Source organism: Castanea sativa, chromosome 3, assembly GCF_040712315.1.
Source record: "Castanea sativa cultivar Marrone di Chiusa Pesio chromosome 3, ASM4071231v1".
NCBI lineage: Eukaryota > Viridiplantae > Streptophyta > Magnoliopsida > Fagales > Fagaceae > Castanea > Castanea sativa.
Genome location: NC_134015.1, coordinates 44,815,093 through 44,876,040, shown reverse-complemented (window position 1 = coordinate 44,876,040; position 60,948 = coordinate 44,815,093). Strand labels below are relative to the sequence as shown.

The following is a 60,948-nucleotide window of genomic DNA, read 5'->3' as shown; positions in this document are numbered from 1 at the left end:
ATCCAAATGCCAAATAAATGAGTCACACTAATGATAGAAATTAGGATTAAATCAAAACAATGTACTATTTTAGAAAAGGCATTGTAGAGTGCCTAATAGCTTCTCTACACGTAATAGAACTATCGAGTTCATGTCTTTTATTCAAGACATTTGCTTTACCCTTTAGCTTAGGAACCTTTAGGAAATCCTTAGTTAAATAGTATAAAGAAATTAGACATATAGGTGACCAACCGCACCTTAGAAACCAATGGTTAGTGGTGATTTTAAAAAGGAAAGATAAAGAATAGTCTTGCACCCACATCACCCTAGTGTAAGACACAAATCACACACTTGGATTACACGTTGCCAAGAAGCTCCTCACATGTAGGAGGTTTGATAGGGGTATTTTCAGAAAAGGCTTATAAACAGAAGGCTAAGAGGGTCGATGACCTTAGTAGGGTCGTCGGCCTAACGGAAAGGCGACAAAAAGCCCTCTTAAAAGGACCACCCCAAAAAGCTGACGGATGCGTCCCATGTCGACGGGAAAGCTAAAGCAATGGTTGACCACAAAAACTAATCGGATGGAGAAAATCGACGGGTCCTACGTCTCCAATCGTGTTCCCCATGCATGCTCCAACAAGGAAATATCTTGCGCATCACGTACTAAGGCCATATCACGCCCACGTATCTTCCTCATATGGAAAGACACATTGGAATCACGGAAACCCTAACACCGAATACCCTCTGCAAGGAAAGATCCCTACTTCTTAGGGATCTCGATTCACTACTTACCACTATATAAGCACCAGACCCCCTCTTCCCTCAGGTACGCAGAAAATCCCTAGCTCTCTCACTATAGAGTTCTTAGAGATTTCTTATTCATTAACTTGACCTTCAGAGGGTCTTTGGCCGGTACCACACCAGTGCCTTCTGTTTGGTCCACCTATTCTTATTCCACAGGTACCCATTGGAGTGCTTTGGAGCCTACAACTTACTGACGATTTCAACACATCATCAGTTGACGCTGTTTGTGGGAACTATCAATGATTCTAAGATGAAAGAATTGCATGGTCCAGACGTGTTCAAAGGTTACCATCAACTAAGATACATGGAATCCACCCAACGCCCTAGAAATGCAAGTGCGAACCCTGGTTGTAGTGATAGGGAGACTAACCCAACGTATCTAGGAGTTGGAACAATAACTAAACCAAAGGAACGAATGATGCCAGGAAGGCCCACACGACGAGCGAGATGCCGACGAGCAAAATGGTAGTCACCTACCTACAGGGGGCAGGCAAGAGAGGGAGGAATAGGAAGAGAGCACCGTACCCAGCAGAAGAGACGGTCTAAAGGAAACTAGCCATCCCTCAAAAATAGAAGTCAATGCGATGCGTATGGCCCAGGAGATGCAAATGATGAAGGAGAAGATGGACATCATGATGAACGCTATGAAAGGACGAGTATCTGCCAACTTGGATGAGTTGGTCCACCGGACTGGCTCCCTTTTCATTGCCGAGATAACATCTTTCCCCCTTCCAGCAAAGTTTCGAAAGTCACAAGTAGAAACATATGACGGGTCAAGGGATCCATTTGACCACCTAGAGTCATTCAAAATCCTCATGCACCTGCAAGGAGCATTGGATGAGATTATGTGCAGGGCATTCCCTACCACGCTGAAGGGGCCAGCAAGGGTATGGTTCAATAAGCTTACCCCAAACATAGTCTCCACCTTCAAAGAATTGAGTGGGCACTTTGTTACACACTTTATCGAAGGGCAAAGACACAGACGGTCCTTCGTGGCCATACTAAACATCAAGCAACGAGAAGACGAAAGCCTAAGGTCATACGTCACCCACTTTAACAAAGAGGCCCTCCTCATCGATGAAGCCAGCAACAAGGTTCTTATTACTTCCTTCACTAGTGGACTAAAACGAGGAGAGTTCCTATTCTCTATCTACAAGAACGACCTGAAAACGATGGCTAAAGCGCTATACAAAGCCACGAAGTATATGAATGTCGAGGATGCGATGATAGCACGGGGAGATGGACCAAGTAAGAGAGAAAGACAGGACGACCCTTGCCTAGACCGAGGAAGGAAGACGACTCGAACAAACGACAAAAGAGACGACAGGAGGTCAAGACCCCCGTCAGGGAGAACCACAAACTTCACTGCCTTGAACGCCCTGCTAGATCAAGTCCTCATGCAGATAAGAGATGACGTGATGTTAACATGGCTGGACAAGCTGAAGGGCGACCCAAACAAAAGACCTAGAAACAAATATTGTCGCTTCCACCGGGACCATGGGCACAAAACTTTCAAATGTTATGACCTTAAGCAGTAGATTGAGGCCCTCATCAAACAAGGGAAGTTGTAATGGTTTGTCAGAAATAGGGAAGATTCACCGAGGGACCTCGAGCCCTACCTACGGGCTGAGAAGAGACTTAGAGCCCTACTCCGAGAGATAAGGGTAATGGTAGGGGGAGCGCTATGGTGGGGTCATCTAAAAAGGCAAGAAAGACATACCTGCGTATGGTACAAAGTTTCTAGATCTCTAGACGACCACCTAAGGTGACCAGGCTTGACAACCCAGCCATCAGCGTCACAGAGGAAGATGCCAGGCTACTACACCATCCTCATGAAGACACCCTTATTATCAACTTATGCATCACAGATTTCAATACCCAATGGGTATTGGAGGATAATGGGAGCTTAGTAGATATCCTCTACTACCCTACGTTTCAGTAGATGAGGGTCAACCGAGAGCGTCTCCTACCCTCAAACTTATCCTTAGTAGGGTTTGGCGACATCAAAGTCTTTCCCATAGGAACCATCACTTTGCCAGTAACAATCGGAACCTACCCATAGCAACTTACCAAGGAGGTCATCTTCCTCGTCGTTGATTGCTCCTCTGCCTACAACGCCATCATTGGACGTCCCACGCTTAACGTGTGGCGAGCGGCCACCTGTTGGTGAAATTTCCAACGGAGTATGAGATAGGAGAAGCGTGAGGAGACCAAATGGCCGCCCGAGAATGCCATTTAGCCATGCTTGAAATGAACGATCACTTGCAAGCTTTGAACATCGAAGAAAGGAAGGTTATTGTCGAACCAATGGAGGATCTAGAAGAAATCTCCTTGGATATGACACTCTTGGCTGAACCACTCGGATCGGCGCACAAGCTGACCCTTCGGTCCGAAGGGAACTTGCACTTTTTCTCAAGAGCAATTGGGACATTTTTGCTTGGAGCCACGAGGACATGCCGGGAGTCCTAGCACCATGGTACACAGACTCAATGTATGCCTAACCTTCCCCCCAGTCCAGCAGAAGAAGAGGGTCTTTGCTCAAGAAAGGGACAAGGCCATAGCTGAAGAGGTATGCAAGCTACTGGAAGTAAATTTCATCAGGGAAGCCTACTACCTCGAGTGGCTGGCCAACGTGGTCATGGTCAAGACAGCAAATGGTAAGTGGAGAATGTGCATAGACTTCACCGACCTCAACAAAGTGTGCTCGAAGGATAGCTATCCCCTTCCATGTATTGACCTCCTCGTGGACTCTATGGCTGGTTATCAGTTATTAAGTTTCATAGACGCCTATTTCGAGTACAATCGATCAGGCTGGATGAAGGGGACCTAGAGAATACCTCATTTGTCACAAGCTAAGGACTCTTCTGCTACAAAGTCATGCCATTTGGTCTAAAGAATGCAGGGGCAACATACCAAAGGCTTGTAAACAAGATGTTTGTCCAACAGATAGGGCGAAACGTGGAAGTATACGTAGATGACATGCTTGTAAAAAGCGCACAAAAGGCTAGCCATTTAGGCGACCTTCGTGAAACATTCGATACCCTTCGCCTCCACAACATGAAGCTTAATCCCAACAAATGTGTATTTGGTGTAGCGTTAGGGAAATTCTTAGGATTTATGGTGTCACAGCGTGGTGTAGAAGCAAATCCTGACAAGGTTCGGGCGATAGTGGAGATGGCCCCTCCAAAGAACGTCAAAGAGGTGTAAAGCATAAATGGCAAGGTTGAAGTCCTTAACAGGTTTGTTTTCAGAGCAACGAATAAGTGTCTACTCTTTTTCAAGGTACTACGGAAAGCTTTCCAGTGGATCGATGAGTGCTAGAAGGCTTTTGAAGAGCTGAAGACTTACCTCATGTCTCCCCCGCTGCTCAGCCCATCCAAACCTGGGGAAGAGCTCTCCCTTTACTTAGCCGTATCCCAAACAATCGTTAGTTCTACTCTGGTATAGGAGGAAGACTGAGTACAGCTGCTTGTCTACTACACTAGTCGAGCGCTGCGAGGAGCAGAGGGACGATACCCTCCAATGGAGAAGCTTGCCTTTGCACTGATCATAGCCACATGGAAACTCCGACCTACTTCTAAGGACATACCATAGTGGTCCAAACCGACAAGCCACTATGGAAGGCAATGAATAACCCGGAGGTAGCAGGACAATTGGTCCTATGAGCAGTAGAGCGCGGGGAGTTTGCCGTTCAATATCGACCCCGAACCACAACCAAATCATAGGCGCTAGCTGATTTTGTTGCAGAGTTCACGACCAGAGGAGTTGAAGAAGAAGAACCAATGACATGGATGGTGTGGATAGACGAATCGTCTAATCAATGGGTAGGTGGAGCTGGGGTCTTGTTACAAACACTAGAAGGAGATATAGTAGAGTGTGCGGTCCACCTCCAATTCTCAACAACTAACAATGAGGCAGAATACGAAGTGGTCCTCTTGGGCATCGACTTAGCTAAAGCAGTAGGGGCCATGTCAGCAATCATGCATTGCAACTCTCAGGTTGTGGTTGGACACATCATCGGTATGAAGCAAAGGGAGAGCGGATAAAGAAATATTTGAGCTTGGTCAAGAGTAAGACAGGAGATGGGTTTGTAGTTAAGTTCGTACAAATCCCGAGGGAGGAAAACTAGCAAGCAGACCGACTGGCAAAAGCTGCGTCCGTAGAGTGTACGAACATCGCTAGTAAGGTATTATCCTTCATTCAATACACCCCTGCCATTGATGAGTTGGAAGTACAGGTCATCTCTCTAGGGACTGACTAGACGATGCCCATCATATCCTACCTCAAAGATGGGACATTGCTAGAAGATTGCAACGCTTCCTGCAGATTGAAGGTACAAGCTGCACGTTTTGTAATGGTTAGGGATGTCCTTTACAAAAGAGGTTTCTATAGTCCTTATCTAAGGTGCCTGGCCCCTGACAAAGCTGACTATGTCATAAGGGAAGTGCACAAAGGAATATGCGGGAACCATTCGGGGCACGCTCACTAGTTCACAAGCTGGTACGGGTTGGATACTATTGGCCCACTATGCAGAAGGATGCCCAATCCTACGTAAGGGCATGTGACAGGTGCCAGCGCTTTAGTAATATCATATGACAACCAACAGAGGAACTCACACCAATGAGCACCCCTTGGCCGCTTGCCCAGTGGGGGTTGGATATAATGGGACTGTATCCTCTCGTTGTATGGTAGCTCAAGTTCCTCGTTGTACAAATCGACTACTTCACTAAATGGGTCGAGGTAGAGCCACTGGCTACTATCACGGAGAAAAATTTCCGAAGCTTCGTCTAGAAGAACATCATTTGCCGCTTCAGAATTCCCTGGGTCTTCGTCTTTGACGATGGCAAGCAATTCGACAATGACGCCTTTAGAGACTTCTGCCAATAGTTGGAAATCAAGAACCACTACTCCTTTCCCGCTAACCCTCAGGCCATCGAACAGGTTGAAGTCACAAACCGATCCTTGCTCAAGATGGTCAAGACTCGGCTTGAGGGGGCAAAGGATATATGGCCAGATGAGTTACCTGGTGTCCTTTGGGCTTATAGAGCAATGGCTCGAGGCACGAGGCCGTCATCCCTACAGAGATAGGAAGGACCAGCTATCGAGTATCCCATCATGACCATGGAAAGAATGAAGAAGGATTGCGCTGGTAGTTAGACCTCCTTGACGAGGTCAGAGCAACGGCAGAACAAAGGATGGCTCATTATTAGGACCTAATGGAAAAACACTACAACACCAAGGTCAGGCCTCGTCATTTTTAGATTAGGGATCTGGTCTTGAGGAAGGTAACAATAGCCACCAAGGATCCCTTACAAGGCAAGTTGGGCCCTAATTGGGAGGGACCCTACAAGATCATTGACTGCCGTAGAAAAGGGACCTATTACTTGGAAACTCTTGACGGGCAGAAGCTCCATCACCCATGGAACACTGAGTACCTGAGGAAATACTACTAGTAGTGGTCGGATGCAGCTTATGTTATCATTTCTTTTGCTTATGTTACCTTTTCTTTTTTATGTTTCTATTGGTTTTAAATATCAAAAGATGTTGGGATGTTAAGTTTCTTTTTGGGAAATGCTACTATTAATATGACTTGGAGGAATTATAAAAAACATTGCTCTTTTTCTCTTCTCCTTAAATATCTTAAGTCCTACCTATAGGGTGGATGGACGACCACGGATACCGACGGGTACCTGGTATTCAAAAATAATCCTAAATACTACTTACGAGATGGACAGATAATCACGGATGCCGACGGGTACCTGGTCCTCAAGAAATATCCTAAATCCTACCTACGGGGTGGACAGACAACCATGAATACCGACGGATACCTGGTCTTCAAAAATTATCTTAAGTCCTACATACGGGGTGGACGGACGACCACGGATACTGACGACTACATGGTCCTTAAGAATTATCCTAAGTCCTACCTATGGGGTGGATTGACGACCACATATACCGATGGGTACTTGGTCTTCAAAAATTATCTTAAGTCCTACCTACGGGGTGGACAGACGACCACGGATACCGATAGGTACCCAGCCCACAAAATTATCTTAAAATTCTACCAAGACGGACGAGTAAAGTGGAATATTGAGAACTCACATATGACAAAGGCATATTCAAGCAACAAATACAACTAAGTGCAAATGGTGGATATAAAAAGAAGAAGACAGTAGATAAAAGCCCATAGATGGTGAAATGTTTACATCAAAGCCCAAAAACAAAGGGGCATTCACTATTGTCTAAAAAGTAAGATAAAATGCTTAAATACAAGTTAAGAATTAAAAAACTAAGATGAGGGAGCATCCAAGGCAGATGGGTTCATGATATCTTGACCACCCTTAGCAGAAACAGTAGATGAGACTGCGGGAGCAACGGGGCCACCAGGAGCGGGCTGGGCAATGACCATGCCATTGTCCTTTACCTCTTGCTCAACAGTGTGGGCATAATCGTCAGGCTCGTCATTGACAGTGTCGTCTCCTCCAGGTGTCTACGGTACAATATCATCTATGGTAATCTTGGACAAGTCCAGATCAAGGTAGACAGACTCGACTTGTTTTAAGCAGTCGTTGAAACCATCTCCATTGTAAACACCACACACGTCAAAGTAAGGCCGTGAGGTCCAGAACTCCACCACGGTGTCAGCTTTAGCTTTCTCCATTTGCTCACGAAGAGCAGCCAGCTCCGTCGTTTGATTGGTCTTCGCCTTTTTCACCTCTACCCATTGACGAGTCTCCTCTGCAAGTGCAGCTGTCTTTGCTGTAAGGTCCTCGTTGAGGGTACTGATGACTTCCGCGTACTACGCCCACTCCTGTAGCTGTATCTCCCGATGCTTTTGAAGTCGTCGGATGACCCCCTCGCTAGCCACCACCTGTCCTGTAGCGCCTTCATGCACACAAGTGCCTGAAACAAAAACCAATGGTTAGAATGATAACGTTAAAATATAAAACTAAGTACCGTGAATGACATAAACATACCATGGACAGGTCGAAGAGGCTGGAAGTGCCCAAGTCCTCCGACGGAAGCTCCTTGCAAGGATCTAAGTCCGTTTCCTTGATGATCAAGTTGAGCATTTTGACGACATAGTCCTTGTGAGTGACTAGCCCGTGAACAGGGTTAGAAATATTGGGCCCCTTGCCCGTCATCAGTCCTTTACCAGCCCCATGACGAGGGGGTGGAGGAGATGGAGGTTTTGGTTGGTGATTTTTTTGCAGATGGCCTTGTTCCCCTTTTAAGCGGATGGTTGTCCTTACTGTCGCTGTTTCTCTTCAAAGTGGCCTTGTTGGCCCCTTTAGGGGTAGACCTTGAAGCTAGCCCTCGTTGCATGCGCGCAACGGTGGCCTTCCTCACCAAAGCCCTTTGTCTCTCTGCTTCCATTTTCGTAAAGCAAAATGGACCTTAGCAAGAGAAATAGACGGCTTAAAATGGATGATAAGTTTGGGACTAATGTCAACGGGAGAAGGCGTTTAATCGACCAGCTAAAGGCGTCGTCGGTTCAAGACCACCATAATACGCATGAAGGGTGTCTAGAGTGATGAGATCCTTCCACTTTCTTTGTTTAAAAGGAATCTCTAGAACACGACGGATGAAGGCTTCCTACTCGTCAGTTATTTGCGGACGGACCTGGCTGGAAAGGAAAATAGATAATGTTAGATGCATAACAGAGACAAGTAAGGCAAGGGTAAAAGGACGTAGATGACAACACGCTTGTCTCCCTCACAATGCCCCATGTGTTGTCAAACCCGTTGGGCATGCTATCCCATTCCTCCAGTCTACAAACCTAGTCCGTCCCTTGGACAAAAAATACGTATTTTTCCAATTTCTGTTAGAATCAGGCATATCTGACACTAGCCTAAGCAACTTCTTCCTCGCTAGAAAATGTTAAATCCCTTGAGACGAGGAGATGTGCTGGGGCTTGTAGCAATAGAAGAACTCGTCAAGGGTAAGCTGACGGTTCCCACCACTTAACTAACGCTAGATTACTTCAACTCCAATGAATATTCTCCAAGCATTGGGAGCAATTTGGCTGATGGACAAACCCAAGTAGTTGGCTAGCTAACAATGTAAATCCGTAAGTGGCAGCCTTAACCCTGCAGCAAATATGGCGTCATACATGCCAACGTCCGCGGTCTTTCCAAAATAGCACTTTTCAAACTTTCTGGGTAGACGGAGAGGAATATTCTTAGGGATTTGGTAACGGTCTCGAAGGGTTTTGAACACCTTATTGGACATCGTTGGGTAGAAGTCGTTGACTGTCCATATCAAAGGGAGAATGAAGGGTTCTCCTGACCTACCGACTCTACTCCCTTAGATTGGTTCCCCTCGTCTTCCTCATCATCCTCATCTTTTTCTTCCTTATCCCCCTTGTCATACTCATCTCCCTCGCCGTCTCCCTTATCCTCTTCTTCCTTATCCTCTTCATCATTGAGGAAATGGGTAGATGGTTCCTTTTCTGGGGATTGAGGGAAATCTTCCTTGGGCTCGCACCTTGATGGATAAATCTCGTCGTAGCCCGCACCTTCACGGACTGATGATGATAGTTCACTCATCACTTCTCTATCTAACATCTATCCACCTACCAGTGATGAAGGTTTTCTAAGAACCTATTTTGTAGGGTCTCAAAACAAAAAATACGTCGGTCTGCAAAAGTAGAAATGAAAAATAAAGAGCAGGGAACTTACTAGAAGAAACAAACGAAGGATTGAAGCAATGGATCCCTTGAAAGTTGACAAATAGTAAGTGACGGGTAACTTGAATGATGGTGCGGCAGCTCTGGATCTCACAAGGTTCTCAAAGATAAAGTAAAGGAAAAATGAGGAGGAGGTGAGGAACTATTATAGAGTAAGGGGGCACGGAATATGAAGTGACACTTATGATTGGAAACGAGGCCAACCAACTAGTGCCACGTGTCACCCAGCATTCATGACAAGATTGCTTAATGACATTTAATAACGCTTTTTTTGAAAAAACCATAATTAATGCTTACGGTACTCCACAGTCCGTCGGCCGAGACTGATGGAACCATAGAGTAGGGGCAACTGATAGGGGTATTTTCAAAAAAGGCTCATAAACAGAAGGCCAAGAGGGCCGACAACCTTGGCAGGGTCTTCGGCCTCACGGAAAGGCGACGGAGGGCCCTTTTAAAAGGGTGACCCCAAAAAGCTAATGGATGCATCCCATGTCGACGGGAAAGCTGAAGTGATGGTTGACCACAAAAACCGACGGGACGGAGAAAATCGATGGGTCCGATGTCTCCACGTGTGTTCCCTACGCATGCTCCAGCAAGGAAATATCTTGCACACCACGTACTAAGGCCATTTCACGCCCAAGTATCTTCTTCATATGGAAAGACACCTTAGAATCACAGAAAACCTAACACCAAATACCTTTCGCAATGAAAGATCCCTACTTCTAAGGGATCTCGATTCACTACTCACCATTATATAAACACCAGACCCTCTCTTCCCTCAAGTATGCAGAAAATCCCTAGTTCTTTCACTATAGAGTTCTTAGAGATTTCTCATTCACTAACTTGACCTTCAAGGGTCTTTGGCCGGTACCACACCGGTGCCTTCTATTTGGTCCACCTGTTCTTATTCCATAGGTACCCATTGGAGCGCTTGGGAGCCTACAATTCACTGACGAATTCAACACATCATCAAGGTTGATACTTGAGATATGTACATTGGGCACTTTTTCCAGCGTCAACAATGAAAAAAATAAACAAGCCATACATGGTCACCTAATTAGTTAAAAACTCGATAAAGTTCATAAGTTATGCAATTTGTTTTAGTTCAACTTATTTCAAACAAAGACTTAGCTCAGATGAATGCACTTGAAACAAGATCAAGCTCTTTGGAATGGTTTTCTGTGATTTAGTATTTTTGTGCATGAGATTTTAGATTTTCATTTTCTTGAAGATTTTTTTTTTCATGTACAATTGAATTATTGTGGTTATTTTTGGATTTTTAATTTGATAATATTCATTCAAGAATGTCAAGAGACTTATAATTCAATTGATAGCACCTCCTAATATTTTCAACAGATACGATTAGAATAATTTTCATTTGAGGAATGGGGATAACAGCCGAACACTTTACAAGTGTTTGGCCTAGCTCATCCTTTGGAATGAAGACATGATAGAATTGTACACTCCAATGTCATTATCTAAAACAATATGAATCATGGATAAATTATTGTCGAAGAGCCTCGATTTCAAGAATATATTGCGTGCCTTGTTATGTTAGTGATTGAAGTTATTTACGTATTTGACTTGGTATTGTTTTCGCCAAACATACATATATACACACCCGGATAAGTGTGCGGCATGGGAAATGGGACTAGTAACATGCCACCGAGAGTGATTGATAAGTATAATTTAATTTTTGGGGTCAGTTTTTAGACTCTAGAATTAACTTTTAGCTTAAAATTCACTTACTTGTCTTCTTTGCTCATAACATTCTTATCAAAGGTGCTAAAAATGTTAAATGCTATTTTTTTTAGACTTTAGCACTTCAAATGATTAAGGGCATCTCCAACAGCTTCTCCATATTTTTGTACTGTTTGGACAATAAACAGTGATATTTAACTTTTACCTACCTACTTTTTCAAATATATATTTCAACAGATTCTCTATCTTTTCTCTATCTCATTTAAATATTATTTCCTTTTTCATTATTTATTCATTTTTTAACAACTATATTTTTCAATGAGAAGTGTTACATCCACAACATTTTTCGCAATACTTTCACAACAAAATTTATGTGGAAAGTTGTTACTAGTTCTAATTTGAACCCACCATTGAAATAATTTTTTTACTCATCAATATTAACTAATAACAATCTGTTACTTAAAATTTATTGTGAAAATATTGTGGTAGCATTTCTCAATTAAGATTTTTTATTGTTTATATTATTTTTCCTTTCTTTCATTTCATGTTTGTCACGCTCTGAACCTAACTATAAAGATAGGCACGTGACAACTGCCGCATGCTTATAAAGTAAGCACCTCACAAGCGTGCAAGGCCTTCTTAGCAACTAAAATTTATCCTAAAAAATTAAATCAAATAAATCCAAAATACCTCAACAATTTTTTTATGAATAGATCTCCAATAATTTAATAGGAACAAAATCCAAACCTCATGTACATAATGCCAATTTGCCAATATATATAAAACTATTAGAACACCATCCAATCCCAAAATCACTAAGCTTCTTTTCCTGCTCACAACACAACATCAAAACTCCCAAAACTTGCTATTCTTCCCAATTTGAAATTGGAGGAGAAACAGGAGGGGGGGGGGTGAGTTGACATCTCAATAAGTAACCAAAGTCTTAATAAGTTCTATCAAGCCATAGATTTGTAAAGTAATAAGATGTAATATGAGTTTTCAAAAGTTATGATATACTATGGGTTTTCAAAAAAAACTAAAGAAGTTTCGTAGTCTTAAAATAATAAGTTGCAAATAGATCACATACTTTAATCTTACAAATATAGCATAGATGGTTTGGAAAGTAGTCAGTTTTCCATATATCAAAAGCTATAACTTACAATAGGTTCCAAAAATACATAAGCAGTTTTAATGACTCAAAATAGTTCAAATACTCAAACATTTCCAAAATCACATATGTCGTTGTAAGGACTTAAAATAGTTCAAATATTCAAACATAATTCATATTCTTAACAATCGTATGACTATGGTCACGGTATATCCCTGTGACTGGACATTAGAGTGCCAATGAATAACCCCTATTGGTTTGGGTATTAGAGTACCAATGAATAACCCCCATTGGTTTGGGTATCAAAATACTAATGAATAACCCCTATTGGCTGGGTATCAGAGTCAAAACATAGTCAGATTGTCCAAAATCATAGTTCAAACAAAAATATATTTCACTCATATGCATATATAAAATAATACATTCAGTTATCAGATATATTTGTGATAATTCTTTACCTTAAATTAATGTAGCTAAAACAATTAAGATAAAATTGTGACAATTGTAAACAATTTTCAATAGTTAAAATATGCAAAATAAAACCAATTCGGATAAGGTTACTTACCTCCAAAAGCCATACCAAAGGAACTTCTCCCTAACACTTCTTCTAAAATCCTTAGATCCCACCTAACGATTTATAAGCACCATTTACTCAATAATCAAATAATTTAAGAAAGCCTTATAACGGTACCCGGTCAGAAGAAAGATTATTAAAAATATCCCATAATTGTCTGCTTATCTCACATCAAAATTCCATCGAATCATAATATATATATATATATATATATATTCTGCCACCATTAATTCCTTAAAAGATAAGGCTATAGCACCTAGTACTATGTCACACAAGGAAAGACAAGGATGTGGGCCATCCTTCAAGTGCTGCACTTACATTGCAACTTTCTTCTTCTTTCTTTGTTTCTTCTTCTTTTTTATTTTTTTTTTCATGATGGCATGTCAGAACTCAAAGCTAGGCGCAACAGGTTTTTTTTCTTTTTCGTCAAATCCCCTACTTCGACACTGCTATTTTAAAGAAAGTTTGTGCAAAAACACCAAACCCCTTAAAAGAAAATTTGTGGCTTAATAGTGTAAATTTTCTATAGTAACAACGTCTAGTTTACTGAAAATAAATCCAAACTTTTCTTCGTTTGCATCATTAAAACTCTTGAATATTTAAATAGCTTCATTACTGGCCAAAATACCCACATAAGAAAATATTCTAATACCACATAAAGTCTAAATTTGACAAAAGAACAAGATTTCTTAAGCTCTTACCTCAAGGGTGTAGTCAATCCTTCTTTACTTCAATCCTTTGGGTAATCTCCTCTCTCAAAATATCTCTCCAGACTCCATATACATTGACTTAATAAGCTTATATATAGCTAGGGTTTCAACCCTATTTTCTAAAAACTCCCTTATAATTAGAAATTAGAAAATTGGCCCCACAAAAAAATTTACTTAAATACCCCTCCTTTTAAATCTTTTTTTTTCACCACAAACTGAACCAATTTATAATGCTTCCGCTACACTACTCTAAAGCCACAATCGTATTGGTATATACAAATTTATCTCCCATCACCACAGTAAGAGCAATTAAACTATGAAGAATTCCTTCTTCTTTTTTTTATTTATTTTTTTTATACCTATCACTCGACCCGAATTGCCCCATAATTTACCTCCATAGTGAATATAAATTTCAAAACCCACATGTTCAAGTAAACCCAGTAAAAACGATAGTTTCTTCAATAAGTAATCTCCAATAATTCTAAATGGTGAAGGAGCCTCCAAGGTTGTGATAAAAGAAAACCACAATCAAAGTCTACCGTAAATCATTATGCTATGACATCCCATTGAGTTGTATATTACTTCCACTTAAATATAAGTTCAAAACTATTTCACAACATATGCATAGACTTTTCCTTCCTCAAAATTTGTAAAAGAAAAATTTCTAAAGCAAATGGAGCCATGATGCTTCCGCTGCATAATACAATACCACTATAAAAGTTCTTACTCAATTACCCATAGAATAAGAACAACCATATTCCGAAAAAAAAAAGATTCTTTAAAGATATACATATCTCTAGTCTAAATAGCTCTCTAAGTTCCTTTCAATATGAATAAAAGTTCCAAGGCCCATTCATTTAGATTAACCCCAATAACATATTTTCCATCAATAATTAATTTCAACAAAATTCCAAGGCCTAAGTAGTCTCCAAAAATTACAACAAGGGAAATCCACAATTTTGAGATTCACCATAGACGATTTAATGCTAGCATCCATTTAATTCTATACCTCAAAATTAAGTAGTGCATCCAAAGTTCCATTCTTTCATAAGTTCAAAACTCATTTACAATATGTGTATATCTTTTCTTCCTCGAGTTTTGTAAAATAGAAATTCCAAAGTCTCCATAAATAATCTATTGAGCATTGATATAAGGGTCTGTCATTGAACATCTATCTTAATCATAAATTATCTTCACAAACAAGCAACATTTATTCACCTTTAACCTCTAGATGATACTTGGGCTAGAACTCATTGAAGAGTTGGGTTCCTCATAAATATATTTCCTATTATGAAATCATAATCTCTAAGTGTACATCGTCTATAAGGGAATAGTCCATGAAGTATCTCAAACTACTTTTTTTTTTTTTTTTTTTACCTTGCAAATAATATTGTCCTAGCAGCCTAGAACTTAGTGTACAATGCAATTTATAATCATTAACCATCTGCCAATACAAAACAAAAGGTACCAGAATTGACTATAATTCAAATTGTAATAGTCTTTCAAAACAAACTCTCTTGCCACCCAAATCCATCAATATCCAATCAAAATATGGTTCATTAATCCAATTTTATAATACCACAAACATTGCTTTCTACACACTTCATGTTCTATTGAGTCAATCAATTTTCTCTTATTAGCTAAAATCAAAGAATTACATTTTTAGCATCAAAACTTATTCCCTAGAATATTAAACAATCTTCCAAGTCCATTGAAAAGAAATTGAGGACCTCAAACTTCTAAGTAACAGAACATGTCTCAAAAACATTTAAGGACTACCTCACACATAAATTAGGCTATGGTAATCCATGTAGGTCAACCGTAACAAGAACAATGATCCAAAGAAAGTCGGTCCTTAACATTAGAATCCAAGGAAGTCCACTGATATATTACTGAATTCTTTAAATACCCTCTGAATTATATAATAATATATAATATAATGCGAACTACAATAACCACAAATTGATTTTCCTTCACACTAGGAACCTTCTGCTAATTTCCTAACTCCATATAAACTAAAATCAAGGAATCGTAGCTCTAACATCAAACCTTAACCCCTAAATAAAGTTTTGCAATTTCCAATTCCCTAAAAGCACTCCAAATTCTGAATAGGACATATAGTAAACTATCATTCAATAATTAGACCTGTGAGAATCCCCTAAAGATCAAACTAACCTCAGGTAGGTCAACTATATTAGGCAAAACTATCAAATGAGTTTACAGAAGATTAGTCACAAAATAGCAGGAAGATTTCCTTTGCTTGTTCTTTTCTCGCTCTCTTTTCCTTTTTTAATAAGAAGAAGTTTTAATAACCAATCTGATCAATTACAAAATTTTCAAGAGTAAAATACACCCACTTAATACTAGTATAAGAACATAGAAGTATATCAATTAAAATCCTCCTTTTTATTTTATTAGTCATGTAGGCATAACCCAAGAGACATAAATATCAAATCCTTCAAATATGACCTAACAAATGATGGAACCTCACTTACACTTCTCATCAAGTCATCAAAAGAACACTATCTACAACCTAATAACCTTCGTAAACAATAACTAGAATTGTAATGCCTAGGGTGCATATTATATTCTAAATCAGCACCTATCATAAAGTCTACAAGAACATAACCTAAGCTCTGATACCATTAAAATTGTCATGCCCCGAACCCAACTATAAAGATAGGCACGTGACAACCGCCGCACGTTACAAGCGTGCAAGGCTTTCTTAGCAACTAAAATTTATCTTAAAAAATTAAATCAAATAAATCCAAAATACCTCAACAATTTCTTTTTGAATAATTTAATAGGAACAAACTCCAAACCTCATGTACATAATGCCAATTGGCCAATAAATATAAAACTATTAGAAGACCATCCAATCCCAAAATCACTAAGCTTCTTTTCCTACTCACAACACAACATCAAAACTCCCAAAAGTTGCTATTCTTCACAATCTGTAACTGGAGGGGAAAAGGGGGGGGGGGGGTGAGTTGACAACTCAATAAGTAACCAAAGTTCTAATAAGTTCTATCAAGCTATAGATCTTTAAAGTAATAAGATGTAATATGAGTCTTCAAAAGTTATGATATACTATGGGTTTTCAAAAATAACTAAAGAAGTTTCATAGTCTTAAAATAATAAGTTGCAAATAGATCACATACTTTAATCTTACAAATATAGCATAGATGGTTTAGAAAGTAGTTAATTTTCCATTTATTAAAAGCTATAACTTACAATAGGTTCCAAAAATACATAAGCAGTTTTAATGACTCAAAATAGTTCAAATACTCAAACATTTCCAAAATCACATATGTAGTTTTAAGGACTCAAAATAGTTCAAATATTCAAATGTAATTCATATTCTTAACAATTGTATGACTATGGTCACGGTATATCCCTGTGATTGGGCATCAGAGTACCAATGAATAACCTCTATTAGTTTGGGTATTAGAGTACCAATGAATAACCCCCATTGGTTTGGGTATCAAAATACTAATGAATAACCCTCATTGGCTGGGTATCAGAGTCAAAACATAGTCAGATTGTCCAAAATCATATATATCAAATCATAATCAGACAGAAATATATTTCACTCATATACATATATAAAATCATATATTCAGTTATCAAATATATTTGTGATAATTCTTTACTTTAAATCAATGTAGCTAAAACAATTAAGATAAAATTGTGACAATTGTAAACAATTTTCAGCTGTTAAAATACGCAAAATAAAACCAATTAGGATAAGGTTACTTGCCCCCAAAAGCCATACCAATGAAACTTCTCCCTAACACTTCTTCTAAAATCCTTAGATCCCATCTAACGATTTACAAGCACCATTTACTCAATAATCAAATAATTCAAGAAAGACTTAACGGTACACGGTCAGAAGAAAAACTATTAAAAATATCCCATAATTGTCTGCTTATCTCACACCAAAATTCCACCTAATCACAATATTTTTCTATATATATATATATATATATATTTATTTATTCTGCGACCATTAATGCCTTAAAAGATAAGGCTATAGCACCTAATCACAATATTTTTCTATATATATATATTTATTTATTCTACGACCATTAATGCCGTAAAAGATAAGGCTATAACACCTAGTGCTATGTCACACTAGGAAAGACAAGGACGTGGGCCATCCTTCAAGTGCTGCACTTACATTACTATGCAATTTTAGAAACATACGTATGCAATTTTATGAGGGAGTACCCAATAATTTTACAACCTTCACAGGGCTTAGAAACATACGTATGCAATTTTATCCAACAAGACAAAAACATTGACCAGATAATTTGAGAACTTAGTATAGCCACTGGAATGGGCATTGATTATATCACATTCATTTTGTATGTATATCATCTGTGAAGCAAAATTTTTCCCTTTTTAAGTATATCATACCGCCTAATGGGGACAAAAAACTTAACATACATATTTTTTTTTTGGTTCAATCTGGAATCTCGGGCTATTTATAGGTGAACAATTTTAGAGGATGCTTACTAACTTGACATAAAAGATATAGCTTCAATGGCTCTTGATGCCATACCTTTTTGGCTTCCTCTTCTCCTTGTTCTCCCTCTTCTGTTGCTCATGAAAAAAAAGATGGATGAGTGGAGTTCAAAGAACCTTCCACCAAGCCCTCCTAAGCTCCCTATTATAGGTAACTTACACCAACTTGGTGTGTTACCCCACCAATCTATGTGGCAACTCTCCAAGAAATATGGCTCTGTAATGCTCCTTCAACTCAGTGGCATAACAACTATCATAATATCTTCTGCTGATGCTGCAAGAGAAGTCTTAAAAGTTCATGATCTTGCCTGTTGCAGTAGACCTCCCTTAGCTTGCTCTAAAGTTTTTTCCTACAATTATAGGGACATGGCTTTTTCACCTTATGGTGATTACTAGAGGGAGATAAGGAAAATATGTGTTCTTGAACTTTTTAGCGTGAAGAGGGTGCAGTCCTATCAGTTCATTAGGGAAGAAGAAGTTGCTTTGTTTGTCGATTCTATATCTCACTATGTGTCTTCTGCAACCCCTATTGATCTTTCTGAGAAGCTGTTTGCCCTCACTGCAAGTATAACTTTTAGGATTGGTTTTGGTAAAAGTTTCCGCGGGAGTGGTTTAGACAATGAAAGGTTTCAAGCAGTGGTTGATGAGGTAGAGTCCATGATAGGAAGCTACAATGCATTTGAATTCTTGTCCTTCGTGGGATGGATTATAGACACTTTATCTGGTAGATTTAAAAGGCTTGAAAGGGTATTTCATGAGTTGGATACTTTATTCCAACAGGTCATTGATCTCCATCTTGATCCTGAGAGGACAAAACCAGAGCATGAAGACATTATCGATGTGCTACTGAGAATTGAAAGGGAGCAAGCTGAGTCTGGCGATACTGCTCGGTTCACAAAACAAAACATTAAGGCAGTCCTCTTGGTAAGCTGCCAATCTTTTATTGAACCCATGTTTTTTTTTTTAAAACTTTACTTACCTTATCAAATTAGCCCATGTTCATCTACTTACCTGTTACGATATTTGTTTTATCAGAATATATTTTTAGGTGGAGTTGACATTGGTGCAATTACCATGATATGGGCGATGGCAGAGCTTGCTAAGAACCCCAAAGTGATGAAAAAAGCACAAGATGAAGTTAGAAATTTCATTGGAAATAAAGGGAAAGTCACTGAAAGTCACATTGACCACCTTCTTTACCTAAAGATGATAGTTAAAGAAACTTTTAGATTGCATCATCCAGCAACTCTACTTCTTCCAAGAGAAACCATGTCATACTTTAAGATCAATGGTTATGACATTTACCCAAAAATGTTAGTACAAGTTAATGCCTGGGCAATAGGATGAGATCATAAATACTGGGAGAACCCAGAAGAATTCATCCCAGAAAGGTTCATGGATAGCTCCATTGATTATAAAGGTCAAAATTTTGAGTTATTGACATTTGGATCTGGTCGAAGAGGTTGTCCTGGGATATATATGGCAACAACAACAATTGAGCTTGCACTTGCAAATCTTTTATATTGTTTCAATTGGAAATTACCTGATGGGATGAAAGAGGAAGATATCAACATGGAAGAGGGAGTTGGTCTTAGCCTTACTACCAGTAAGAAAACAGCTTTGAACCTTATGCCAATCGCATTGTTTTAAGATATTAGTATATGTCAGCACTCTTCCCTGCCCTTTCTTCTCTCCCCCATCTCACACTCCATTCCAAATATTATGACATGCTAAATGGTGGCCAATTTGCATGTATGTTTTGGCTTTTGCAATCGTGGATCATTTATCCTTTCTTATAAATAAATGGCAAGAATTGAAAGATAATTTGTGTTTGTCGTTATTACCTGTGGCGGTGTCATGGAATACAAAACCACTATTTCTATTCCATTTTGTTAAGATGTATTCATTTTATTTTACTTATAAAATAACTAAAATTTAAAAAATAAAAAAATAAATAAAACACATGACATATCACAATCGGTAGAGTATAAAGTATTTTTGAGACTGATAGTTTCTATTCAGTATTATGAAGGATAGGCATAATTATTTCATTCAATCAATTGTATTGGACAACGGAGCAGAGGCTAGGCGAGCAAATTTTCTTTATACTTCAAACTGTATGGAGAAAAAAAAGGAAGAAAGCCTCACTTTGATCATATTACAATTTATATTATAAATTTAAATCGACTTTAATGTTCAAATGTTTGGTCATGTATGGTGGCAATGAAAGGTATGTAGAGGGAATCTTTCAACTCCTACATCAAAATCAATGACGCGTCCCACCAAATCATATTACAAAGAATTTTTTCTTACAAGATTACAAATTATTCATCATCAATTTCATAACCTGAAATTGTTTTATGCATATTGTTAGGACATATGTGGTTCACTTGATAAGAACATATGTCATTATTTTATATAATTGGTTAATCCTTTGACAAAACGTACTTTACTTGTAATTGGGTAGATCTAGGATGTTTTTAATACTTCAAAAAATAAGGTTTCAAGATCAAGTGTTAAAGCCATGCAAGTCTGTCCAAGAAATAAGCTGAGAAGTGCTTATCATTAATTCTCGACAGCTGGCTCGATAGCTACATCTATCGAGCTTTAATATGTTGTTCCAGCCCCGTGACTTAACAGCTGCTCGACAGCAATTCGACACCTCTATCTAACGAGGTTTAAGAAAAACAGATTTTCAGATTTGTTTTAATTATAATCCGTAGATATATCTTTGGGCCTTCTTTTCTCATAACCCTAGACATCTAAAAGGATTATTTTAAGGGCCGTCAAAGCAAGCACAAGATGCACAAGCATTGAGCAAAGTCTGTTCAAGCAATTTGTGATCGGAGACAAAGTTTGCCCTAGTTCATCTCTTTGTGAAGAAGCTGCTGTGTCTTTGCACCGTAGGGTTTTGTAACCAAACATCTTCTTGTTCTTCATTGTGAGGATGAACTGAATAACTTTGCAGCCAACATCTTTCTCTAGTTGGTGATTGAAGTCGCGTATTGGAATTCGCGCAATTGGTTAGTCACGTATTGGGAGCCGTGCATTGAAAAGGAAAGATTGTCACTACAAAACAAGTCCAATTGGGTATTGGGGTAAGGCTTCAACTGTAGGTTGGTATAAGGTACTGAGATTCCTTTACTTGTAACCGCTTGTTGTGATAATAGTGGATTCTCAGGAGTGATGACCTTAAAATCACCTGGTGGGGTTTTGCCTTGGAGGTTTTCCCCATTCGTAAACAAATCACCGTGTCAAATTTATATTCCGCTGCACTTTAGTTTATTGGTGATTTGTTTGTGCTACCATGTGTTTGCATGTTAAATTGGTTAATTAATTAAACTTGGCTAATTAATTTATCACAAGGGGTCAATACATTTTTGGCCTATCACATATTGCTCTAGAATGATTGCTATGATTAGTGTTCATTTAAGTGATTAGCTTTTATATACTACAAAAAAAACTATGTGCTCCGTACGGCGTCTCGTTTTTTTTTTTTTTTTTTATAACTTTTACATGTGAAGTATTCCTTTTTTTTTTTTTTTTAATGAGGTGTGTAATAATAAACTTATAACCTAGTAATTTAAAAATAAAAAAAACTAACAAAATAGTTTTGGCATATGTACTGATTAACAATATCCATTAATTTCTCTAAAAAAAAAAACAATATCTATTAAGTTTTTATTTCCTATAAATGAATGCTAAGGAAATAAAAAATGAGGTTGAACATCAAATAGGGATTTTTTTTTTATGAAATAAAAGATTTTGAGTTTAAATCATGTCTATACCAAAAAGAGATTTAAATTTTATTATATCTATAAAAGATATAAGTGCTAAATTAGTTAATATGTATTGATGAGAGATGACACCATTTAAAATTTGGACCCTAATGTTACATATCATTTTGATTTAAGTCATTCCGTCTATATGTTGTGATGACGTGTTCGTTAAATGCTACCTCAACTCAAAATGGCATATTATGAATCCAAAATTTGAAGCAAAAATGTGTAATTTTAAGTGTGTAAATTGCATACTAGTCTATATTTCATTAGCCCTCAACTTAAACAGTCTAGCTTCAAGACTATATAATTATATTTTTAGACAAGTTTATATATAGACACATAATGATAATACAACATAAATTTGAATCAACTTTAATGTTCAAGTGTTTGTTCACAAATGTATTATTAATTTTAGGTCTAGTTCATTTAATTGTCGAGTTTAAATTTAGACTTGAATTTAACTTATTTTTAAACAAACAAACAAACATAAAAAAAATCTTTTTTCTAACTCGAGTTCAAGCTCCTCGTAAGCAACTCGATTCATTTACGGTCAATGCCCCCTCTTGATTAATTACACCTGAATGGCCCACCAAAAGATCCTCTTATCATAACAAATTCACAATCTATCATGTACCTAACCAAATAGATTTCCAAAATCTTACAAGCAAATCTTATAAGTATCGTATACCTTTGCAACTTGCAATATTGTACAACACAATCAAACATTACAATACGTACTAGTGTAGAGAGAGTGGTCGCATTGGATCCGGATCCTCTCCATTTCCATTTGATAATGGAGAGTGTCTAGTTAAGGGACATGATGCATCTAAAATAAATCAAGGGTGTAAAAATTGCCACGTCAATTAAAATTTAAAACACTTAACTCTAGAAGCTCAATTGTGGTTAAACAAAAGGGTTAACTCAGCAAACCCATCTTATATCAATCTCTCTTCTCCATCGCTGATAGCTTTGCTCTCTCAATCTCTCTTCTCCATCATTGTGCTCCCTCAACCTTGTTGTCACCACTGCCACAATCACCAACGTATGCCAAGCTACCTCAATTGTGATTAAACAAAAGGGTTAACTCAGCAAACCCATCTTAATCATTATCTCTTCTCCATCGCTGTGCTTTGCTCTCCCTCAACCTTGTCGTCGCCACTGCCACAATCACCAATGTGTGCCAAGCTACCGTTGTTTCTTCGATTTTCATCTCACACCAGCCTAACATCACCGAACCCACTGCTCGGTAAATTTTCTCAATCTTATTTCTTCTTTATAAGCTCTGTTTGGTTGCTTGGAAAACAAAGGAAAATAAATTAGTATACTGCTATTTTTTTTATTGATTTTGTCATTTTGAGTTTGTTTTTTATTCTTTGAGTATTTTTTTTTGGGTTTTGAGCTTTGGGATTGTTTGAAAACAAAATAGTTGGTGGGTATTTGAGCTTTGCAGGGTTTATGGTTTGTTTTGATCTAAATATGTTCCAAAAGGTATGAGATTTTTGGGTTGTTTTGATACCACACCTAAGTTTCTTGAGACTAGGCTGAAAAATATGAAAAACAAAAACAACAAGCAAAGCTAATACTGGAAGGGCGTGGGAGGAAATAGAATTAATGATCAAAATACAAGCTTACTGTTTTACTTAATCATAATTGTTCACTCGATTAATACACTAGCTTTTTAGGGCGAGGTAGATGAATTTTTGATTTTCAAAAATTTGAGTTGTTGGGATTCTTGAGAACCCTTTTGTGGTTGGTATTTGAAGCTCTTACAGGAAAATTAATTGAATTTCCTGGCTGTTTTTTGTGCCTCTCTTTTTGTAGATTGGTTTTTTATTGGCCTTTTGGTTATCCATTTGGAAAGTCTGCATAATTTTTTGGACAAGTTCTGTTATTGGTTTCTCTATAATTTTGAAGGATTGAGATTTGTTAATATTGTTTGTAGGTTTTATTGATCCTAATCATCAGTAATTTGGAAGGGCCTTTGGAGCTATGATACATCCCAAAGCTTTGATACCAAAAGAACTTACATAACAAAGAAGCATCATACATTCATACTAAGAGATGGGGCAAGTTGTTTAACACGAGGAAAGTCAAAGTGATCAAGCTAAGATTGAAAATTGTAGACTTTGGATAGAGTGTATAATCAAGAAGCAAGAGCTGGAATGTATAGTCAAGCAATAAGCACACCAATTGTAGAAGTTTCATGTTATTATACTCATATAATCAAAGTGTTTATTTCAATGGAATTCTTGTTATGTGATCAAAGTGTACATTTTAAAAAAATTTGTTCATTTTTTATATATTAAATTCTCTTATTGTCTACTTTGTTGGATTGAATTTTGATTGTAATGCCAAGTAACTCATAGGGGTGCAACCCAAGTACATAGATTAGCTGAGCAATGTAAAAGAAAGTGATTAACTTGCACCCTTACCAATTTGCAATGCAAGTACACAGTTCACATGAATGTGCATTTAACCATTATGCAGAAATTGCTTTGCACATGTTAAGGCCATTTAAATAGTGCAGTGGAAACTAGATTGCTTTATTGCAAAATACATTATATTAATTGATGGCATTGGGAACTCCTGCCTAGACAAAAACAACAACTCCTGCCTAGACAAAAACTGAACACTATTTACAGTAAAGAGGGAAATTGATCCACTCCTAATAGCATAACAATTATGCAGAAACTGATCCACAATTATGCAGAAAACAGGACAATTTGCAGAAACAGTAATTATGCAGTAACAGTAATTATGCAAAAACAGCAATTATGAAGAAACAGTAATTATGCAGTAATTATACCAAACATATTCTATAGAAACAATATTCTTTCCAAATAATAAAAAAAAATTGAACATTTGAATGTGACCAAATGTGACTAAGTTTTGGACCATCAAAATTCCAGTCCTAAACTAGGAAAATTACAAAACAAGAGCACTTAATCTCAACATGTGTCATAGATTATAAAACATGATCCAAAACTAGAAAAATGGCTTGACTTTATGAACTATCTCATTCCATCCACTTGTAACACTTTCTTGAGTCAAGAGACCTCCACTTGCAACACTTCCTTGAGTCAAGAGACCTCCTGCACTATCAATTTTGTTGTTGGAGCCTACAACACTTGATATACTCTCTAAATGTGATACTAATGCAACACTTGCTGATGAGCCTCCCTGATGTGATGCAGAACTTGTAGAAGCCGACTACAAAAAAACCAATTACACATTACACATATCACAAGCTTAGCATTAAAATTATCAAATCATGCATCTAAACTATTATTAATATCAAAGTAAAATATATAATTGTAAATATCTTTACCATTAAAAGTTGTGTAAAACTAGTAATATTTCCAGAAGAGATATCCTCAGTTTTCTTTTGTGCCATGATGTCATGTGCATATATTTCCTGTAAAAATTGTACTTGTTTAGCAACAATAATAGTATACTATATTAACGTGTAAAAATAATATAGAATGGTGAAAATAAGGATAATTTAGAAGATTACCTTCTTTGTTTGCTTCTTTGATGTGCCTTCCTTTGGTTTCGACATCTTTTCTATCCATGATTTTGTCCTACACTTTTTATTACGATAAATCTCCCTTTTCTTTATCCCTTTTGGTATAATCGTAATCGAAGCACATAATTGATCTTCTTTGTCTGCAAAGTTGGTGGAAGGCCTAATGATGTCTTCTTCTACATTAGCTTTGCAATTCCTAAGGTCACAAAGTATTTTTTTTTTTCAAATCTGCAATTGCTAAACTTAGAATATTATGGCCTTCTTTAGTTTCACATGCCTCATTCATCAATTGAATATATTTTGACCATATATCTTGATACCGATCTACATATTCCAGTCGAGTATCCGGCTTAATGTTATGTGTTGTGCAATTTTTTCCGCTTCCATCTTTTACATCTCTTATCCACCTCTTCATGATATATCTATTAATAATCAACTTGATATCCAATACATCAAGAACTTTCAAACTATGTCTACATAAAATACCAAATGACTCAAACTTTCTGCAACTACAAGATAGAGTCTCATCTAATGGATTCCAAATGACTTCATATTTTCCATATTGATTGAAAACTCCAACCACATAACTATGTGTTTGACTCACATTGCGTTCTAGGATGGAAAGTGCCATCACCTCTTTAACTTCTGTCTGAAATAAATCAAACAATGTAGGCGTGTACACTGTTGCTACTTGATTAAGCATAGGAGAGCTTTTGAGCTTCAATCTTGGAAATTTATGTCTAGAGTTGTATTTTGCTTCTAACTCCTTATCCCATTTTTGATTGACAACTCTTTCAAAATGAGTGAAAAACTCTACTATATTGAGATCAGCACTCAAGCAATCCTTCAAGTCAGCATTGAAACTCTCACTAAGCTAGGTTGTCTTCATTCCTGCAGTGAAAGTTCTCTTAACATATGCTTGGGCCCATTTTTCCTTTAATTTAAATAGATCAATTGGCCATTTATTTTCACGAACATCGTACTTATCCAGCATTTCATTCCAAGCTGTAAGAAACTCATACTCACCATTATACTCATAGATACATGCTAAGAAATCATCATTAAATTGAGACTCATTTTTGAGTAAATAAGTGTTTCTTAGCATTTTGCCACATATGCCAACTACAAAATGCATGATATGTCTTAGGCATGACTACTTTTATTGCAGCTGACATTTCTGCATCTTGATCTTTGAAAATAGTGATTGACTTCTTTTTAGACATTGCTTCTAAGAAGGTCTCAAATAACCATACAAAAGATTCAATTGTTATCATATAAAAGTGCACCTCCAAATACAATAGTTTCTCTATGGTGATTGAGACCCAAAAATACTCCAAGTGGCCTCGCATCTCTATACGTTGTATCAAACGTTATTACGTCATCGAAGTGGCTATAGTCAATGATCATTCTTGCATCAGCCTAAAAGATATTAGTAATCAACTCTTCACAGTCCAATTGAGTAGCAAAATAATATGAAGGATTTTCCTTAAGTTGACGATTGAAATATCTTCCCAAGCTAGCAGCTTCCCCATGCTCCATGTCTCTCTATCGCTTAGTGCATAAATAGTTTTTATGATCTTGCTTGGTAAAACCAAGATTATCATATCCACCAACTTGCTTACTAAGAAGCTCATAAGATTGCTTTAATCTTAATCCTGATTCATGTGCCAAATCAATTTCAATAGCATGAGTTGTAGCCACTTTCCATTGTGATGGCATCATGTGTACAGTTGATGGAAGGTGGAGATAGTGGTTATGCTCAGCAATAAATTCATTCACCACATATTTTTTACTATCTCGATTAAGTACAATAACCAAATGTGCTTCACAACCACATCTTGTTTCCACTCGTGGATTCTTTATATTTTGATCTCTCTTGTCTTTGCCTTGAACTCCCTCCTTCGCGCATACAAATCTCCTATAAGTAACCACTCCAGTCTTTTTACATTTATTTAACATACTCTTTTCTAATGCTAAAACCAGCCTTTCTGCCATATTCATTATAAAAATCATATTCAATCTCATTTGCTTCAAACTCCATCCCTTTAAATGGGGTAGGTTCCATGGGCACATTAGAAGGAACATGTATTCCCATCATTATCCCTATAAAAAATTGACTATAAATTTATTATAACTTTCACCTATGAGTAGTAGCTAGAGTAAAAATTGACCAAAACAGAGATTATGTAAAAAAATGAGACAGAGTAAAAATGAAAGAGTAGCTAGAGTAAAAATGAAAGAGTCATTGGAAGCAAGGGAAAATTTGGCTGCTGAATGAGCAGTAGAGTTACGACATCTACTAATCCAACTAAAATTGCAAGAAACAAAAGACATAGCCAAGTCTTGAATGCTAGCAATCAAATGGGAAATAGAACAGGTAGAACAGGGACCATTGGTGTGGATAGACCAGGCAATAAAATATGCCATATACTAATAAAGATTCAATCTTTATCTAAAAAAAAAAAAGATTCAATCTTTATCTCAAAAAAAAAAAAAAATACTCCAAGAATCATCCAGCCATTATAAAGATTCAATCTTTATCTCAAAAAATTTAAAATAAAAGTTCCGATAGACTCTAACTTGCATCTAGCCATCAAAACAACAATATTAACTCACCAAGACAACAATATAAATGCAAAAAAAGGAGATGGACTCCAAGAATCATCCAACCATTATAAAGATTCAATCTTTATCTCAAAAAATTAAAAATAAAAGTTCAGATAGACTCTAACTTGCATCCAGCCATCAAAACAACAATATAAACTCACCAAGACAACAATTTAAATGCAGAAAACTGAGATGGACTCCAAGAATCATCCAACCATTATAAAGATTCAATCTTTATCTCAAAAAACTAAAGATAAAAGTTCAGATAGACTCTAACTTGCATTCAGCCATCAAAACAACAATATAAACTCACCAAGACAACAATATAAATGCAGAAAAATGAGATGGACTCCAAGAATCATCCAGCCATTATAAAGATTCAATCTTTATCTCAAAAAATTAAAAATAAAAATTTAGATAGACTCTAACTTGCATCCAGCCACCAAAACAACAATATAAACTCACCAAGACAACAATATAAATGCAGAAAAATGATCAAACATCAAATAAGATAAGCATAAACAAGTTTTACGGATATACCTCTGTTTTTGGCAAGATAGAAACAAGATGTGCTTTGAACTTGTTCTCTGAACCAATCTACAAAAAATAGAGATGTCGTTGTTCTCTGAACCTTTGTTTTGTACATGTTTGGTTTTCACTTTTCCCTCCTAAAAGGTTTTTTTTTTCCTAGTAGAATTTGTCCGGTTGAGTTAAACAACCCTCTAGTTTAAGTTTTTAACCACAATTAAGTGTGTGTTTATATTTTAATTGATGTGGCACGTTTTTTACCCTTGATAGTTTTCAAAAACATCTTGTCCGTGAATTAGACACTCTCCATTTCAAAGGGAAATTGAGAGGATCCGGATCCGATTGCACTCACTTCATTTGGGGGGTGAATGAATCATGCACTAACTCATCAAGTGGGGACCACCATCCCATTCCAAAAACTACGTTGCCAATCTTTGGGCATTCGACACGTGGCAACTGTACCAACGCCAGCGTAGTACTTGGTCTTTTTTTTTTATTAAAAATAAAATAATAAGAGATCAGTGTTGTGCAACTTGGATGGTTAGGTCCCACTTCTTGACACATGACATGCCTCTTGTTGGGGGGACCACGTGCTTCATGCATACTCCTCGCCGATTTAAGGTCACCCAGTTACTTGTTGACTTCTTTGCAAATTAGACCGTAGTCAAACCAAAAAAAAGAAAGCAAAACTAGCTTTTTAAGTTTCTCTCAATTTCATTTCAGTTCTCTAACTTTTAGGTTTATTCAATTAAGGGTTTTCAATAAAGATATTTAGGGTTCAAATTTTTATTTTCCTAACTATTAAATTATCAAAAAAGAAAAAGAAATGAAATAAGACTTCTGTCTAATGACTCTAATTATTTAGTTTACCTCCACTATTTATACAAATATCCACAATTAATATAAACATATTCACATTTTAAAAAATAAAAATACATTTAAAATATGAAAGTGAATATTAAAATAAGGAGAAATTCTTAAGTACTCTTGGAGCATGGAGAATGATGCTCCCTCCTCTCACATTCATAGTGGGGTCCATTCATTAAATTCATGGTGAGTCTCTCATAAATGTGAGAGGAGAGAACATCATTTCTTAGTACTCCGGAAGTACCTAAGAATTTTCCAAAGTGAAAGTGAGAGTATCATTAGATTCATTACCCTTGATTGATGAGCATACAATAGCAAAACAAATAATGGTGGGCGAGGTAAGAAACAAGCGTGGGAAAAAATTATAAGGCACAAGAGCAAGCCACGGAAGTGGAAGTCCAACTACTTTCAACAACTAAAGATTGAGGCAACAAGGATAGAAAACAAAGACATGTTAAAGATATCAACATGGTGGAGGCTGAAGACCAACCCCGCCATCAACTAAGTATCCTTAATTGAAAATGCTAAGAGCTTGGGAACTCTTGGATAGTTTAAGGCTTGAGCCTTCTAAGATTTGGAGAGGGCACACAGTTTGACATTCTATTCTTGATGGAAACAAAGATGGATGCAAAAATAAAAATTTAAGTTTGGTTACAAGGGACTTTTTGCTGTGGCCAACAAAGTACGTGACAATCACAATTTTTTTTCCACATCACATAGTTTAGTTTGCAAGACAACAAGGACACGTAAGTGAATTTGGCATCAATTTTCAGCATTAGTTTTTAATTTTTAACTTCTATGTACATTTTTTTCCACTTTTTTTTTTCAAGGTAAAAGTATACTTTAGTACACTTTCAATAAAAAACTTTTAACAAAAAGCTAAACAATCTGTTCTTGTGATCAAGGCACAAAGATTTTCACCATTCAATTAAGGGCATCAAAGTCAGCAAAAGTTTGAAATAGTTTTCTAACGTTCCCAAACAATTATATATGAAATGGACAATGTTTGGCTATAAAGCTGCAAAATAAATACAATTTTGTATAATCTTGCCTAGCACTTGGTCGACCCAACTCATAAACAATAACTCATAGAGAGGTTCACCTCTCTCTCTGTTGAAATCTCGATCGATCCAACTCTCAGTTGACACTTGGGTTGACCCAATTGCTAGCCTTACTTCACTGATCTTATTTTTTCCACTTGTTTACTATTGTCTCCTTCACTCTACCTCTACTAAAAAGATAAAAACACTTTTTAATTTCCAAAATGGGGATTAAACAACATTTCTCCAATATCCAAGCGAGCCTTAACTTGTATTACAACCTATTTGGATATGCAATAAATATTCTCTAGTTTCTTTTTACTTGCTTAACTTTTTAGTATGTGAAAAAAATAAACGGGTCATATAGGGTTGATCCAACTAGGTAAAATGCGATAAAGATCCTTAGGTTTTACAATTTGTCTTAGTTCAACCCATTTTAAACACAAATCTATCTCAGATGAATGCACCTGAAACGAGATCATGCTCTTTGGAATAAGATTTGGTTTTTCTGTTATTTAGTTTTCTTGTGCATGAGATTTTAGAATTTTTCTTTCTTGGAAATTGTTTTTCACAATTGAATTATTGAAGTTAGTTTTGGATTTAATTTGATAATATTAATTTGAAAATCTCAAGAGTCTTATTAATTAACTTACAGTACCTCTTAGTTGAAAACGTTTAGGATAATTTTCATTTGGGATAATTAACTATATAAGAAGTTCTTATATCTATCTTAATAAGGTGAAAACTTAGGTGAAAACTTTACAAGTGTTTGGCTGCTATGGCATGCCTAGCTCATCCGTTGGAATGGAGACATGATAGAATTGTACACTCTAATGTCATTATCTAAAACAATATGAAACATGCTTAAATTATTGTCCAAGGGCCTCGATTTCAAGAATATATTGCATCCCACTTATGGTGATTTTTGTATTCCTTTTCAGCCAAACTGACAGTAACATTTTTTCACAATCTATATTTTATACACAAACCCACACTCATTTGAATTCTACGTTATTCTCACTCACTGAGACACCAGATTTTCACAACAAAACACCAAACACAATAAATTTCAAAACCATTCATGCAAAAACGAAAAACCACAGTAGCCAAACATTCAACCCATACACCTCTATTCACAAAAACAAATCCACACGCCTCTTAGACCTTCTTTAGGCCTTGGATTAGAGAGAGAGATCGAGTTTGGTTGGGAGAATCACCTCGGTGGTTGTTTGAACTCAGTGGGTTTCGGCCATGGAGGTCCGATATGGGTTTGGGCTTGTACTAGAAAGAAAAATAGAGAGAGGGAAAGACCAATTCGGTGAAGAAAGGGAGGATTGGGTCGGGTCTTGCCTGACCCATTTGATGAGGTCTAACCCATGCCAACCAAGTTTGAACTCAGTCCTTAAGACCAGCCCAGCAACTAAACTCCCTTGGTCTAAGCCTAGCTCTCTCATGGCCCAGTTTGAAACTTGCATGTCAAGCCCAGAAAATAAAGTAATAAACCCAACTCAAATTCTAGCCCAATCCGAAATCAACAAATCTCAACTCTTTAAAATCTCAGCCCAATCGGCCTAATAGTTTTTCTCAAGCCCACTTAACCTCATACCCAAAAACAAACAACTAGCCCATTCACATAAACTTTCCACAAAATAACACTTTCGCCCCCAAACCCTCATAAATTGCATTTTTGCCCCTAAGTCACCAGAAACATTCTCTCCAAACTAAGAGAAACTATTCAAACTCTTCATGTATCTTTTTATTGCATGTGATTTTTGAAAATCCAATTATTAGATTGCACGTTCTTATTATATTCTTCATGCTTGTAAACTTTCAAAAAGATTAAGATCAATAACAATGTCATCAATGAAATATTTAAATTTCAAGTTTTTGGTAAAAAATTATGCACAAGACATGAGTTTATAAATCAAATAGTAAATAATATCTTATTTGAACAAAATTTAACATGTATGTTAAAAACATAAAAAACATGTAATCCAACGGTTGAGCCCATTTGGTAATGTTGTTCTAGTAATCTTGTTTGTATTTTTTGGAAATACGTGTGAGGTGAAAAAGTGTGTGAAAATACGTGTAATATTCTTTAAATACTAAAAACTGTTGTTTAAAGCACGGTAACAAACGGGTCCTTAATTTTCAAAATTCACATTTAATAAAAAGATATATGATAAGATTAGAAGGTAAAAAAAAAAAAAAAAAAAAAAAAAAAAAACTAGTTTGGACAAAAACCTTGTCCAAGGTCACTAATTTCCTTTTCATTTCCATTAAAATTAATAAATGAAGTGTCTTTTGTAATAATTCTGTCAATAAATTCACATGTTGGTTGATTAGATTTGCATGATATTCTCTTTGGAATTCACATGTTTATTATGCTAATATGTTTATCTCATCATTGCCAATTGCAATTTATTTGATATATTCTGTTCATGTCATTTCCCTCTTGGATGTGTGTGTATCTTCATGCCATCTTCACAGGTGGTATTGAAGGTCATCTATCCCACAATAAAAGGCTTGATGTTTACACCACTTTTAAAGAAAAAGAAAACAAAAATTTTCTAAAACCCTTGGAGGGTATTTTACAACAAAAACTTAAAGGATTTCAAAAACCTTTTTCTAAAGAAATAAATCACTTTTCCAAAAAAAAAAAAATGACAGTTTTCACAAAATAATTGTCAAATGGTGCTTGGCCCATGGCTTTAAATCAATTAAGCCCATGGCCCATCAAAAAAAGCTGACAAATCCCCCATCCTCTAAGCACCAATCATTTCATTAGTGTTTTATTTTGCAATGCTAAGCAATAAACTTCTAATGGAGTGACTAAGTGAGATAGATTTCTTGCACTTAGAATAATTCATCTATGCATGCCTAATTGTATTTTCTCACGTGCTAGTACATAGTATCTTGTATGCTAGTACCTAGTATTTCAAATGTCATGCATTCTCACATGCACACACATTTTCACATGCTCACATGTATATACATCCTGTTGAGGACTCTTTTTTCATGCTACATGACATTACTTCATTAGAAACCCGTGCCACATCAACATATTATTGAATTTTGGGTAGATATCCTTTAAGGCCCAAAATAAGCTTATATTTTATCCAACTACATGGACTGGGCTCACATGGCCCATAAGTTCCTTATTTCAAGAGGTAGATTCATGGCCCACATTTCCTCTTCATTAATTGGGATCATAACCCACAACATCATCAACATTAACATATAGATCGGGCTCAAGCAATGAATCAAAGTTCACGGCCCATATTACCTTTCTCATATTCATGGAGAGCGGCTTCTCCAACAAAAGCCCATACTTACACGAAATGAAAACAAAGCCCAAGGTACGTCATCTCATCTTCGGCTCATGATCCAAGCTCATGAGTCTATTTGGGGAAACTTTGGGAGTCATGGTTTGGAGAACTAAAAGGTATGTTCAGTAAAGTTCCAGCGGTTTAAAGTTAATAAAAGAAACATATTGATTGGCGTGTCTTCCATGGTTTTAAAAATTGGTACGGTCAACGAACCGGAATGGAGAGTGGTTCTCGGTTTTATGGTCGGACTGAGGTCGATCAATGGTCGAACCAATGATGTCATAAATAATTATAAAATATAAATGAATAAATTTATAACTAATATTTTAAATAAAAAATTAAATTAAAAATAGTAAAACATTAAACCTTAACTTTAATTTATAAGAAATGATATGTCCACAACATTTTCACAATATTTTTACAACAAATTCTAAGTGGCAAGTTGTTACTAGTTGTTATTGTTAGGGCAAAAAAGTAATTTTAGTGTTAAGTTCAAATTTGAACTAATAACAACTAACCACTTATGATTTATTGTGAAAATATTGTAAAAATATTGTGAATATAGCATCTCTCTTAATTTATATATTAGACAACGAAACTTAAGCCCACTACAAAAATTATTATAGTTATTCTTTCATTTTTTAAATAACAAAAAGCCACTAGAGTGGGTAACAATATCATTTCCCAATATTTCTATTCGAACACATATCTACCTTTATTGCTTTACACGTTGACCGTACCACACTCCATTTCTTTTCCACCACATATCTACCTTTAGTCCTTTACACGCTGATACTCCAGTAACTCTCCACCTACCACATATTTTGAAATCTTACATCCACACTTTGTTTTTTTTGTTTTTGTTGTTCATCTTTTCCAACTTCACTGTCCTCTCTAGATTCCAAAAAAAAACTTCATTGTTCTCTCCTGGTTAGGCACTGATATTCTGGTTCCAGTTCATTGTGGCTTGCCGAAATTTGTCCAAAACTAGAGCACATTCTACCTCCGCAAGGTCATTGTATAGAGAGGTCAAAAAAATGTAAGGCAGGTTAGAAATGGTAGAGCAAACGGCGTCAAGCTCGTCCCTTGAGCTGCAGCACACCACCATTGGGATGCACCAATGGGAAGTTGGGCTTCCTCAATTGTGTCAACTCATATATAGTAAATCTGATATTTCTGGTGTCAATGTGGGTGTCTTAAGCTTCACAGCTGTAGACTTAACAGCATCTTCAAGGTCAAAATCTCTCGTCTTCTTAAATCTGAAACAAAATCTATATCTTTTTTTTTATTTTTTATTAGAAACACAGTAGCTGAAGTGTTTATGAACAAAACAGCTTAAAGCCGGTTTAACCATACTGGTTTCTGTTTTTTCGGTTAAACTAGAGGTTTTTCTGGTTTTTTCTTAATTTTTGGTTTTTAATAATAACTGGACTAGATTAAGGTTTGGTTCTCAGATGATCCGATTGAACCGGCCGGTCTGATTTTTAAAACCATGGTGTCTTTTCCAACTTCTTGAACTCTGACGAGTCAGTGTGTAATAGGTAGCATATGGTAAGCCTCTCTTATCAAATAAACACTTAAAATGATAAAACTCCCCACTACTCTTTGAGTAAAACTTAAGACTTGTCATATAACATATACTTAATATCTCCAGCCATCTAAATGCTGATCAAATAACTATTCATTCAATCTCCAGCTGTTCCTATACAAATTTGGAAACCTAATCATATTATTATACATAAAGTATATTACTATTTTCGGCTGAAATCCAATAAGTCACAACACAATGAGACATTGACTAGATCTCTAAAGCTTCATTAACTATTAATTAATTATTCTATTACTTATGAAAGATGTATAGTAATATAATTTTGAACCAAAAATATAAATACCCAAAAGAGGAAACATTTCCAGTAGAACACCAATAGAATGTTTAGCACTTGACACCTAGCTAAAAGTGTCATCACCATCTATTTAATGCTCAATCCCAGCAGCCAGCTACTATAACCAAAATAGCAAGATATCCTTAAAATAGATCTTACAATTTTCAGCCAAATTGATGAAATAAATGCTGAATATTCTCTCTAGCAGCTTGACATCATCTAGCTGACTTCATCTACTTTAGCTCCAAGCAACAGCTGTCTTATGACAGCTGTGACATCTTTTTCTGATAGCCAGGACAGCTTTGTCAAAATAGTTGTGATAGCTGACCTAACAGCCTTAACATTACTGAATTTCCTTATTTAGATAAAAACCAAAACCAACTAAAGAAACTATATTTTTTTTGCTAAAATCGTTTCCTTTTTTTTGCTGATATTTCCTCCAACTGATATTACCCAAAATAATAAAAACTCCTTAAAGCTAAACATACCATTTTCAGCCAAATCCTAGGATGAATTGTCTGAAGATTTATTGCTAACTGTGACAGATTTTGGTTGAGATTCTTTGCTAAGTACCCCTTTAAACTCAACTATAAAAAAATCCCTTCATCAACATACCAAAGCACACCAATAGAGAAGAACAACTCTCTCATAAACTTTTCTATTTTCCCTATCTCTCTAATTATCTTCTTAAACTCTTAATGAGGTTATGAGCTTCTGAGATATTAGTTTCCTAATTAGAAACTAATTTCTTCAGCCCTTAGCTCATAAATGCCCCTCATATCACTACTCATAAGCCTTTATCCAACATCCAGTAGAAAATCTCAACAACATTGCTAAACAAACTACAACACCATTACTCTTCTTATGCTCATTCTCCCACTCTCCATATTCAGAAAAGACATCTATCTTGCTGCCCATATCCTCTAAACACATCTCCCTCTTCACTTCTCTTACAAAACCTCTTCTCTTACAAAATCTTTCCTCTTAGAAAGCAACACAAATAATCATTATAACTTCTCCAGCAGCTATAATCTTATGTTTTTGCTATCTTTAACCTCCATATCTCTTATACTTCCATGTATCTTACAAGTTACAAATACTACATCGCACACAACTTCTATATCTTTTATTATTTTCATACTTCTCAAGAGATATCAAACACACATACTAAAAGCCTTTCTCATGGAAGGCATAAACTTCTAATACTAAAACCCTTCTCCTAGAAGGCACAAATACTTCTTACAAAAACAATTCTCACGGAAGGCACAAACCTATCTTACAAAAGCCCTTTCCATGGAAGACAATACTATTCATAACTTCACAATAACTAAAAGAGCATTATCAAGAGGAAATTCATTTAAGTGCATGATAAAGGGGATAAACTTAACCAGCCTCTACACATAGCTGGACATACTTTCTCTCCCTCTAGTTGCACCCATTTTTTTCTCTTCAATCTTGAAGTTATCACGGCAAACTACCTCTCCACCGCTAGAGTCATCCTGCTAGAATTCTATCAACTTATTGATGCTATACAGCTGGAACTACAAACCATACAAAGATAAGTCACTAGGTTTCCATAGCTCTAAATTTACATTATTAAATACATGATTACTTCACCTTTAAATATATATTACTTTATTTCAACTACTATTACAACAATTAATCAAAGCTATTATATCAAACACATATTATTTATTATTTAAACCATTATCATGATTTTTAGACTTTGGGCTTTACTCATTTTGTAGGCTTAAAAATATGCTGGAAGCTATTTGACTATGCAACCCAATGTCAAATTTTGGATGCAACTCCCCATACAAACCTGGGTCTACCAAGGTCACCCCTTTAGCAGACAACACATGGTTGCGCACCGAAAAAGCCCCCTACACATCCTCATCATGTGTTTCCTTGAATCCAAATGCCAAATAAATGAGTCACACTTCAAAGCAATTAAGCCCATGGCCCATCAATAAGCCAACAAATCTCCACGCCCTAAGCACTAATCTTTTCATTAGTGTTTATTTTGCAATGCTAAAAATTTTAATGGAGGGAGGTAGGTTTCTTGCACAGAATAATTCATCTATGTATTCCTAATTGTATTTTCTCACATGCTAGTACATAGTACCTTGTATGCTAGTACCTAGTATCTCACATGCACATACATCTCACATGCCATGCATTCTCACATGCACAAACATTTTTACATGCTCACATGTACATGCATCCTCACATGTTTCCTTGAATCCAAATGCCAAATAAATGAGTCACATTTCAAATGATAGAAGTTATGATTAAATCAAAACAATGTACTATCTTAGAATAGGCATTGTAGGGTGCCTAATAGTTTTTCTAGACGTAATAGAACTTTCGAGTTCATGTCTTTTATTCAAGACATTTGCTTTACCCATTAGCTTAGGAACCTTTAGGGAAATCCTTAGTTAAATAGTTATAAAGGGATTAGACATATAGGTGACCAATTGCACCCTAGAAACCAATGGTTAGTGGTGATTCTAAAAAGGAAAGACAAAGAATAGACTCGCACCCACATCACCCTAGTGTAGGACACAAATCACACACTTGGATTACATGTTGCCAAGAAGCTCCTCACATGTAGGAGGTTGATACTTGAGATATGCGATTTGGGCATTTTTTCTAACGTCAACAATGAAGAAAATAAACGAGCTATACATGGTCACCCAATTAGTTAAAAACTCGATAAAGTTCATAGGTTTTGCAATTTGTTTTAGTCCAACCTATTTCAAACATAGACTTAGCCCAGATGAATGCACTTGAAACAAGATCCAGCTCTTTGGAATAAGATTTGTTTTTTTTTGTGATTTAGTTTTTGTGCACATGAGATTTTAGATTTTTATTTTCTTGAAGATTTTTTTTTTCATATACAATTGAATTATTGTGGTTAGTTTTGGATTTTTAATTTGATAATATTCGTTCGAGAATGTCAAGAACCTTATAATTCAATTGGCAGCACCTCCTAATGTTTTCAACAGAAATGTTTTAAATAATTTTCATTTGAGGAATGGGGATAACAGCCAAACACTTTACAAGCGTTCGGCCTAGCCCATCCTTTGGAACGAAGACATGATAGAATTGTACACTCCAATGTCACTATCTAAAACAATATGAAACATGGTTAAATTATTGTCGAAGAGCCACGATTTCGAGAATATATTGTGTGCCTTGCTATATTAATGATTGCAGTTATTTACGTATTTGACTTGGTAATTGTTATTGCCAAACATTGCCAAATATGTGTATATATATACGCGGACAAGTATGGGCCATGGGAAATGGGACTAGTGACATGCCTGCGAAAGTGATTGATAAGTATAATTTTATTTTTGAGGTCGGTTTTTAGACTCTAGAATTAACTTTTAGCTTAAAATTCACTTACTGGTCTTCTTTGCTCACTCTACATTCCGGGAAAAAAGATGATAAGAGTGGAATTTTAAAAGCATAGTTGGTATGTTAGAAGGAGTATAGCAATTTACTCCTTTTACAGGGATATTATCCGACAATAATGATGGATATTTGCCAAGCTTTCACAGGGATTAGAAACATACGAATGCAATTTTATCCGACTAGACAAAAACATTGACCAAATAATTTGAGAACTTAGGATAGCCACCCGAATGGGCATTGATTAGATCATATTCAATTTGTATATATATCATCTATACCCACCATTCTATTTCTCCATTGTAAATGAAGATATCAATATATATATATATATATGGGTTCAAGTTACACCGTTTGTAGACCGGAGATTTGTAATTGATTTACGCTCTGTTTGTTTTAGCATTAACGTTTTTTGGAAAATGGTTCATTTTCCAAAGAGCATTTTCAGGAAAACTATATCATTTTCCAGTGTTTGGTAACGACCTTGAAAATGAGCTTGAAAATGTTTTCTGGTATTTTGTATGCAAATTTTTATTTTTATTTTTTATATTTCTTGTGTAATTTAAAACATATGTATTATGTAAACCAACTAATGTAATCAATATAAATAATAATAAAAAACCAAGAATGAATTTGGTTTTTATACTAAAATTTTGACAATAGATACAATCAAAATTAGTTGTCAAATTTTCATGATCTCTACCACTCATCTTGCTCATATATATGGACAGAAACGTCCACACACACATACATACATACATACATACATACATACATACATACATACATACATACATACATACATATATATATATATATATATATATATATATATATATATATATCAACCATTTGTCTATATACATAATTTAAGATGAGATCATGCTCTTAACGGAGATATAAAATATTCCCTTGAGATAAGTTTAATGAGTTCAGTTATTCAGAGAGTTAGGCCTAACCACTTTGGTAAAAAGTTATTAAAGTATATATTTATGAAATTGGATTTCATAAATATATGATGAATAACTTTAAAGGATTAAACCGGGTACTCAAGGATTAAGATGTAGTAATCTACAAAGTGGCAGTCTACATTAATGACTTTGTATTACTACGAATATTTTATGAAGGGGTTGCATGTACAATAAAGTCTTGGGATAAAATTTATAAATAAGGCTTAGAGTGCAACTATTTTTATATAGTGATATTAAATATAGTTAATGGTAACTTTGGACTTGTCAAGAATTGACAGAAAAGCCCAAGGCCCATTAAAGCTAGTGTCTTGTTTGTTCTCTTTTGGTCCCACTCCAAGCCACACACTAAAGCCCAATTGGAAAGGCCCAAAAGGCTAGCCCAATTAGATAATCAGTTATAAGGAGAGAAACATACAAAATTTATATAGAGAGACAAGAACATGAAATGGTGTGTATGTGAGTGTAAGACACTCTTTTATTCTCCTTTTGAAAAATGATTGAGAGACCACACTTCTTGGGCGTAAGGTGGAATTGGAGTGAAGATTAAAAGTGTTCCCAAGTATTTCTGATTTTTGTTTTGAATTTCACCGCACCAAGGTACTCTCTCTTGTTCTTGAATTCTAAAATTTGCATAGTACATGTTAACAATTGCGAATGAAGTAGATTCGTTAATTTTTCGCTGCTTATGTTTTGTATGTGATACAAACATGTATTTTTCCATCAAATGGTATCCGAGTGGTCTTTAATTTTGAATCTATATAACATGTTTTGTGAGTTTTGGAATTAGAGACAATAGTTTCAAGATGTTAGAAGAGTATATATGTATTTACTTTTCTGCATGGTTGTTGAAACTATAGTTTGATAAAAACTGATATAGATGTTATGATATTCTTTAAATTTAAATTTAAGTATGTTAAATTGATCTTTAAGGCTATAGCATTAATGGAATTTAGTTTTGATATCAAATCCCATCTATTATGTTCATATGGTGGTTGTTTGTTCATAAAAACCATTGAAAACTGTTTACATATGCCCTTTAAAAACTGAAAACACAGGTTTTTCGCGGGTTACTTTCTCGTGAAGTTACTTTCGAAAAATGCCTCTGAAGCACAAAACCTTTCGCGGGTAAGCTTTACTTGCGAAACAGTGGCGAGAAAGTCGTGAAAGTTACTGTCTGAGTTTTGTGTTTTCACTATTTCCCTTAACTCATTTTTGCGGGAAGAGCTTAGTCGAGCGATTCTCGCGAAAATGCCACTGAAGGGAATTTTGAAAATTTTCTAAGTGTTTTCAAATGTATAAAGTGCAAGGCTGTGTGTGATTAGATTACATATGTATACAAAATAAAAACCTTTAATTTAAAACATTTAGTGAGAGAGAGATACAAGGGTTGCATCTCATGGCCTCCATTGTTGGTTCATAGTAGTGTGAAATATATACTTTGTCTTTGCTTCGAGCTTAGCATTCCATGCGGAGAGTATTTGTTTCATGGTTCTACAAGATTAAATTTCCTGGTTTATAGTGGTTTGATCAAACACCTTGTCTTAGCCTTGAGCTTTGCATTCTATGCAGAGGGTGTTTTGTATCATGGTACTACAAAATAAGCATGTTAAGGGGATAAAACGTGGCTACACATGATTCTAGACAATGGTATATACTAGACTAAGTATTATAGTATCCTCTATGCTGAGTTCTTACTATTATTACTTAAAGGCTAAATGTAAAACGACATATTATTAGTATTTGATAAGAGTTATCATGATAACACTAATAATGAGAAGAGTTCTCAATCAATTATAGTATTTAATATTCACTCTATGCTGAGGGATATTGAATATGAGATTGGGTTGTCGTTGCATATGTTTTATTATGGTTTTATTAAGGTTCCATACTATATGTTTATATGCTAAATTGATAATGTCTAGTTTACTTATCATATTCATGTTTATTGTTTTCAGATTTAAATCATGGCATCATTTAGCCCACTTGTTACTATTCTTAATCAAAACAAACTAACTGGATCTAACTATGTTGATTGAAAAAGAAATTTGGACATTATTCTTACAGCTAAAGAGCACAAATATGTGCTTACTCAACCATGTCCTAACTTTCCTTCATTAGATTCTCCTCTTGAGGAAAAACATCGATATGATCATTGGCAGAAATCTAATGAGATGGCCAAGTGCTATATCTTGGCATCTATTTCAAATGTTCTATAGCATCAAATGCAGGATGTAGAACTAGCTTTGGACATTATGCTAAGTCTGAAGGAGATGTTTGGTGAGCAAGGCCGTTCTGACATGCAAGAAACCATGAGGCAAATTTATAATACCAAAATGGCTAAAGATAGTTCAGTGAGGGAGCATTGTCTTACAATGATCTCTAATCTAAATACGTTGAAAGTTTTAGGTGTTTATATTGATGGAGATTCCCAAGTGGATATGATACTCCAGTCACTATCGGAATCATTCAAGGAATTCAGACTCAATTATAATATGAACAAAAAGATTTATTCATTGTCTGAATTAATGAATGAGTTGGTAGCGGCAGAAGACATCCTTGGTAGTTCTAGTGTTGACGCCAATATGGCTGAAGCTTCTACTTCTCAACCTAAGTCGAAAGGCAAGGGTAAAAAGAAGAAGAAGAAGAAGAAGAAGAAGGAATTTGCTAAGCAAGATGGTAAACAAGTTTTCTTTGGAGTTGCTAACAAAGGAAAGAAAAACCAAAGGAAAGTGTTTTCATTGTGGTGAGAAAGGACATTGGAAGAGGAATTGTCCAATATTTCAAGCTGCCAAGAATAAGGGTATGAAAAGTTCCTTTCAGTGTGTGAATTCAGGTTGTACTAATCATATCTGCAATTCTTTGCAAGGGTTCCAGGAGACCAGAAAGTTTAATGAAGAGGAATTGTTTCTTACTTTGGCTGATGGAAGCATAATTCCGGTTGTAGCTGTTGGAGTGTTTAATTTATGCTTTGAGTCTAGGGTTTTAATATTGGAAGATGCTTGCTCACTCTCAAGTGCAGGAGATCGTAGCAATATAATTCTTGGAGTACCAAGGTCGAACCACAAGGAGCAGGGTAAATTCAAAGAAAATATAATTAAATGACAATTTGGGTGAAGAAGAAAAATACTTTTGCTTAGTGAATGTTAACAAGAATAATAATAAAAACTGATTCAAATCAATAATGTAAATACTAGTGCATTGAGGGGTTTCCCTATATCGATATGAAATTCTTTGTGAGCTAAGAAATTATATATTTCATAATTGATTGTTTGTATACAATTAAAAACTCATAATTCGGTTGAACTGAGACAATTCAAGAACCCATGAAAACCTCGATTAATAATGCGGTTAGAAAAGTTTTCGAAAAAACCCATTCACTTTAAAACCTGATTTCTATTTGAAACTATTAGAAATTCATCTAAACAATAAGAAAAACATGATTGAACTTATTGAAAGCATGGAATTACATCAAAAGAAATCTAATTGAACAATCAAATATATTGTTAATAAAATCTAGAAAGAATCACATTGAATATTTATACCGTATAGAAGAAACATAATCCCTAGCCCTAGCAAAGAGTTTAGGCTGCCATTAGAGAAAGGAAAATACAAGGTTTTCTCTGCCCAAAATTCGTTCTACCAGCCTCCCTACCAAAACCCTAACGTCTAAGTGTCCAAAGAAAATAAAACTTTTACTATTTTAATTTCCGTCTAGGTTTACAGCGGTAACTTGTGAGTTAATTTCGGCCTTCAAAAATTGAGAATTTCGGAAAACTCAAAACTGGAAAGTTGTAGATAATTAAGTCACAGTTTCAATTCATTTGGCCTTGTGTCAATTGGATTTTTGATGAGAGAGATATGCCCAAAATATTGATCAGTACTTTGATCAGATTTTTCCTTTTCAGATTCTGCCTCTTTGGTTTCTTTCCTTATTTGAAGCTACCAATTAGAGTAGACGATCCAAGCACTCTAGCTGCACCTCCTTAGACATTTAAGCATGGTCCTTTAGCTCCACTTTAATTCTAGTTTGGCCTCCATTCTCTCACAAATTCCTGTAAACTCATCTTTCTCACATGATTTTCTGAAGGTAGAAAATTACACACAATGAATGACATCTTATTCAAGAAATTATGTAAAGATATATAATAGGGACTAATGCAAATCATGGCTTAATTATACAAATTAAGCATAGTAATAAGGAGATAACGCCCACATAGATATATAACAAGTATACATTTTAAGGCGTTATCACACCCCCTAACTTAAATCTTGCTAGTCCCTAGCAATCCACAAAGCACCCATGTCTACTAAAAGTGAAAAAAAAAAAAACTAAAAATACAAGCCACTTTCGTAGGCTACACGACTGCACTTCCCATGTGCAGCAAGTCTTTGATCCCTTAGGTCACCCTAGTGGACGAGTTTACTCTTGTGAGGGTTTGCAGTGACTCTACCCACAAAAGCCAAAGGTTTCCCGAAAATTTCTGCAGCAAATGTTAGTCTACTTTATTATTATATCATACAAATGAACTTTCAATTTTGAGTTGGGATACTATTCATCATATTAAAGAGTTTTCACTAGGACCAACCTAGCAACTAAACTCCCTTGGTCTAAGCCTAGCTCTCTCATGGCCTAGTCTGAAACTTGCATGTCAAGCCCAGAAACTAAAGTAATAAACCTAGTTCAAATTCTTGCCCAATCCGAAATCAACAAATCTCCACTTTTTAAAATCTCAGCCTAATCGGCCCAATAGTTTTTCTCAAGCCCACTTAACCTCATACCCAAAAACAAACAACCAGCCCATTCATATAAACTTTCCACAAGATAACACTTTCGCCCCCAAACCTTTATAAATTGCATTTTGGCCCCTAAGTCACCAGAAACATTCTCTCCAAACTAAGAGAAACTATTCAAACTCTTCATGTATCCTTCTATTCCATGTGATTTTTGAAAATCTAATTATTAGATTGCATGTTCTTATTATATTCTTCATGCTTGTAAAATTTCAAGAAGATTAAGATAAAAAACAATGTCATCAATGAAATATTTAAATTTGAAGTTTTTGGTAAAAAATTATGAACAAGACATAAGTTTATAAATCGAATAGTAAATAATATTTTATTTGAACGAAATTTAACATGTATGTTAAAAACATAAAGAATATGTAATCCAACGGTTGAGCCCGTTTGGTAATGTTGTTCTAGTAACCTTGTTTGTATTTTTTGGAAATTCGTGTGGATGAAAAAGTGTGTGAAAATACGTGTAATATTGTTTAAATACTGAAAACTGTTGTTTAAACAACGATAACAAACAGGTCCTAGATTTTCAAAATTAACATTTAATAAAAAGATATATGATAAGATTAGAAGGTTTAAAAAAAAAAACTAGTTTGGACAAAAACCTTGTCCAAGGTCACTAATTTCCTTTTCATTTCCATTAAAATTAATAAATGGAGTGTCTTTTGCAATAATTTTGTCAATAAATTCACATGTTGGTTGATTAGATTTGCATTATATTCTCTTTGGAATTCACATGTTTATTATGCTAATATGTTTATCTCATCATTGCCAATTGCAATTTATTTGATATATTGTGTTCATGTCATTTCCCTCTTGGATGTGTGTGTATCTTCATGCTATCTCCATAGGTGGTATTGAAGGTCCTCTATCCCACAATAAAAGGCTTGATGTTTACACCACTTTTAAAGAAAAAGAAAACAAAAATTTTCCAAAACCCTTGGAGGATATTTTCCGACTAAAAATCATGAGATGTTCCCTAAAAACCCTTGGAGGGTACTTTACAACAAAAACTTAAAAGGATTTAAAAGCTTTTTTCTAAAGAAATAAATGACTTTTCCAAAAAAAAAAAATGACAATTTTCACAAAATAATTTTCAAATGGTGCTTGGCCCATTGCTTTAAATCAATTAAGCCCATGGCCCATCAAAAAAAGCAGACAAATCCGCCATCCCCTAAGCACCAATCATTTCATTAGTGTTTTATTTTGCAGTGCTAAGTAATAAACTTCTAATGGAGTGACTAAGTGAGGTAGATTTCTTGCACTTAGAATAATTCATCTATGCATGCCCAATTGTATTTTCTCACATGCTAGTACATAGTATCTTGTATGCTAGTACCTAGTATCTCAAATTCCATGCATTCTCACATGCACACACATTTTCACATGCTCACATGTACATACATCCTGTTGAGAACTCTTTTTTCATACTACATGGCATTACTTCATTGGCAACCCATGCCACATCAACATATTATTGAATTTTAGGTAAATATTCTTTAAAGCCAAAATAAGCTTATATCTTATCCAACTACATGGACTGGGCTCACATGGCCCATTAGATCCTTACTTCAAGAGGTGGATTCATGACCCACATTTCCTCTTCATCAATTGGGATCATAACCCACGACATCATCAACATTAACATATAGATCGGGCTCAAGCAATGAATCAATGTTCACGGCCCATATTACCTCTCTCATATTCATGGAGAGCGGCTTCTCCAACAAAAGCCCATACTTACACAAAATGACAACAAAGCCCAAGGTACGTCATCTCATTTTCGGCTCATGATCCAAGCTCATGATTCTCTTTGGGGAAACTTTTGGGGAAATTTTGGGAGTCATGGTTTGGAAAACTAAGAGGTATGTTCAGTAAAGTTCCAGCAGTTTAAAGATAATAAAAGAAACATATTGATTGGCGTGTCTTCTATGGTTTTAAAAACTGGTATGGTCAAAGAACCGGAATGGAGAGTGGTTCTCGGTTTTATGGTCGGACCGAGGTCAAATCGATGGTCGAACCGACAATGTCATAAATAATTAATTAATAATTATAAAATATAAAAAAAATAAATTTATAACTAATAGTAAAACAAATTCTAAGTGGCAAGTTGTTACTTAAATAATAGTAAAACATCAAACCTTAACTTTAATTTATAAGAAATAATATGTCCACAACATTTTCACAATATTTTTACAACAAATTCTAAGTGGCAAGTTGTTACTAGTTGTTATTGTTAGGGCAAAAAAGTAATCTTAGTATTAAGTTCAAATTTGAACCAATAACAACTAACCAACTATGATTTGTTGTGAAAATATTGTAAAAATTTTGTGAATATAGCATCTCTCTTAATTTATACATTACAATGAAACTTAAGCCCACTACAAAAATTATTATAGTTATTCTTTCATTTTTTTTAAATAACAAAAAACCATTAGAGCGAGTAACAATATCATTTCCCAATATTTCTTTTCCACCACATATCTACCTTTACTGCTTTACACGTTGACCGTACAACACTCCATTTCTTTTCCACCACATACCTACGTTCAGTCCTTTACACGTTGATACTCCAGTAACTCTCCACCTACCACATATATTGAAATCTTACATCCGCACCTTGTTTTTTTTTTATTTATTCATCTTTTCCAACTTCACTGTCCTCTCCAGATTCCAAAAAAAAACTTCACTATCCTCTCCTAGTTAGGCATTGATATTTTGGTTCTAGTTCATTGTGGCTTGTTGAAATTTGTCCAAAACTAGAGCATGTTCTATCTCCGCAAGGTCACTATACAGAGAGGTCAAAAAAACGTAAGAGAGGTTAGAAACAGCATAGCAAACGGTGTCAAGCTCGTCCCTTAAGCTGTATCACACCACCATTGGGATGCACCAATGGGAAGTTGGCCTCCTCAACAGTGTCAACTCATAAATAGTAAATCTGATGTTTTTGGTGTCAATGTTAGTGTCTTAAGCTTCACAGCTTTAGACTTAATAGCATCTTCAAGGTTAAAATCTCTGTTCTTCTTAAATCTGAAACAAAATCTCTTATCTTTTTCATTTTTTGTTAGAAACACAGTGGCTGAAGTGTTTATGAACAAAACAGCTTAAAATCGGTTTAACCATACCAGTTTCCGTTTTTTTGCTTAAACCGGTGGTTTTTCCGGTTTTTTCTTAATTTTCAGTTTTTAATAATAACCGGATCGGATTAAGGTCTGGTTCCCGGTTGAACTGGCCGGTCCATTTTTAAAACCATGGTGTCTTCTCCAACTCCTTGAATTTTGACGAGTCAGTGTGTAGCAAGTAACATATGGTAAGCCTCTCTTTTCAAATAAACACTTAAAATGATAAAACTCCCCACTGCTCTTTGAGTAAAACTTAATACTCGTCAAATAACAAATACTCAATATCTCCAGCCATCTAAATACTGACCAAATAACTATTCATTCAATCTCCAGCTATTCCTATACAAATTTGGAAACCTAATCATATTATTATACATAGATTAGATTACTATTTTCGGCTAAAGTCCAATAAGTCACAACACTATGAGACATTGACTAGATTTCTAAAGCTTCATTAACTATCAATCAATTATTCTATTACTTATGAAAGATGTATAGTAATAGAATCTTGAACCAAAAATATAAATACCCAAAATAGGAAACATTTCCATTAGAACACCAATAGTATGTTTAGCACTTGACACCTAGCTAAAAGTCACATCTCCGTCTATTTGATGCTCAATACCAACAACCAGCTACTATAACCAAAATAGCAAGATATCCTTAAAATAGATCTTACCATTTTCAGCCAAATTCATGAAATAAATGCTGAATATTCTCTCTAGCAGCTTGACATCATCTAGCTGACATCATCTACTTCAGCCTAAAGCAACAACTATCTTATGACAGCTGTGACATCTTTTTCTGACAGCTAGGACAGCTTTTTCAGAATAGTTGTGACAACTGACCCAACAGCCTTAACATTATTGAATTTCCTTATTTAGCTAAAAACCAAAACCAACTAAAGAAACTATATTTTTCCTGCTAAAATCCTTTCCTTTTTTTTGCTGATATTTCCTCCAACTGATATTACCCAAAACAACAAAAACTCCTTAAAGCTGAACATACCATTTTCAGCCAAATCCTAGGATGAATTGTCTGAAGATTTATTGCTAACTGTGATAGATTTTGGTTGAGATTCTTTGCTAGGTACCCCCTTAAACTCAACTATAAATAAATCCCTTCATCAACATACCAAAGCACACCAATAGAGATGAACAACTCTCTCATAAACTTCTCTATTTTCCCTCTCTCTCTAATTATCTTCTTAAACTCTTAATGAGGTTTTGAGCTTCTGAGTTCTTAGTTTCCAAATTAGAAACTAATCTCTTTAACCCTTAGCTCACAAATGCCCCTCATATCACTACTTATGAGCCTTTATCCATCATCCAGTAGAAAATCTCAACAACATTGCTAAACAAACTACAACAACATTGCTAAACAAACTACAACACCATTACTCTTCTTATGCTCATTCTCCCACTCTCCATATTCAGAAAATACATCTATCTTGCTGCCCATATCCTCTAAACACATCTCTCTCTTCACTTCTCTTACAAAACCTCTTCTCTTACAAAATCTTTCCTTTTGGAAAGCAACACAAATCATCACTATAACTTCACCAACAACTATAATCTTATGTCTTTGCTATCTTTAACCTCCATATCTCTTATACTTCCATGTATCTTACAAATTACAAATACTACATCGCACAAAACATCTATATCTTTTATTATTTTTATACTTCTCAAGAGATATCAAACACACATACTAAAAGCCCTTCTCATGGAAGGCATAAAATTCTAATATTAAAACCCTTCTCCTAGAAGGCACAAATGCTTCTTACAAAAGCCATTCTCATGGAAGGCACAAACCTATCATACAAAAGCCCATTCCATGGAAGACAATACTATTCATAGCTTCACAATAACTAAAAGAACATTATCAAGGGGAAATTCATTTAAGTGCATGATAAAGGGGATAAACTTAACCACCCTTTACACATAGCTAGACATACTTTCTCTTCCTCTAGTTGCACCCATTTTTTCCTCTTCAATCTTGAAGTTATCATGGCAAACTACCCCTCCACCGCTGGAGTCATCCTGCTAGAATGCTATCAACTCATTGATGCTATACAGCTGGAACTACAATCAAAGATAAGTCACCATGTTTCCATATCTCTAAATTTACATTATTGAATACATGATTACTTCACCTTTAAATACATATTATTTTATTTCAACTACTATTACAACTATTAATCAAAGCTATTATATCAAACACCTAATATTTATTATTTCAACCACTATCATGATTCTTAGACTTTGGGCTTTACTCATTTTGTAGGCTTGAAAATATACTGGAAGCTATTAGACTATGTAGCCCAATGTCAAGTTTTGGATGCAACTCCCCATACAAACCCGGGTCTACCAAGGTCACCCCTTCAGCGGACAACACGTGGTTGCGCACCGAAAAAGGCCCCCTACACATCCTCATCACGTGTTTCCTTGAATCCAAATGCCAAATAAATGAGTCACACTTCAAATCAATTAAGCCCATGGCCCATCAATAAGCCAACAAATCCCCACGCCCTAAGCACTAATCTTTTCATTAGTGTTTATTTTGCAATGCTAAAAATTTTAATGGAGGGAGGTAGGTTTCTTGCACAAAATAATTCATCTATGTATTCCTAATTGTATTTTCTCACATGCTAGTACATAGTATCTTGTATGCTAGTACCTAGTATCTCACATGCACATACATCTCACATGCCATGCATTCTCACATGCACAAACATTTTCACATGCTCACATGTACATGCATCCTCACATGTTTCCTTGAATCCAAATGTCGAATAAATGAGTCACATTTCAAATGATAGAAATTATGATTAAATCAAAACAATGTACTATCTTAGAATAGGCATTGTAGGGTGCCTAATAGTTTTTCTAAACGTAATAGAATTTTCGAGTTCATGTCTTTTATTCAAGACATTTGCTTTACCCTTTAGCTTAGGAACCTTTAGGGAAATCCTTAGTTAAATAGTTATAAAGGGATTAGACATATAGGTGACCAATCGCACCCTAGAAACCAATGATTAGTGGTGATTCTAAAAAGGAAAGACAAAGAATAGACTCGCACCCACATCACCCTAGTGTAGGACACAAAGCACACACTTGGATTACACGTTGCCAAGAAGCTCCTCACATGTAGGAGGTTGATACTTGAGATATGCGCATTGGGCATTTTTTCTAGTGTCAACAATGAAAAAAATAAACGAGCCATACATGGTCACCCAATTTGTTAAAAACTCGATAAAGTTTGTAGGTTTTGCAATTTGTTTTAGTCCAACCGATTTCAAACATAGACTTAACTCAGATGAATGCACTTGAAACAAGATCAAGCTCTTTGGAATAAGATTTTTTTTTTTTTGTGATTTTGTTTTTGTGCACTTGAGATTTTAGATTTTTATTTTCTTGAAGATTTTTTTTTTCATATACAATTGAATTATTGTGGTTAGTTTTGGATTTTTAATTTGATAATATTCGTTCGAGAAAGTCAAGAACCTTATAATTTAATTGGCAGCACCTCCTAATGTTTTCAACAGAAATGTTTAGAATAATTTTCATTTGAGGAATGGGGATAACAGCCGAACACTTTACAAGAGTTTGGCCTAGCTCATCCTTTGGAACGAAGACATGATAGAATTGTACACTCCAATGTCATTATCTAAAACAATATGAAACATGGTTAAATTATTGTCAAAGAGCCTCGATTTCGAGAATATATTGTGTGCCTTGTTATATTAATGATTGCAGTTATTTACATATTTGACGTGGTAATTGTTATCGCCAAACTTTGCCAAATATGTGTATATATATATATATATATATACACACGCAGACAAGTATGAGCCATGGGAAATGGGACTAGTAACATGCCTGCGATATATATATATATATATACACGTGGACAAGTATGAGCCATGGGAAATGGGACTAGTAACATGCCTGCGAAAGTGATTGATAAGTATAATTTTTTTTTTTTGAGGTCGGTTTTTAGACTCTAGAATTAACTTTTAGCTTAAAATTCACTTACTGGTCTTCTTTGCTCACTCTACATTCCGGAAAAAAAGATGATAAGAGTGGAATTTTAAAAGCATAGTTGGTATGTTAGAAGGAGTATAGCAATTTACTCTTTTTACAGGGATATTATCCGACAATAATGATGGATATTTGCCAAGCTTTCACAGGGATTAGAAACATACGTATGCAATTTTATCCGACTAGACAAGAACATTGACCAAATAATTTGAGAACTTAGTATAGCCACCGGAATGGGCATTGATTAGATCACATTCAATTTGTATATATATATCATCTATACCCACCATTCTATTTCTCCATTTTAAATGGAGATATCAAATATATATATATATATATATATATATATATATATATATATATATATATATATATATATATATATTACACTAATGCAAATGTGAACGTAGTACATACAAAAGTGTAAAAATTGAAAAATAAATGTGTACATGGCGCATGCAAATGTGAATGTAGTATATACCAGAGTGAAAAAAATAGTGTGAAGCACTATTTTTCTTTTTTAAGTATATCATACCGCCTAATGGCGACAAAAAACTTAGATACAGATATTTTTTTGCTCATTCTAGTATCTCAGGCTATTTATAGGTGAACAATTTTAGAGGATACTTACTAACTTGACATAAGAGATATAGCTTCAATGGCTCTTGATACCATACCTTTATGGCTTCCTCTTCTACTTGTTTTCCCTCTTCTGTTGCTCATGAAAAAAAAGATAGATGAGCGGAGTTCAAAGAACCTTCCACCAAGCCCTCCTAAGCTCCCTATTATAGGTAACTTACACCAACTTGGTGTGTTACCTCACCAATCTATGTGGCAACTCTCCAAGAAATATGGCTCTGTGATGCTCCTTCAACTCAGTGGCATAAGAACTGTCATAATATCTTTTGCTGATGCTGCAAGAGAAGTCTTAAAAGTTCATGATCTTGCCTGTTGTAGTCGGCCTCCCACAGCTTGCTCTAAAGTTTTTTCCTACAATTATAGGGACGTGGCCCTTTCACCTTATGGTGATTACTGGAGAGAGATAAGGAAAATATGTGTTCTTGAGCTTTTTAGCGTGAAGAAGGTGCAGTCCTATCGGTTCATTAGGGAAGAAGAAGTTGCTTTGCTTGTTGATTCTATATCTCACTATGCATCTTCTGCAACCCCTATTGATCTTTCTGAGAAGCTGTTTGCCTTCATTGCAAGTATAACTTTTAGGATTGGTTTTGGTAAGAGTTTCCGCGGGAGTGGTTTAGACAATGAAAGGTTTCAAGCTGTGGTTCATGATGTAGGGTCCATGATAGGAAGCTACGATGCATCTAAATTCTTTCCCTTCGTGGGATGGATTATAGACAAGTTATCAGGTAGATTTAAAAGGCTTGAAAGGGTTTTTCATGAGTTGGATACTTTATTCCAACAGGTCATTGATCTCCATCTTGATCCTGAGAGGACAAAACCAGAGCATGAAGACATTATCGATGTGCTACTGAGAATTGAAAGGGAGCAAGCTGAGTCTGGCGATACTGCTCGGTTCACAAAACAAAACATTAAGGCAGTCCTCTTGGTAAGCTGCCAATCTTTTACTAATTCCATGGTTTTTTTTTTTTTACTTTACTTACCTTATCAAATTAGCCCATGTTCATCTACTTACCTGTTACTATATTTGTTTATCAGAATATATTTTTAGGTGGAATTGACACTGGTGCAATTACCTTGATATGGGCGATGGCAGAGCTTGCTAAGAACCCTGGATTGATGAAAAAAGCACAAGATGAAGTTAGAAGTTTCATTGGAAATAAAGGGAAAGTCACTGAAAGCGACACTGACCACCTTCATTATCTAAAGATGATAGTTAAAGAAACTTTTAGATTGCATCCTCCAGCGACTCTACTTCTCCCAAGAGAAACCATGTCACACTTTAAGATCAATGGTTACGACATTTACCCAAAAATGTTAGTACAAGTTAATGCTTGGGCAATAGGACGAGATCCTAAATACTGGGAGAACCCAGAAGAATTCATCCCAGAAAGGTTCATGGATAACTCCATTGATTATAAAGGTCAAAATTTTGAGTTATTGACTTTTGGATCTGGTCGAAGAGGTTGTCCTGGGATATATATGGCAACAACAACGATTGAGCTAGCACTTGCAAATCTTTTATATTGTTTCAATTGGAAATTACCTGATGGGATGAAAGAGGAAGATATCAACATGGAAGAGGGAGCTGGTCCTAGCCTCACTACCAGTAAGAAAACATCTTTGAACCTTGTGCCAATCAAATTGTTTTAAGATATTAGTATACGTCAGCACTCTTCACCGCCCTTTCTTCTCTTCCCCATCTCACTCCATTCCAAATATAATGACATGCTAAATGGTGGCCAATTAGCATGCATGTTTTGGCTTTTGCAATTGTGGGTCATTTATCCTTTCTTATAAATAAATGGTAGGAATTGAAAGATAATTTGTGTTTATCGTCATTACCTGTGGTGGTGTTATGGAATAAAAAACCACTATTTCTATTCCATTTTGTTATGATATATTCATTTTATTTTACTTATAAAATAACTAAAATTTAAAATATAAAAAAAACACATGACATATCACAATTAGTAGAGTATAAAGTATTTTTGATACTGATAGTTTCTATTAAGTATTATGAAGGATAGGCATAATTATTTCATTCAATCAATTGTTTTGGACAACGGAGTAGAGGCTAGGCGAGCAAATTTTCTTTGGACTCCAATCTGTATGGAGAAAAAAAGAGAGGAAGAAAGCCACACTTTGATCATATTACAAATTATATTATAAATTTAAATCGACTTTAATGTTCAAATCTTTGATCATGTATGGTGGCAATGAAAGGTGTGTAGAGGGAATCTTTCAACTCCAACATCAAAATCAATGACGCGTCCCACTAAATCATATTACAAAGATTTTTTTTTTCTTATGCACCTTTCTACCTCTTATTGAACTATGTGCGGCGTGTTGTTTTTTTAACTTTTACATGTGAAGTATTCATTTTTTTTAATGAGGTGTGTAATAATAAACTTATAAACTAGTAATTTAAAAATATAAAAAAAAAAACTAACAAAATTGTTTTGGCATATGTACTGATTAACAATATCTATTAAGTTTTTATTTCCTATAAATGAATGCTAATGAAATAAAAAAAAAATAAGGTTGAACATCAAATAGGGATTTTTTTATTAAATAAAAGATTTTGAGTTGAAATAATGTCTATACCAAAAAGAGATTTAAATTTTATTATATCTATAAAAAAAATATAAGTGCTAAATTAATTAATATGTATTGATGAGATATGACACCATTTAAAATTTGGACCCTAATGTTGATTTAAGTCATTCTATCTATATGTTGTGATGACGTGTTCGTTAAATGCTACCTCAACTCAAAACAGTTATGAATCCAAAATTTGAAGCAAAAAAGTGTAATTTTAAGTGTGTAAATTGCATACTAGTCAATATTTCATTAGCCCTCAACTTAAACAGTCCAGCTTCAAGACTATATAATTATATTTTTAGACAAGTTTATATATAGACACATAATGATAATACAATATAAATTTGAATCGACTTTAATGTTCAAGTGTTTTTTCACAAATGTATTATTAATTTTAGGTCTAGTTCATTTAATTGTCGAGTTTAAACTTAGACTTGAATTTAACTTATTTTTTAAACAAACAAACAGATATAAACAAATCTCTTTTCTAATCGAGTTCAAGCTCCTCGTAAGCAACTTGATTCATTTACGGTCAATGCCCCCTCTTGATTGATTACCCCCAAATGGCCCACCAAAAGATCCTCTTATCATAACAAATTGACAATCTATCATGTACCTAACCAAATAGATTTTCAAAATCTTACAAGGAAATCTTATAAGTATCGTATACCTTTGCAACTTGAAATATTGTACAACACAATCAAACATTAAAATACGTACTAGTGTAGAGAGAGTGGTCGCACTCACTTCACTTGGGATGTGAATGAATCATGCACTGACTCATCAAGTGGGGACCAACATCCCATTCCAAAAACTACGTTGTCAATCTCTAGAAATTCAACACATGGCAACTATACCAACGCCAGCATAGTACTTGGTCTTTTTTTTTTTTTGGGATAATTATAGATTACCCACCTGTTGTTTAGCCCGAATTTAACTTACGCACCTGTGGTTTCATTTTTGACACTTTACCCACCTGTACTTCCCTCCGTTACTACTCTGTAACCTACCTCCCTTTTAGATGTTACTCTAACACATTTTTTGTCAAAAACAAAACTCAAAACAGATCAAACACTCCTCTCTCTCTCCCAAAACATACTCCCATTCACGCGTACAAATTTTTAGCTTTTTAAGCTTGTTACAAGCTTAAAATCAAACAGATCAATCATTCCAAGAAGAGATCACTTTCTCACTACTCTCTCTGTTTCACAAAACTCTCTCTCTCTCTCTCTCTTTAATTTTCTCATCTGGGTTTTGTTTAATTGTTGTACTTTTCTTTGATAATTCTTTTTTTTCCCTCTGGGCAAATGGGTGTGTTTGGAACTGTGAATGTGATTGCTTCTTTTTTTTTTTTTTTTTTTTTGGGCATAGTCAAAGTGGGTTTTGTGTTGAGTGAAAATGTTGTGTGGAGTTTGATTTGATTGATTCTTCACTCAATGAATATGCCTTTTCTTTTTCAATTGATGTCTTGCGTGTTTAAACACACAAACCCAGCAGATCCACCACAACATACCCAACGTCAGCAACAACAAGATCTAAACCCAGCCAAAAACTTAAATCCAAACCCATAAACCACGATGAAAATTGGGATTTGAGGGAGCGATTCCAGATAGTTCCTACATTAACACACACCACCAATTTTCAAATATAGCATCAACAAGAATTTAAAAAAAAAAATTGATACAAATTATGTAAAGCACAAAAACAAGGCCTCATAGAGCGCTTTGAGGTTGTGCAGCGGCAAATCTGAGTGGGTCTGATTGTGAAGTGGAGTACACATGGGAGCTCGAAAACTCTCAGCGCCGCTGAATCATAAGCAAAGTAAGGAAAAGAAACTGTGAAATTGTTTTGATTGCATTGCGGAGAGAATTGAGGGATTATAGCTATACCTGACGCTGGAGAGGGCTGGTTTGATGGGAAAGAAGCCATAAACGAAGAGTGAGAGGCCATTGATTCGGATTGTAACTTTGGTTACTGTGAGTATTGTTAGCTTAGAGCAAGTTAACGAAGAAGACATTTCATTTCATTTAGGTACTGATGGATCCGTGGGTTTGGATGTGTGTAGGTGTGTTGATGTTTGTATTTTAACTTGGGTTTTGGGGTTGTATTTTGATAGATCTGTGGTTTGTATTTTGATGGTATTGCTTGATTTGATTTGTATTAGTTTTCTGGGTGTATGTTCTTCATGTTTGTGAACTGTGAGAAACTAATACCATATTTTAATCTTGTTTTCTTTTGTTTTTTGCTTTTTGTTTTTTGTTTTTTTTTTCCTTGTTTTAGGAGGAGAGAGACATAAAATGGGTGTAAAAAGACTTATTTACCCCTCTTTTTAAACAAAGATGGGTAATAGAGACTAAACAGAAGTAACTTCAAGTGGGTAAAGTGTCAAAAATGAAATCACGGGTAGGCAAGTTAAATTCGGACTAAACCATAGGTGGGTAAACTGTAATTATCCTTTTTTTTTTTCCAATAAGAGATCAGCGTTGTGCAACTTGGATGGTTGGGTTCCACTTCTTAACACATGACATGCCTCTTGTCGGGGGGACCATGTGCTTCACGCACACTCCTCGCCGATTTAAGGTCACCCAGTTACTCATTGACTTCTTTGCAAATTAGACCATAGTCAAAAAAAAAAAAAAAAGAAGCAAAATTGGCTTTCTAAGTTTCTTTAAATTTCATTTCAGTTGTCTAACTTTTAAGTTTATTCAATTAAGGTTTTTCAATAAAGATATTTAGGCTTCAAATTTTTATTTTCCTAACTATTAAATAATTGTAGATGCTCATTTTTTAGAAGCCCAATAGGAGGAGAAAGCCCAACAACGTGGGCAGAAGAAAGAGGGATGAAAATACCATTAAGCCCAAGTGGCAAGAATAATGGATCATGGGTCCATAAAGGAAACAAATGGACCCTGAAGAAGTAAATGGGCCTAAGAAGGCCTGGAAAGAAAGAAATAGCAAACCCATGGGCAGTATGGATGTAGAAAAGTGAGAATGCACCATAGCTATCACAGCAGGCCCAAAGTAATGTAAGTAAAGAAATTAAGGGGCAGTGGAGAATCCATAAGCCCCAAAGATGAAGTATGAAGTACTTCGGCCAAGGAAGCCTAAGGAGTTAGTAAAAGCCCATGGGAAGCACAGAACTGGAAAGAGCCAAGGATGCCCCAAGAAAGTAAACGGCCCAAGGATGCCTAAAAGGAAGTAAGCAGGACGCGGGAGCGCGCAAGTAATAAAAGGCCCAATAAGTTTATTGGGCCATTAGAAAAGGGATGAACAGAAAGCCCAAAGAAGCCCAATAGCCTTGGGTCAAGTAAACATCACGACAGGCATAACAGAATAACGCGACAAGAAGTAATAGCAAGGCTAGCAATATAACACGGAGGAGGGCACAAAGGAAAGGAAGCCCACAATCAAGCAAAGCCCAGCAAGCCATAAAGAATCAGAGATTAATAAAGCAGCCCACGTCGTAAGAAATTAAAAACAAACAGAAGGACGGACAAATCTTCAGACCATGGCAAGAAGCAGGCAGATTTTGGACGAGCATGGAAGTAAGGCACGCACAAGACCCAGACACCACTAGCCTGTACCCAGCCAATACAAGAAGTGGTGGGTCATGGGTTAGAGGTAAGAGGGCATGGTCTGGCGGTGAGGAGGGGAAAAACCTATTTTCGTGTTTCCTGCTCAGGCTCTTTCGGATGCAGTGTCCTGCTGTGATGACATATCACCCAAAAGAGGCAAAGCTGAGTTGGAGCCACTAGGTACAAGCCATAAGGGACGGAGAGGAAGAGAGTACTTATACCGCGGCAGGTAAGGATGCCGCGGCAAGCAAACAAACAAAAGAGTCTTCTATGTCTGGTGTCGTGGAGTGGCGCAGCCAGCACAGGTAAGTGGCGCTGGTTGGGTGACTGACCAATCAGTAATGGTCGACAAGGACACTTACACCAGACAAAAATGGTTAAGGGCTAAAATGGTAAAAGCTAGCCACAGATGGCATTATATAAGGAGCCCTTGCTGTGCACGACGAGGGTAGAGAGACCTTTGGGGAGAGAAACACCATAACTAAGAAAAAACGTTGAAAGATAACGAAGAAAAAGAAAGGAAAGAATTGGAGAGGATAGAAAGAAAAGTAAAAAATGGAGAGAATAGAGTGGCAGACATGCACCAAATAAGTTGATCTCCCTCTCCGACCCATGTTCTCTAATAAAGGCAAAAGACTTCTCTAAATACAAGTCATTCAGGCTCGCCCCTTCAAAGCAGTTAATTTCTCCTTTAGAGAGATTAGTTGTGCTGAAGAGATGGTTCCCCTTCTTGACTTAGACCCAGTAACGTAACTTGATACTGTAGACTAACATTTTCTTTCCTTTAATAAGCTTATTGCTATTCATTCAATACTTATCATTTGTTGCTTTTTCCATAAAACGAGTATTCATTATCAAAGCCCATTATTTGCCTTTGTTTGGATAGCGAAAGAATTTCTATTATTGTTTTTATTATATCTGTCTGCCGTAACTATTGTAATAGCTCTGCCTACCATGGGCAAGTGATAAACAATCTTGGCAAATGAGGACATCGTTTGCGCACAAGCCGATCCAAGGAGGGTTGCTATTGGACCGGTCCCAACTCCCTGATCTAGAAAAAAAAAAAAAAAAAACTTTGGGGCCAAGTACAACAGGAGTTGGCCCAGCCCAACATTTGTAAAAAAAGGCCCCCATATTTAAATTGGCGACTCCACTGAGGAGTTGGGAAGCAGACGGGAACAGAGATCCTTGCAAACAAATGCTGCCAAAATCCAGGACGACGCGAAACATAAGCGCTGTCCCCGCAGGCCGAGTCGAGGCCAACAACAACTCATCAGCCCAACCAGGCAGAAAAATTAACAGATTGGGGTCTGGACCCCAACCGCAGGTAAGGAATCCTACAGACAATACCAATGCTTTTGTTGGGGTGCTGCAAGCACTGCAACACTCACAACAACACATGATGGAGGAAATCTGTCAGCTAAAGATAGAAAAGACCAAGGAGAAAGGAAGCCAGCATGTCCTAGAACATGCGGCAAACAAAGAGAAGACGCTAGTCGAAGGTGCCCCGCAGAATGAAGGACAACGCTACATCACCATGGCCTAGGTAGAAGCTCTCTTAGAGTAGGAAAGGGCTAGAGCACCTAAGGAGAGATTCTACGCACGGAGACCTTCTTATCCATTAAGAGTGCTTAGTAAGCCATATCTTGAAAGGTATGAACCACGCGCTTTCGCGTAATATGACGGCAGGAAGGGTAGTGCTGTTGAGCATGCGAGCAAGTTCATCGATACTCTTGGCCCTTATGCGGTAGACGAGGACTTATGTCTGCGGGAATTTTCTAAATCACTATGTGACCGTGCCTACACTTGGTACATTGGTCTAAAATCAGGATCAATCCCAACCTGGGATGACATGGTGGAGGTATTTTGCACTAAGTACTTCCATGGAGAAGAAACAGTGACGCTCACTACTTTCTAAGCTACCAAACAAAGAAATGGAGAAGATTTGATGGAGTACATCAAGAGATTCAAAGACATAGCATTTGATTGCTGTGCCCATTGTGAGGAAAAGACATTGGTGGAGATGTGTATGACGAATATGATCAAGGAAAACAGAGCTATTCTGGAAAACTTGGAGATCTCCTAATTTACATAGCCGTTACAGAAGTCCAGAAAGATCGCTCAATCGGTAA

General features: G+C 35.9%; 3 protein-coding genes and 1 pseudogene across 3 annotated transcripts; 3 read left to right on the top strand and 1 right to left on the bottom strand.

Annotated features, from left to right (window-relative positions):
* The first annotated feature begins 1,367 nt into the window (after positions 1-1,367).
* LOC142629022 (uncharacterized) lies at positions 1,368-2,321 on the top strand. The gene has a single exon (XM_075803024.1). The coding sequence runs from the start codon at positions 1,368-1,370 to the stop codon at positions 2,319-2,321; it is 954 nt and encodes a 317-aa protein (XP_075659139.1).
* Positions 2,322-18,110: 15,789 nt separating this feature from the next.
* On the top strand, positions 18,111-19,742 carry LOC142629812 (cytochrome P450 71B34-like; annotated as a pseudogene).
* Positions 19,743-24,859: 5,117 nt separating this feature from the next.
* On the bottom strand, positions 24,860-27,495 carry LOC142629021 (protein FAR1-RELATED SEQUENCE 5-like). The gene is made up of 8 exons (XM_075803023.1): positions 27,362-27,495; positions 27,015-27,318; positions 26,687-26,819; positions 26,377-26,447; positions 25,721-26,244; positions 25,389-25,596; positions 25,203-25,289; positions 24,860-25,084 (listed from the first exon to the last, which is right to left on the bottom strand). The coding sequence occupies exons 1-8, from the start codon at positions 27,493-27,495 to the stop codon at positions 24,860-24,862; spliced, it is 1,686 nt and encodes a 561-aa protein (XP_075659138.1).
* Positions 27,496-52,583: 25,088 nt separating this feature from the next.
* Positions 52,584-54,290, top strand: LOC142629706 (cytochrome P450 71B34-like). Its single transcript, XM_075803748.1, has 2 exons — positions 52,584-53,565; positions 53,676-54,290. Exons 1-2 carry the CDS (start codon positions 52,660-52,662, stop codon positions 54,288-54,290), a joined length of 1,521 nt encoding a protein of 506 aa, XP_075659863.1. The 5' UTR covers positions 52,584-52,659.
* The last annotated feature ends 6,658 nt before the right edge of the window (positions 54,291-60,948 follow it).

What these genes read in the sequence shown, in the direction of transcription:
- LOC142629022 (XM_075803024.1), top strand. Translation starts at nt 1,368, where the DNA reads ATGCGTATGGCCCAGGAGATGCAAATGATGAAGGAGAAGATGGACATC.
- LOC142629021 (XM_075803023.1), bottom strand. Translation starts at nt 27,495, where the DNA reads ATGGGAATACATGTTCCTTCTAATGTGCCCATGGAACCTACCCCATTT. An exon ending in GGTTTTAGCATTAGAAAAGA is followed by an intron (nt 27,319 to 27,361) that starts GTATGTTAAATA and finishes GGTTACTTATAG; the next exon opens with GAGATTTGTATGCGCGAAGG. An exon ending in AGAAACTATTGTATTTGGAG is followed by an intron (nt 26,448 to 26,686) that starts GTGCACTTTTAT and finishes ATGATTTCTTAG; the next exon opens with CATGTATCTATGAGTATAAT.
- LOC142629706 (XM_075803748.1), top strand. Translation starts at nt 52,660, where the DNA reads ATGGCTCTTGATACCATACCTTTATGGCTTCCTCTTCTACTTGTTTTC. An exon ending in ACATTAAGGCAGTCCTCTTG is followed by an intron (nt 53,566 to 53,675) that starts GTAAGCTGCCAA and finishes TTTGTTTATCAG; the next exon opens with AATATATTTTTAGGTGGAAT.